The sequence below is a fragment of the Bubalus bubalis genome, chromosome 2 (genome assembly GCF_019923935.1).
Source record: "Bubalus bubalis isolate 160015118507 breed Murrah chromosome 2, NDDB_SH_1, whole genome shotgun sequence".
Classification (NCBI taxonomy): domain Eukaryota; kingdom Metazoa; phylum Chordata; class Mammalia; order Artiodactyla; family Bovidae; genus Bubalus; species Bubalus bubalis.
In genome coordinates this window covers 157,028,874-157,100,962 of record NC_059158.1, presented here as the reverse complement: position 1 = coordinate 157,100,962, position 72,089 = coordinate 157,028,874, and the positions used below count along the sequence as shown (strand labels likewise).

At 45.4% G+C, this 72,089-nt stretch overlaps 1 long non-coding RNA gene across 1 annotated transcript; it reads right to left on the bottom strand.

Annotated features, from left to right (window-relative positions):
* Positions 1–28,481: 28,481 nt before the first annotated feature.
* LOC102405884 lies at positions 28,482–65,609 on the bottom strand. The gene is made up of 4 exons (XR_003107247.3): positions 65,551–65,609; positions 44,397–44,426; positions 29,629–29,836; positions 28,482–28,845 (listed from the first exon to the last, which is right to left on the bottom strand). It is a non-coding gene; the product is annotated as an uncharacterized LOC102405884 (long non-coding RNA).
* Positions 65,610–72,089: the final 6,480 nt, after the last annotated feature.

Here is a 72,089-nt window from a genome sequence, read left to right as displayed (position 1 = left end):
CCTGGGCTCGGCAACAAGAGAAACCTCTGAAATGAGAAGCCCATGAACCACAACTACAGAGTAGCTCCCGCTCTCCCAGCTAGAGAAAAGCACAAGCAGCAAAGGAGACCCAGCACAGCCAAATAAATACATAAAATTATTTCTTTTTAAAAAAGAAATAAAATCAATTGAAATATTTATAAGGACACACATGTGCTATACACAAATTAGTTATGTAAATGATACAGTTTTCACAAAAATGAGAACGGTTAAAGGACAAGATAAAAAGACCAGCATGGATGAAAGTGCTAACAATTTCCTCCCTGGCCCCAGTGGGCCTTTCTGCACAGCCCGCTCTTTGGAGAACACTTGGTTCATCAAAGTTTTTGAACTGAAGTCACAAACTGGCAACCAAGAGGCCAAATGTAGCCCACAAATGTGTTTGGTTTGGCCTGAATAATGTTTTCTAAATTTTCTATTAGTCCCCAACATGTAAAAAATTGTACCAATTCATGTAAAAATCTTAGAGATTTTTGAAATTCATTTTATTCACTGCTTTATCCCTGGTGCCTGGAGCATAGTAGGCACTCAATAAACACTTGTTTCAATGAATTTCCAACTTCTCTCAAAAAAATCATGCTGGTACATCTTCCTGGCAATAACCACCTGGAGCTGAATAGTGAATGCCCCCTGTACCAGGATGTGGGCTCACCAGTCCTAAGACATAGACCCCACCACCCGCTAACGAAGTCCTGTAACAAACCAGCTTCACTCACACCACCTATTATATGCCTGGTAACTGAACAATTGCTTCTGTCTTAGGACTTCTTGGTTACATGATGGCCTTGGTCACCCTCCATGAGATCAGACCAAACCAATATTCCATCTGGAGTCCAAAGATACAGGTTTGAGTATGATTCTGTCAATTACCATTCTTGGGGGATTTTCTCTCTGAGCCAAAATCTCCTACCTGGAAAATGGGAATTGCAATACCTTTTTTCAAAGGTTGTTTGAAAATCAAAATAAATGAAATCATATTTGTGGGCTGTTTTGTAAATTGTAAAGTATTATGGAAATTAGAATACAGGCTCAGACAGTAAAGAATCTGCTTGCAATGCAGGAGACCCAGGTTCGATTCCTGAGTTGGGAAGATCCCTGGAGAAGGGAATGGCTACCCACTCCAGTGTTCTTGCCTGGAGAATTTCATGGAGAGAGGAGTCTGGCAGGCTACAGTGGGGTTGCAAAGAGTCGGACATGCCTTAGCGACTAACACTTTCACTTTCACCACTGTAACAGCTGTGTTCATCTACCAGGAGGACTAGCTGAGATTTAGGGATGAAACAGACCACATTTTCCTATATTAACTATATTTCTCTCTACGTCTCTACCCTCCATCCCACCACTTTGATTTTCAGATGTACTGGGAAGACAAATGATGGGATAGGCCAAAAGTAAGGAATAAGCCACCACCCAAAAAGTTGGGTTCCATTTCTCCTAGCGAGAGTGACTCTTTTATTTTCTCTCTTTCTCATATATAAGTCACTAACTGCTTGTGACTTTCAGACCCAGCTCTCCGTGCCTTGCTCCCAAAGACCGAAGGTATTCCCAGTGTCTTTCTGCACCTAATCCTAAGAGCCAATACCTACAACCTCCACCTTTATCTCCTTGAAGCTAGACCTGTTATGAACTTCTAATCTTGTTGTTCACCCATTGGAAATAAGCCCGAGAGCTTTTCTCTTCCACCTTTTTATCAGCAGAGAAACTATTTCTATTACATAAAAGACTAGCTTTGCAGCAATGTTCCCGTTACACACACACAGACATACACACACACACCACACACTCTCTTCTCCCTCTGGCTCTCCCATAAATATTTGCCAGCTATCGGCTGATCCATATAAAATAACCAATATTCAACCTTTTCTGACCTAGGAAAGGGGGCAATTTTATCATCACCATATCAATATATTTAACCCAGAGACTCAGGCTTGGGGGTTTCTGTAACCTCTGAATCTTCCTGTTTTTAAGCCAAAGCCAGTTGTTCTTATCCATTTCCCACGGTGATTGCACTGAGTCTCTGAGAAAACTGCTTCAGCATCTCAAGTATGCTGGGGAGTTTCCTTCCTCATGGACCTATAGTTGTCAGACAATTCCATGAACTAAAAATCCTGGTCAAAATATAGATTCTAGATGCAACAGATTCTTGCCTGTTCAGCCTCTTTCTGTTCCCTGGGGAGAAAGGGTGTGGATAATTTATAAAATATGCACTACTGTTTTGGGACTAAGAAGTGAAAGCCTCTTTAAGGAAGGAGAGCATCAACTCAGGATCCCCAAGTCCCACCATTTTCGAAGCCCCCCCATTTCTCCTCCTTCTGTTCTTTTAGCCCTTTGTGAAAAGGTCCCCAAATTCCCTATCTCAGGCTTCTCCGGTTCTGTCCATCACCAGGAGCTCTCTTTGCTATCTGCTCCATCACCTAAAGCCCTCCCTAGATGTTGCCCACTCTTCAACACAATGGAGAAAATGGGGAGTCTCAGGAAAGCTGGGGGAATACCCCCAACTTCCCACGGGTATTGGGAAATGCTATGTATAATATTAGCAGAAATCTCATGGTGTTAAACGTAGTTCTTTCTGTTGTGGGGTCCCTATTTAATAGGCAAATTCCCCACATATTAAGCATTTCTGAAACTGTCCCTTAGAATGCTAGTGTTCTAAGAGATATTCTTGAGTGTTCCTAAAACAGGAGTTCTTTGATCAAAAAAGTTTGGCAATCCCTATATGCCATTACTGGCCCCTTGTAGGAATTTTATAACACACAGCTTCACATTCAAGATTTTGAGAGATCTTGCAGAGGAAACCCTATGTAATTTCGTTTGATCTAGTGTTTCCTAAACTTATTCAGCAAAGGAACCCTCTTCTTTCATGAAAATTATTTTTATCATTTCCTGAGCTTTTATGTTTCAAAAAATACGCTTTGTGAAATCCTGCTGCTGCTGCTGCTGCTGCTAAGTCACTTCAGTCGTGTCCAGCTCTTAGCGACCCCATGGACTGCAGCCCATCAGGCTCCTCCATCTATGGGATTTTCCAGGCAAGAGTGCTGGAGTGGAGTGCCATTGCCTTCTCCATGTGAAATCCTGCTCTATCTTGTAAGGGAGGATACATGCTTCACTTTCCCTTTAGAGAATAGAGCCGGTGAGGATGCAGGGCCCCTTATCCAAGCCCACCACCTCTGGAGTGAGCACCTCTCACAAGTCTTGCAAATGGCTTTCCTCCCCTGTCCTGCACACATGCAGTGTCTTCAAAGAGCAAAAGTTTTCCAAATGCCTGTTCTAGCCCATGACCCTTCATTCATCTGGGCCTTGAAAAACCCAACATGAGCCTTCGACAGACATGGTTAAGACAAGGAGATCCAAGAGGCGTCCACCCAAAAGAGAAGAATCTGTCTCCAAGTGTGAGACATTCTCTTTAGTCCCATTGCCCAATTTTGATTAGACACACCCTGCTCTCCAAATTTATGCATAAGGGCTTTAACTTGTCCCACCCAGGTGGGAAGCCCTGAAGGACAATGCTGAAACCACAGACTTGGATGTGGTGTGCCTTAGTCAAATTCCTTGTGATTCATCTGGATCCCACACTTTAGCATTTCAATCCACTCTCCTGTTTCTTACTCTGTTCCGTCTATGGAATTTATCTCCCCACCTAGAACATAAATGCCAGGACGCTTGAATCCATATCTTATCCTTCCTCTCTTTGTCCCTAATGTATCTATCTCTCAATAGTAGGTACAGTGGAAATACTTAATAAACAATACTAAATTGAACTTAACAGAATCCCCTCTGCTTTTTATCTACCCCAAGAAAGAAGGGTGGTAAAATAGGAAACTTCTCTTAACCTATCTCCTTTAATAGACTCATATGTGTGTTAGTTGCTCAGTCGTATCTGACTCTTTGCAAACACACAGACTATAGCCTGCCAGTCTCCTCTGTCCGTGGAATTTCCCAGGCTAAAATACTGGAGTGGATTGCCTTTTCTTTCTCCAGGGAATCTTCCCCTGGCAAGAATATTGGAGTGGTTTGCCATTTCCTTCTCCCGAATATCTTTGTGACCCAGGGCTTAAACCTGGGTCTCCTGCATTGCAGGTAGACGCTTTACCATCTGAGCCACCAGGGAAGCCCAACAGACTCATAGACTCAGCCAGTACCCTCTATTCCCACTGAGACGTAAACTAGACAATCCCACAGTATACTGACTGCTCACAGCCACAAGGCCAAGCTCTCATGCCCTAATGCACTTCTGTTCTCACTGATTGCTTGCTTATCGAGAGTCAGGTGTGTTCCCAAATTTGTCCATGCTGGTTGTATGTGTTACTATGGTTGTAAGTTTTAAATAAAGTTACTGGGATGGACATTTGTTTTCCACTGGATGGTCTCTATTTGCCTCTCCAGTTGCATTCTCTACTCTGCTCTGTGCCCAGGGAGGCTCACCTTTATAGACTGGACCAATCAAGCCTCCTTGGCCTGTGGCCTCCAGTTGGTTCCTACCAATGGAAGTTATCTGCAGAAAGTGGAAGGTGTAAGGAAAGCAAGGTTGGGCTATTTACCCCCCAACTCTCTCCTTGCAGGTCTGGAGCTTGATAGTGACTGAATTCTTCTAGCAGAAACCATTGTACCTGCCAGGCAGCTATCTCTTGTAGCTACGCGGCATCAGTACACTCAGGGGTGGGAGCAGCCTCCCACAGTGCCAGTCACTGTGTGCCTCACACCACTGCTTGGTTTCCCTCAATGCTGTCCACACTGTGCACTCCCTTTGCTAAATTCTTTTTAACCATCCCTTCTGGTACCAGCTTTTTTCTGCCTCCCCCGCAAACCCTGACTAGTTCACCTACCAACAAGCATTCATTTCCCTCTTCTTTTCTGACAGAGCCCATTTGCTCTAATTCCAGGATTCCAAGTGGTTCAGGGAGCATCTCCTTCATGCCAGAGGAGAACTCTAAATACATATAATACATATTGTCATTTATTTCTTCATTTCTCCTTGGTGCAGGTACTTATTACAGGTTAGGGGGTATCCATCTCAAGAGTTTGGTTTGATAAATTTGGTCCAGACCTCCTTTCTCAGGGGCTTCCCTGGTGGCTTAGATGGTGAAGAATCTATTTACAATGCAGGAAACCTAGGTTCAATCTCTGGGTCAGGAAGATCCCCTGGAGAAGGAAATGGCTACCCATTCCAGTATTCTTGCCTGGAGAATCCTATTGACACAGGAGACTGGCGGGCTAGAGTCCATGGAGTTTTAAAGAGTCAGACACTACTGAGTGACTTTTTTTTTTCCCTTTCTGAAGAGACCTGCTTTTATGATCCATGGGACCATGAGTCCCCTGGAGCAGAGATGGGTCATATTAGTTACTCTTCAGACCTAGGCTTTCTGTCATTAAAATTAAAAGGTGCTTGCTCCTTGGAAGAAAAGCTGTGACAAACCTAGACAGTGTATTAAAAAGCAGAGACATTACTTTTCCAACAAAGGTCTGTATATTCAAAGCTATGGTTTTCCCAGTAGTCATGTATGGATATGAGAGTTGGACTATAAAGAAGGCTGAGTGCTAAAGAACTGACGCTTTCAAACTGTGGTGTTGGAGAAGACTCTTGAGAGTCCCTTGGAGTACAAGGAGATCAAACCAGTCAATCCTAAAGGAAATCAACTCTGAATATTTATTGGAAGGACTGAAGCTCAGCTTCAATACTTTGGCCACCTGATGCAAAGAGCCGACTCAATGGAAAAGATTCTGATGCTGAGAAAGATTGAGAGCAGGAAAGGGGACAACAGAGGATGAGATGGTTGCATGGCATCACCGACTCAATGGATATGAGTTTGAGCAAAGCTCCAGGAGTTGGTGATGGACAGGGAAGCCTGGTATGCTGCAGTCCATGGGGTAGAAAAGAGTCAGACGTGACTGAGCAGCTGAACAACTACAGGCCTACGCAGTCCCTGGCACAAAAATTAGTGGAATTGAGCTAAAATATTTACGTTGGGTTGATTCATAAAGGCTCTAACCGATTCCTAGAGAGCACTTGTTGCCCAAATTCTCAGCCTCTGATGCAGAAATGTGGGAGCTAGGGTTTCCACTAAGATTTGTCACTGAGTCCCTCTTCCTACGGGCTGCCTTTCTTAGGAAGTCTTTAGCCATATAGAGTTCCCTTCACATCATCTGTGCAAATCAGAGCCCAGAGGAGCAGCAACAGGTGGAAGGATCCTATAAACAGAGGCTTGCCACCGAGACATATGGAAACATTTTGTCCCCTCTTACAGCAGACCCTTAGCCACTTGCCCCCCCATATCATTCCATTTTCACATTTTCCACACACCTGCTATGTGCTAAGCACAGTGCTTTTATATAGATTAGTTCACCTCATGAAGAACAGAAATTCCAGATTATCCCTGGGCTGGTGGGAATGGGGAATGATCTTGGGTAAGTCCCTGGCCTGTTTCCAGATCTCTAAAATGAGTGGGTGTGCTATATGATCTCTCAGGATTCTTCCAGTCCAAATTTGCTAAAATGCTCTACAGCTCTGAGATCGAGTTTCTCCTTCCAGAAGAAGCACCAGTAAACCTTTCTTAACCTGAGCTTCTCCATCTGAGAGTGGAGCCTGAGCCCAGGGCTTGAGTGCAGGAGACTTAGTTTTTTGTTTTGTTTTGCTTCATTTCTGAATCAGCTAATGTTGCTAAATTCTTTTTTGTTTGTTTCTATGGGAGTTTAGCTGCTTTACAATGTTGTGCTAGTTTCTGCTGTACAGCAAAGTGAATCAGCTAAACGTATACATATGTCCCCTCTTTGTAGAGGTTCCCTCTACAAAGTAGAGTTCCCTCCTGTGCTATACAGGAGGTTATCATTAGTTATCTATCTTATGCATATTCAAAAGCAAAGACATTACTTTGCCAACAAAGATCCGTCTAGTCAAGGCTATGGTTTTTCCTGTGGTCATGTATGGATGTGAGAGTTGGACTGTGAAGAAGGCTGAGGGCTGAAGAATTGATGCTTTTGAACTGTGGTGTTGGAGAAGACTCTTGAGAGTCCCTTGGACTGCAAGGAGATCCAACCAGTCCATTCTGAAGGAGATGAGCCCTGGGTGTTCTTTGGAAGGAATGATGCTAAAGCTGAAACTCCAGTATTTTGGCCACCTCATGTGAAAAGTTGACTCATTGGAAAAGACTCTGATGCTGGGAGGGATTGGGGGCAGGAGGAGAAGGGGACGACAGAGGATGAGATGGCTGGATGGCATCACTGACTCGATGGACGTGAGTCTGAGTGAACTCTGGGAGTTGGTGATGGACAGGGAGGCCTGGTGTGCTGCAATTCATGGGGTCGCAAAGAGTCGGACACGACTGAGCGACTGATCTGATGCATAGTAGTGTATATGTGTCAAATCTCTATCTCCTAATTCACTCCCTCTTCCCCCACCCTTGCCTTGGGATCCATACATTTGTTCGATACATCTATGTGTCTATTTCTGCTTTGCAAAAAGGTTCATCTGTACCATTTTTCTAGATTCCACATATATGCATTAATATACAATATTTGTCTTCAGGAAGCTTAGTTTTTGAAGTGATCCCAGAAAATAGGAGTGGGGCAATGGGAGGAAGGGAGGGAGGGAGTCTAACACAAAGGTGCGTTGTTGACCTAGTCACCACTCTAGGAAACTGAGGCTCAGTCTCACTGGTATCCTCTAAAGAGCCAGATAGAACGCATTCACAATTCCATGCCCTGGAGGGATGGAAAGAGAGGGATATTTTACATCAGCTCCCATCCCTCTGGTCATGGGTTGTCCCATGGGAGTTAACTTCCTCCCTCTTCCCAGGGTGCACCTTGACAGTGACCAGCAGTTCTGTACAGTAACAACAGAAAAGTCCCAGCAAGAAGCAAGCTTGCAGCTTAGTGGAAGACTGCCAGAGGCTAAACAGTAGGCCAAGAGGATGTACAATTAGGGTTTGCCAGATTTAACAAAAATAGACTATACTCATTTAAATTTGAATTTTCAAATCAACAATGAATGCAATATTTGGGACATGCTTATGCTAAATAAATTACTTGTTATTGATCTGAAATTCAAATTTGACTGAGTGTCTCACATTTTTTATGGCAACCCTGTGTGCAATGCACAGTTGGGAACAGAAGGCAGGCCATGCTAAGCCCCAGCCCTACCTCTCCAGTCTCCTTTAAGGAATTTACCTATCTGCCTTGAAGATCTTTAAATTTCCCATTTCTCCAAACTTCTGATATAGAAGTAGCTAAATTATGAGTGATGACCTGCTCTGTACAAGGCCAGAGAGGTAACAGGGGAAAACGCAGCCAGGTTGGATGAAATGGAACACAAAATTTCTAGTTCTTCGGGGACTCAAAGCCCAGAAAAGGAATCCTGTGCTTGTACTGATAAGACTTCAGGCTGAGCAAATCCAGGCTGGTGCTGGGCTCCCCAACACGTCCCTCCATGGCTGTGAATATCTTCAAGAATGCCAAGACCTACAGGGAATGAAAGAACAGAAACACGAATTTTCATTAATAATGAAGATAAGAATGACAAAAGCCAATATTTTTTCCTGCAAATCCTTTTGTTGTTTTCAAGTAGACAACTCCAAAGTACCAAATTTGATCATCTTAAAAGCGCTCGAGTTAGATGTTTCTTATTTTGAGTTCAGGAATTTAAGTGCTTAAAAAACAATGCCTTTGTAATGTCCTAGAAGGATGGGATGCGCGGGCGGGGGTAGGAAGGAAGCTCAAGAGGGAAGGGATACATGTCTAAATATAGTTGATTCACTTTGTTGGACAGCAGAAACAAACACATTGTAAAGCAATTATACTCCAATAAAAAGTCTTTGATAAAAAAATATTTTAAAATCATAAATAGAAAAAATAATGCTATCTATATCTTTTTTCTTGTAGCATCAAAATTTCCAGAACTTTAACAAGTGGTGCTGGGAAAACTGGTCAACCACTTATAAAAGAATGAAACTAGCACACTTTCTAACACCATACACAAAAATAAACTCAAAATGGATTAAAGATCTAAATGTAAGACTAGAAACTATAAAACTCCTAGAGGAGAACATAGGCAAAACACTCTCCGACATAAATCACAGCAGGATCCTCTATAACCCACCTCCCAGAATATTGGAAATAAAAGCAAAAATAAACAAATGGGACCTAATTAAAATTAAAAGCTTCTGCACAACAAAGGAAACTATAAGCAAGGTGAAAAGACAGCCTTCAGAATGGGAGAAAATAATAGCAAATGAAGCAACTGACAAAGAATTAATCTCAAAAATATACAAGTAACTCCTACACCTCAATTCCAGAAAAATAAATGACCCAATCAAAAAATGGGCCAAAGAACTAAATAGACATTTCTCCAAAGAAAACATACAGATGGCTAACAAACACATGAAAAGATGCTCAACATCACTGATTATCAGAGAAATGCAAATCAAAACCACAATAAGGTACCATTTCACACCAGTCAGAATGGCTGCTATCCAAAAGTCTACAAGCAATAAATGCTGGACAGGGTGCGGAAAAAAGGGAACCCTCTTACACTGTTGGTGGGAATGCAAACTAGGACAGCCACTATGGAGAACAGTGTGGAGATTCCTTAAAAAAGTGGAAATAGAACTGCCATATGACCCAGCAATCCCACTGCTGGGCATACACACTGAGGAAACCAGAAGTGAAAGAGACACGTGTACCCCAATGTTCATCGCAGCACTGTTTATAATAACCAGGACATGGAAGCAACCTAGATGTCCATCAGCAGATGAATGGATAAGAAAGCTGTGGTACATATACACAATGGAGTATTACTCAGCCATTAAAAAGACTACATTTGAATCAGTTATAATGAGGTGGATGAAACTGGAGCCTATTATACAGAGTGAAGTAAGCCAGAAATAAAAACACCAGTACAGTATACTAACACATAGATATGGAATTTAGAAAGATGGTAACGATAACCCTGTATGCGAGACAGCAAAAGAGACACAGATGTATAGAACAGTCTTTTGGACTCTGTGGGAGAGGGCGAGGGTGGGATGATTTGGGAGAATGGCATTGAAATATGTATAATATTATATGTGAAACGAATCGCCAGTCCAGGTTCGATGCATGATACAGGATGCTCGGGGCTGGTGCACTGGGATGACCCAGAGGGATGGTACAGGGAGGGAGGTAGGAGGGGGGCTCAGGATGGGGAACACGTGTACACCTGTGGTGGATTCATGTTGATGTATGGCAAAACCAATATAATATTGTAAAGTAATTAGCCTCCAATTAAAATAAATAAATTTATATTTAAAAATATATATTTTAAAATCATAAATAGCAAAAATAATGCTATCTATATCTTTTTTCTTGTAGCTTCAAAATTTCCAGAACTTTCACCTTGTTCTTTAGTGAGGCCTCATCAGCCCTATGCTTTCAGAAGCCTGCTGTCCTCCTGCCCAGGTTCTTAATCTAACCAGAGTGACAGTTCTACTTGAGTCCCAGGACTTTGTCCCTCATCCCTGGTGAGAATGAAGCTGAATTGTATGGGAGTTGGAACCTTGAATCTGTCTCACACCCAGGACCTCTGGTCAAGAGGCTGCAGCTATACACTCACCTTCATACAGGATCAACCCCATCAGCAGATGTCTGGGCTGTAAGAATTCCAGAGCATGGCTCCTGTTGAGTCTGAGTTTCCAAAAGTGGGATGGAAAGGGCTATGGGATATCTTGGCAAGCCTCCCTATTCCATCAGTAAAGACGCTCCATTCCACAGGTGGAAGGCAACTGGTCTAAGATTCACAACTGCATTTCACCATTTGACAGAATCAAAAGAAGAACTCGATGCTCCTTCCATTAACCCAACAATAGCCTCATCCCACAACCCCATCCTTCCCTCTGATTATACTGCCTCCTTAATATTTGTGTTACTCCATTGTGGCAGGAGCTTGGGTGTTATAACAAACACAGCTCCCCTACATAATCCACAGGGACCAGTTTTCAAAAACTACTGTGGTGAACATTTATTCTTAACCGCACATCAGAGCCTCACGCTGCCCAGGACAATACCATGAACATCTCACTATAGAGGAAATCTGCATTCAAATTCTGGTTCTATCATTTAATAGTCATGTAACTTTGGGAAGGTCACATAATCTTCTAGAAACTTCAGCTCAGTTCAGTTCAGTCACTCAGTCATGTCCGACTATTTGCGACCCCATGAACCACAGCACATCAGGCCTCCCTGTCCATTACCAACTCCTGGAGTTTACTCAAACTCATGTCCATTGAGTCGGTAATGCCATCCAACCATCTCGTCCTCTGTTGTCCCCTTCTCCTCCCACCTTGAATCTTTCCCAGCATCAGGGTCTAGAACCTTACTTGCCTAAAAATGGACAAGTGATCTCTGCCCAACTTATTGTGAGGAGCAAATGACTTCCCTTGTTTCATGCAGTAACCACTAGCCACATGTGGTTCTTTAAGCCAAAATGTAAATAAGATAAAGTAAAAATGCAATTCCTTATCCTCACAAGCCACATTGCATGTGCTCAGTGGCCACATGTGACTAGTAGCTACCATATTGGACAGGACAGATACAGAACATTAATCCATCACAGAAAATGCTATTCCTCAAGGCTCCCAGAGGATACTCAAAACACATGAGCCATGGGGTTCTTCATGGTTTGGTCCCAACCTTCTTGTCCAGGTTCTTCTCCTGTCACACCCAACCATCTTCTCCTTTATATTTTCCACCAAATCACGTGTTCTTCCTGGCTGTTACTTCCACCGTGACTTGCTTCCTGTGGTTTTCTTGTTGAGAATGCCCTCCCTACCCTGGATCCCATGCTTTTCAAAAACCAGTTTTCAAAAACTACTGTGGTGAACATTCATTCTTAACCACACGTCAGAGCCTCATGCTGCCCAGGGCAATAACCATGAACACCTCACTATAGAGGAAATCTGCATTCAAATCCTGGTTCTGATATTTAATAGTCCTGTAACTTTGGGCTACTCCTGTCTGCCTAGAAAACCCTGCTCACTCCCAGGCCCAATGCAAAAAGTTCCTCCTTGGGGACAGTGTCGGCTATGCTCGCGGAAGGAATCAATCAAGCCTCTTTCTCCAGATCCTCTATTGATGACCCCACTACAGCATCTCCACCCTGAGACCAACATGTGCTGATTTCTGAAGGCCTTGAGGGCAAAGAATGGGTCTCATTCATCTTTGTGCCCCAGAGCTGGGAAGAGTAGAGATCTTGGTCAATATCGACACCACAGATCTCACTACCACCATGCTCCCTCAGCTCATAGGTTCCCAGTGGTGGCTCAGTCTTAGCTAAACATTGTTCAGGGAAAGGTTTCCCCACAGGCTGCTGGTTCCCTCCAAGCCAGCAATGCTGTGGAGGGAAGCTGGAGGTGGAAGCCAGGACTCAGGCCGGTCAGTGGCCACGGGGAAGAGGTCAGTTGAAGAAAGGCAGCCCCAAGGGGAAGTGCTGGAGGGAATGATTAAGTGCAGTCCCAGAACACATACACTGACCCTTCTCTCCCAGTGGTATACTCTCTGCCGGCCTCTCTGACGACCAGCGCCTCTGGCTCTCCCTTCCTCCCACTTGGGCTTTCTCCTAGGGCACTGCCCCCACGTGCCTCCCCACAGGCCCTGGGGCCAGCAGAGCCTCCCACAGCTCAGTGTCCCCTGTGCCTGCTTCAGGATCCCTTCCAAATGAGTACATCTCTACACCACCTCCCCCACCCATGTCTTCTCCCATTTTCTTTTTTTTTTCTTTCCTATAAATGTCACATTCAGTTCAGTCACTCAGTCATGTCAGACTCTTTGCCACCCCATGAATTGCAGCACGCCAGGCCTCCCTGTCCATCACCAACTCCCAGAGTTCACTCAGACTCACGTCCATCGAGTCAGTGATGCCATCCAGCCATCTCATCCTCTGTCGTCCCCTTCTCCTCCTGCCCCCAATCTTTCCCAGCATCAGAGTCTTTTCCAATGAGTCAACTCTTCGCATGAGGTGGCCAAAGTATTGGAGTTTCAGCTTTAGCATCATTTCTTCCAAAGAACACCCAGGGCTGATCTCCTTCAGAATGGACTGGTTGGATCTTCTTGCAGTCCAAGGGACTCTCAAGAGTCTTCTCCAACACCACAGTTCAAAAGCATCAATTCTTCGGCGCTCAGCTTTCTTCACAGTCCAACTCTCACATCCATACATGACTACTGGAAAAACCATAGCCTTGACTAGACGGACCTTTGTTGGCAAAGTAATGTCTCTGCTTTTGAATATGCTATCTAGGTTGGTCATAAGGATGCTTTAATTTTTTTTAGGTCTTTATTGAATTCGTTACAATAGTGCTTCTGTTTTATGTTTTGGTTTTTTGGCCACAAGGCATGTGGGCTCTTGGCTCTGTGACCAGAGATCAAACCCATACCTCTTGCAGTGGAAGGTGAAGTCTTAACCACTGGACCCCAGGGAAGTCCCCTTTGTGCTCTATTTTTTTTTAATAGGTTATGCAAATCAGCTAAACAAGAGAAACGTATATATGTTAATTAGTGTACCTTGTCTAAGTTCTTAGTCTTCTTTTTTTCTCATACAATTATTTTATTACAATTCTATAAGATACTGTAAACCAAATGCTTTCCAACATTTTAATTTGGGGAAGAATTTTAAAGATACACAATTTTCTTTAAGAAAGAAAGTTGAAATCACAATACATTTTAGACCTCCTACTCCATTAGCTCTTTTTCCATTCTTGGGAAGAAAGTCTTTTCTTTTTTGTTGTTGTTCAGTTGCTAAAGAGCCTCTTGATGAAAGTGAAAGAGGAGAGTGAAAGAGTTGGCTTAAAACTCAACATTCAGAAAACTAAGATCATGGCATCCGGTCCCATCACTTCATGGCAAATAGATGGGTAAATAATGGAAACAGTGACAGACTTTATTTTCTTGGGCTCTAAAATCACTGCAGATGGTGACTGCAGCCATGGAATTAAAAGACGCTTGCTCCTTGGAAGAAAAGCCGTGACCAACCTAGACAGCATATTAAAAAGCAGAGACAAATGTTCATCTAGTCAAAGCTATGATTTTTCCAGTAGTCATGTATGGATGTGAGAGTTGGACTATAAAGAAAGCTGAGTGCTGAAGAATTGATAGCTTTTGAACTGTGGTGTCGGAGAAGACTCTTGAGAGTCCCTTGGACTGAAAGGAGATCCAACCAGTCAATCCTAAAGGAAATCAGTTCCAAATATTCATTGGACGGACTGAAGCTGAACCTCCAATACTTTGGCCACCTGATGCAAAGAACTGACTCATTTGAAAAGACCCTGATGCTGGGAAAGATTGAAGGCAGGAGGAAAAGGGGACGACAGAGGATGAGATGGTTGGATGGCATCACAGATGTGATGGACATGAGTTTGAGTAGGCTCTGGGAGTTGGTGATGGACACGAAGCCTAGTGTGCTGCAGTCCATGGGTTCACAAAGAGCTGGACATGACTGATGACTGAACTGAACTGAGTCCTAAAGTTATGTGGGACTCTTTGCGACACCATGGACTGCAGCATGCCAGGCTTTCCTGACCTTTACCATCTCCCAGATCTTGCTCAGATTCATGTCCATTGAGTCAGTGATGCCATCCAACCATCTCATCCTCTGTTGCCCCTTTCTCTGCCTGCCCTCAATCTTTCCCAGCATCAGGATCTTTTCTAATGAGTCGGCTCTTCACATCAGGTGGCCAAAGTCTTGGAATTTCAGCATCAGTCCTTCCAATGAATATTCGAGCTTGATTTTCTTTAGAATTAGCTAGTTTGATCTCCTTGCTGCCCAAGGGACTCTTAAGAGTCTTCTCCAACACCACAATTCAAAAGCATCTTTCTTTTTTTAGGTTACTAACTTTTTAAATTAATTAGTATATACTTTAAAATTTCTTACCTAGGTAACATTAAATTATTGTTTCACATGTACAACATTATATTTCTAGTTCTGTATTACTCTACAATGTCCTCACCACCAAAAATTTCTTCATCTTTCACCGTGTAGCTGATTTCCTCTACTCCTTCATTCTTTGTTCGGTGACCACCCCACCATCCTTCCAGCTTCCTGGCTAGAAACCTCCCATCAAACTTGTCCTCCTCCTTCCTTCTCCTCCAAGATCACCTCCTGCCATCAGTCAGAAAGTCCTGCCCATCAGACCCCTGCAGTGGCCTGAACTCTGCCTCTGGACTTAGTGGGCCCCCATGTCTTCTCAGGTGGACCATATCACTGTAACAGCATCCTAACCAGACTTTCCTTCTCTAATCTGTGGTTCTTTCCATCCATTTTGTCAGAACCATCCTCCTAAAATACAAATTGTTCTCCTCCTGGCCTCTGCCTTCCACCATTGCCCACAGGGCCAAACACAAGCCAATCTCCTTAAACAAATATTCAGATTCCTCCCAGATCTGACTCTCACTTACCTTGGCTGCCTTCCCTTCTCTGGGACACGCCATCCACTTCCTCACCTGTGTGCCTTCTCACTGCCTCCCTCATCCCCAACACCCACCCTACATTTGCACAAGGGCTTCCAAGTTCGGCTCAGACATCAGCCCCTCCGTGTGATCCTGGAGGCAGGCTGCCATTGGGTTCCCACACGACTTGCACACATACGAGCTGAGGGACCTCAGGAAAGTTACCAAATCCCACCATGGCTCATTTTCCTCATCTGTAAAATGGGACCATAGCATTGCCTACCAGTTGTTAGAAGATTGAATGAGCTACTTCATTAAAAGTGTGTAGCATCACACCTAGCACACAGGGCTGTTTTTCTTTCTACCTTTGGTGATGGTGCCTCCCAGGAAGATGTCTCAGACTCTTCAACCACAGATTGCCTGAATCTCAGGTATAAGGCTTAATTATTTGGCTCTGTAATGAAATTGTTTTTGCCGGTGGTTGCCTCACTCAGAAGACTCAGGAATCCAGCCTGGTTGGCTGGTCAACTCCCAAGACTGGCCAGCACACAGTAGACCCCATGAAGCCTCCTGCTCAGATCCTGCCATCCCCCGCGCCCACCCCCCCACCCCCCCCGCCACTGACTTCCAATAAAATTCTTTTTATTTATTTTTTCCCCTCTCTGAACTGTTTACTTTTTTTTTAATGGGAGTATAGTTGCATGGGGTCGCTAAGAGTCGGACACGACTGAGTGACTTCACTTTCACTTTTCACTTTCATGTATTGGAGAAGGAAATGGCAACCCACTCCAGTGTTCTTGCTTTGAGAACCCCAGGGACAGGTGGGCTGCCGTCTCTAGGGTCGCACAGAGTAGGACACGACTGAAGCAACTTAGCAGCAGCAGCAGCATAGTTGCTTTACCATGTTGTATTAGCTTCTGCTGTACAACAACGTGGATCAGCTATATGTATACATATATGCACTCATCTCACACGCTAGTAAAGTAATGCTCAAAATTCTCCAAGCCAGGCTTCAGCAATACATGAACCGTGAACTTCCTGATGTTCAAGCTGGTTTTAGAAAAGGCAGAGGAACCAGAGATCAAATTGCCAACATCCGCTGGATCCTCGAAAAAGCAAGAGAGTTCCAGAAAAACATCTACTTCTGCTTTATTGACTATGCCAAAGCCTTTGACTGTGTGGACCACAATAAACTGTGGACAATTCTGAAAGAGATGGGAATACCAGAGCACCTGACCTGCCTCTTGAGAACCTATATGCAGGTCAGGAAGCAACAGTTAGAACTGGACATGGAATAACAGACTGGTTCCAAATAAGAAAAGGAATACATCAAGGCTATATATTGTCACCCTGCTTATTTAACATATGCAGAGTACATCATGAGAAACGCTGAGCTGGAAGAAGCACAAGCTGGAATCAAGATTCCCGGGAGAAATATCAATAACCTCAGATATGCAGATGACACCACCCTTATGGCAGAAAGTGAAGAGGAACTACAAAGCCTCTTGATGAAAGTGAAAGTGGAGAGTGAAAAAGTTGGCTTAAAGCTCAACATTCAGAAAATGAAGATCATGGCATCCGGTCCCATCACTTCATGGGAAATAGATGGGGAAACAGTGGAAACAGTGTCAAACTTTATTTTGGGGGGCTCCAAAATCACTGCAGATTGCGACTGCAGCCATGAAATTAGAAGACGCTTACTCCTTGGAAGGAAAGTTATGACCAACCTGGATAGCATATTCAAAAGCAGAGACATTACTTTGCCAACAAAGGTCTGTCTAGTCAAGGTTATGGTTTTTCCAGTGGTCATGTATGGATGTGAGAGTTGGACTATAAAGAAAGCTGAGCGCCGAAAAATGTATGCTTTTGAACTGTGGTGTTGGAGAAGACTCTTGAGAGTCCCTTGGACTGCAAGGAGATCCAACCAGTCCATTCTGAAGGAGATCAGCCCTGGGATTTCTTTGGAGGGAATGATGCTGAAGCTGAAACTCCAGTACTTTGGCCACCTCATGCGAAGAATTGACTCATTGGAAAAGACTCTGATGCTGGGAAAGATTGGGGGCAGGAGGAGAAGGGGACGACAGAGGATGAGATGGCTGGATGGCATCACTGACTTGATGCACTTGAGTTTGGGTGAACTCCGGAAGTTGGTGATGGACAGGGAGGCCTGGCGTGCTTCGATTCATGGGGTCACAAAGAGTCAGACACGACTGAGCGACTGAACTTAACTGAACTGAACTGATCCCCTCCCTTCAGAGCCTCCCTCTCACGCCCGCATCCCACCCCTCTAAGTCATCACAGAGTACTGAGCTAAGCTCCCTGTGCTCTGCAGCAGTTTCCTGCTAGTTACCTATTTTACACATGGTACTGTATGTACACAGTGCTATTCTAATTCCTCCCACCCTCCCTTTCCCCTGCTGGGTCCACGGTCCGTTCTCTACGTCTGCATCTCCATTCTGGCCCTGTAAATATGTTCATCAATACCATTTTTCTAGAATCCATGTATATGCGCTAATATAAAATATTCAAAGGTCTTTATAATTATGACTCCACAGGAATCACTTGTGAGATTGTGGGGAATGGAGAAGGTGTTTCTGTGACAATGTGTGAGAGTGGGTGAGCAAGCCTGTGTGAGTCTGCTTGAAAACGTGTGTGAGCGAGAGTATGTAGGGAAGGGAGTGTGTGTGAGTCTGTGTTTGAATGAGTGGATGAGAATGTATGTGTGAGTGTGTGTTGGACCAGGCTGCTTTCCAGTACAAATCCTGTTGTTTTCCTGTCCCTTCAGCTATCCCTAGGGTCAAAATTTCCATATGTCTGTCAGCAGTCAAAACATAACCATGCAGAGCTACAAAAGACTCGGCAACTTATTTCTACTGCTCGTATCCTACACAGCAGAGAATGTACAGGGCTGAAAGGAACAAGACACCAGGGCCCCTGAGGGATGTACCCCGGTGCATGGAGGGTACAAATAACATCCCTTCAGCTCCAGGTGGCTTGTCTGGTTGGCAGTCAGAGAAGTTTGTTCGGCTTGTACAATAAGATTAGAAAATATCTATTGAGCACACTTTATGTGTTGGGCATTTTACTGATCAGCAACAGATCAACTCTCAGAAGTAGTTACTCTCACAACTCTCAGAAGTAGTTACTCTCATTTCCAGTTTAAAAAAAAAAAAAAAAAAACTAAGGCACAGAGAGTTTAAATATCAATAGCCTGCCCAGAGCCACACAGCTAGTAAGTGAGGGAGCCTTGATTCAACCCAAGAAATGCAACAATCATGCTCGTGTGTGTAACTACCACACTTACTGCCAGAAGCGGCTGTTTCAGGGCTCTATCCCACGCCCCGTGCTGCTGAGATCTGAGATAAAGAATGTGTGCAGCGGGGGAGAAGGGGGCCTCGGTAACCAGAACATGAACACCGGGCAACTTGGGCAGATGCTGGAAAGAACAGAAGAATGGGAGCCAAGGAGAAGTCTCGTGATTCCCAAGCATTCAAACATGGAGGTCTCTGAAAAGCGCCCTGGCTGAATCAGAGCCGTGTGTAAGTGACCCTGTCTGAAGGATCAGCCTGACACCAGGGGAGTGCCAGTTGGACTGTAGGCAGCAGCAATTTGTTCCTGGTTGAAGCCAAGCCACTTGGAGTTGTGGGATCAGCAGATGTCAAGGTAGGGTGGGGCTGAAGAAGCCCAAGCTAGCAACCAACCTGTTACGGGGTAACTAGCGCTGTCCCGGGGCCGCAGCCGTGGCTCTCAAAACGAGGCTCCAGGGCCACGATGCAGGAACCCCCCAGAGAGCTCACCAAATTGCAGATTTGAGGGCCCCACCCTAGTCAACTACACGCTCTGGGACCTGACCTTGAAATCTGCATTTTTCACAAGCTCCTCTAGTAATTCCAATTTTCTCTCAACTTGGAGAACCACCAACATGCAGAAATGCACAGCCAGCTGTCTTAGATTCAGTTCCCCAGAAGCAGATCTGAGAGGAGGGATCTTACACAGTGATCTTACACACTTTATTATGAAAGTACTCCCCAAAAGGGCTGATAAGAAAATGTGGAAGCAGAGCAAAAAGGGAGGAACCCAGGAAGGATGTAAAGTCCAGCAGAGGGTGGCTTCCAAACAGTCTCCCAGGGCCTCAGGAAGGTAAGTCCTGTCTCCAGGGTCAGCCACCCCAAGTCCTTTGAGTATCTGGATCTTAATCACATCAAAGGTATGCTTTTTCCAGTAGTCATGTGAGAGCTGGACCATAAAGAATGCTAAGCAGTGAAGAACTGATGCTTTTGAACTGTGATGTTGGAGAAGACTCTTGAGAGTCCCTTGGACCACAAGGAGATCAAATCAGTCAATCCTAAAGGAAATCAACCCTGAATATTCATTGGAAGGACTGATGCTGAAGCTGAAGCTCCAATACTTTGGCCAACTAATACAAAGAGCTGACTCATTGGGGAAAAAACCCTAATGCTGGGAAAGATTAAGGGCAGGAGGAGACGGGGACGACAGAGGATGAGATGATTGGATGACGTCATTGACTCAGTGGACATGAGTTTGACCAAACTCTGGGAGACAGTGAAGGATAGGGAAGTCTGGAGTGTTGCAGTCCATGGGGTCACAAAGAGTTGGACAATACTGAGCAACTAAACAACAACACTGTTAATTTTTTAGTCAAAACTGGGCTTTTTTACTGGTGCCTTGTTTATCAGCATGAAGAATAATGGAAATGGGTTCTTTCTTCGAAATTAGAAAAACAATTTGTAGATTGGCTAAAATATGTTAGAAATGCTCACACCTCACGAAAAGAGGGTGTAAGAACCAGCCTCTGGTGCCTGGTAAAGGGCATGGACTTTGATAAATACATGAAGGCAGTAAAAGTTGGTAACACCTCTGTCAAAAACAGGGGCAATGGCCAAAACCCAGATTGTGTCATCTCTTCTGATGACAAAGGCCTCCAGTAAAGGCTGAGAGCACTTTGAAAACAACACTGTTTTCTTGGAACCTGGAAGAGAGAGTTGAAGAAACTGCAGCTGATGGCAGAAAAACTCAGATCTGTAACTTTACAATTGGTACATTGGTCCAACACCAGGAACAGAAGGAGAAAGGAAAGCATAATGACAAGAAAAGCGAGAGATGGAAAATTAGTGGGTGCAGCGTATGAGGAAAAATGACACCTGTGTTCAGATCTACGAAAAAGCAGAATAAAAATGTCATCACCATGTTTGATGACAATTAGCTTTGAGATGATAAGCAAGTTTTGTCTATATCTCCATATGCTTTTTTTCCTTTTCCTCACTGCATTCAATTATTTTTATCACAAACATTTTACATGCCACTATTTCAAAGTATTCCTTTAATTAGGATCAACCCTTTGGTTAGTAAATAAATGTGGTTTTTCTTTCTTTTTTTCCTTTAACCATGTGGCATGTATAATCTTTAGTTCCCCAACCAGAGACTGAACCCACGCCCCATGCTTTGGAAGCACAGAGTCTTAACCCCTGGACTGCCAGGGAAGTCTCATAAATGTGATTTTACTTTAAAATGAAAAGAATTCAAGCAGGAGGCTAATTTCCAACAGAACTTCTAGCTATTATCCCACCAGAGAAGATGTGCAGTTGTAAGCTTGAAGGACTGTGCAAAATTCTAAAATCTATAACTTCTCCCACATCCAGTAAAACAAACATACCGGCAGGTAGGGTAGGAGGTGATGGGCTTACCTTTGATGACAAGGGGGAAATTGGCTAACTCCAGTCTTTGTTGGGGGAGAGGGAGGAGCAGAGGAAGGAATGGAATGGAAGAGGACAGCTCCCCCAGAGAGAGAAGGGGGAAGCTACTCTGACAAATCCAAGCAGGACTGGCCATCACCTGTGCTGCGGCCCGAAGCCAGGCCTTGGGCTAGGTCTTTCCCTTACATGATCCCATTTAGCTTTCCTAACAAAGGCTGTATCTAGTTTTTCTCTTACAGATAAGGAAACTGAAACCCAGAGGGGTTCAGTGATCTACCCAGGTCGGTTGGAAAGTAGCAGAGTCCTGGAAGTGATTGGCATCAGAAATGTTCCAGACCCAAGGGGGATGTGGCATAAGACACGTTTCAGGCTCCAGAGGGAGCAGGAGAAGCCTAGGACCTGAGCAGGGCAGTGGAAGCGGGGAGTAGAATGATGGGGAGAGAGGTAAGCCTGGCTGCTTCAGGCAACCCTCTCTTTGGAGAAGTCCTCTAGACACACACCAACAGTTATTAATCAACCCCTCTGTTCTGGCTGTTAGATTAATACACTCTCAGCTCACTTAGACTCTGATGAGGGGAAGGAAAAAGAAAAAAAAAAAAAAAGCTTTGTCAGTGAGTATCCAATTACAAAGTTAAGACACAGAAAATCTTGGAGCCAGAACCTGCAAGCTCAGCAGTCTCTAAGTTGAGTTTGCTTCAGATTCTGATGCTTGAAAAAGCAGGGGGTCCCTGCAAGCTTCATTCTCTTTCTTTCCTCTCCCCTTCTCTGCTTCCCGCCTTCCTTCCCCGTCCTCTTCTCCTGCCTTGTATTTGTGCAGGCAGCAAAGACTGCTGAGACCCTCTGTCAGACACACTAAGGACAAACAATTTCCCAAGCATCTTCCTTTTCGTTGTCTCCTCTGACCCTGAAGTGTGAGGTGTCATCATCCCCATTTAAATGAAGAGGACACCGAGGTTCCACAGCTGGTCACTGGTCACGTGTGGACTTGAACTCAGGATTCTCTTAGTCGAAACTCCTTGGTTTTCATTGTTTTTCCCATACGCTAGAGATTTGCCCTCACCTTTGCTCAGAGGGTAAAGCGTCTGCCTGCAATGCAGGAGACCTGGGTTCGATCCCTGGGTCAGGAAGATCCCCTGGAGAAGGAAATAGCAACCCACTCCAGTACTCTTGCCTGGAAAATCCCATGGACAGAGAAGCCTGGTAGACTACAGTCCATGGGATCGCAAAGAGTCGGACACAACTGAGCGACTTCACTTTTCCATTCTGAGGCAGCTGTTGAACAAACTCAGCCAACTCCATGAGCTCCACCTCCACCCCTGCCCAGGTTGCCAGCAGGGAAGGGACAGGCAGGGACAGTTAAAAAAAAAAAAAAATGCTGCTTGGCAGGCAGTGCTGAGTGTCCCAGGTCATGGGCCATGCCAGTGTTGGGCTCTAAGATGAGCCCAAGTGGCAGGGGAACAAGAAACCAAAGGAAAGAACATGTGAGCCATCTTCAAATCTCATACTTGAGAGGTGTGAACACTGAGAACCAGAACACAATGTCTACCTGCTCCAGATCCAGAGGGGCGCCCAGGACCAAAGGGCTGGAGATGGCCAGAGGAAGCAGATGGAGGGGAAAGAATGGGAGAGGGAAAGGGAAGACTGGAAGGTGGAGGTGGAGGGAGCCTGCCCCCATAGGATGGGGGTGTGGAATGGAAGGACCGCTCACTGAAGGACCAGTAGGATGAGCCTGGTTTGCAGACTTTCAGCAGGGAGGGTTCACTACCTCCGCCTTCTTGCAGGGAGTCCTGAATGGGCAGAGAGGTCCCTCCCCCTGCCTGGAGGGCTGAGAGGATGGAGATGGGAGGGAAGACAAGGCTAACCTCAGAGGGGAGCCCTGGGATGGGTGCAAGGCAAGAAATAACCTGGCCTGAAATGCATTTGGCAGCAGAATCTAGAAATTTCACCTGACCCAGAGCTCTACCACATGTTCTTTTCTGTCTCTGTGATGACAAAGATAGAGAGAGAGGAAAACAAACCCAAGAAACAGGCAGAACTCCTTTCTCACCTCTCTTGACTGGTGAGGAGACAGGGGGTTTGGACAGAGTCTAGGAGGAAGTCCCATATGGAGCTCAAAGATTCACCCTGGATTCAAGAAGGTCACCCCAGCCACCTGGGCAGGAGCTGGCAGCCAGCCCCACCTCTCCCCACTCCCACCCCCTGGCGAGGTATATGATCAGGATAAGCTGCCCCCGAGGTAGACGCCAGCACAGGTCACCCAGTCTTTGGAAGCAACAGCCCATTCCCTTATCTCCGCAGCTGTTGGGCAGCCTAGCAGGCACAGGCTCTGGTTACAGGGTATAAACAGCCACAGAATCAGCTGGCTTTAGTCTGACCTCTGCCCTGGGCTTCTGCCTTAGGGGAGAGGGGTGGGGGAAGGGCAGCAGAGGGGGGATACTCAAAGTGGACCGCCTCCCTCTCAGTTCTCCACCTCCTCTTCCCCCCTGCACTCCTTTGAATTCTCTCCAGAAGCTGCAGTTCCTCCTTTCCCAGGGTAGTCATGTGTGCAGGTTCCAGCAACCTCAATGTGGGCTGTGATGCACGTGAGCAGCCCATCTCACAAGTCTGTCAGATCACAATTGTGTTGCTTTTGGACAAAGGCCATCCCATTCATTGCCTTGTGCAGACACACACAGCCCCTCTCCTTTGAGCAAGAGATAACGCATCTTCCTTCAGACCTTCATCCCGGGGGATTGGAAGTTTGTATCTTTTTGGCTCTGTGGCCCCGTGCTGCACCCAAGATGGGTCCTGTATCTTTGGAGCGTTTCCCCGAGAACTGCAGATGGTCAGAGTATGTGCACAGAGTGAGCATCCAAGCTTAACTGCAAACCCAATCCAAGGGGCCTCACTGTCTCTGGAAGAGAATCCAGAAATTCAAGGCTGGTTTTCTTACCAAGGGCCTTCCCATAAGCTTCAGAACCAAGACTGCTGGGCTGGGCTCTTCTGCCTGGCAGCTGAGTTGTTCGGAGAACAGATGACATCGGGGGAGCCCTGCCAGGTGTGTGGATTACTCCAAAGAGAGCAGAAGAAACAAACCACTGACAGCCTAGTGTTAATCCAAGCAGGGCGACCAGCTAGCAAAGGGCAGAGGCCTGACTCAGCCCCTGTTCCACCTCCAGGTTTCTATCTGGCAGGCTCGTGGAATTTCTCTCCAGCTCTTACTTACCAATTATTGTAGATTCATTCTCCATTGGTCTCAGAGGGCTAGGGTGCTGCTCATCCATGGCTGTGGGATCTTGAGAATCTTCACTTCTCCACAAGATTCTTTCTTCCCATAAAGTGCAGGGGTCTGATCAAACTGAAGGGAAGTGCTAGTCACTCAATTGTGTCTCTTTGCGACCCCATGGACTATAGCCTGCCAGGCTCCTCTGTCCGTGGGATTCTCCAGGCAAGAATATTGGAGTGGGTAGCCACTCCTTCTCCAGGGGATCTTCCCGACGCAGGGATCAAACCCAGGTCTCCCACACTGCAGGCAGATTCTTTGCCATCTGAACCACCAAGGAAGTCCCTCTGATCAATCTAGAAGTGTCTAATCAATCTATATGTGCCAATCAATCTGTATGTGCTAATCAATCCACACTTACCAATCACGGCAGCCTTTCTTATTTTGATCATGTAAAAAAAACAAGTGACTAAAAGAGCAGGGGGCCTTTAGAAACTGGGGGAAGGTGAAAAAAAAGGAAAATACTCTCAGAGGGAGAGATTAGAAAAAAGAAGAGGCAGGGGACAGAGGGTGGACTTCAAAAGACTGAGCTGCAAAATCTGAAGCAGGTTCCTTGTTTTTCCAACATGACCGGGCCAGGCAAAACTGTGTGGTTTAGTTATGCAGCTACTGTGGTCCTCTGCTTTCTGTCATTTATGAAGGCAGCTTGTGTAGATCTGGGAGGAGGTGTGTGTGTATGTGTTTTAAGTTGACTGACTTGAAACTTCCTTCATGGAAGAAGAAATTTCCTTCTCTTTAACAGTATTTATGGATCATGCTAGTGCTAAGTTGCTTCAGTCATGTGACCCTATAGACCATAGTCCGCCAGCCTCCTCTATCCAAGGGATTCTTCAGGCATGAATACTGGAGTGGGCTGCCATCCCCTCCTCCAAGGGATCTTCCCCTTACTGATCATATACACAATTAAAAAAAAAAACTATGTGCCACAAAGAAACCCTATGTACAGCAATAAATACCCAGGCTGAGGGGCCCCACCCTAGTGCCACCCCTCCTGGACAATAGCTTAGCAATAAGTCCTGCACACAGCAGAGAGAGGCACCAAAGATAATGCCCTGCCCAGAGGTCAGAGCCCTTGCCCACCCTACACAAGATGCTGGGCTTCACCGTGCATCACACTCCAACTCCTCCTCACTTAGATCTTTAACAACCCGTTTGCAGACACACATCCGAACACACACATCTGCTAAGTCACTTCAGTCGTGTCCGACTCTGTGTAACCCCAGAGACAGCAGCCCACCAGGCTCCCCCGTCCCTGGGATTCTCCAGGCAAAAACACTGGAGTGGGTTGCCATTGCCTTCTCCAATGCATGAAAGTGAAAAGTAAAAGTGAAGTAGCTCAGTCGTGTCCAACTCCTAGCAACCTCATGGACTGCAGCCCACCAGGCTCCTCCATCCATGGGATTTGCCAGGCAAGAGTACTGGAGTGGGTTGCCATTGCCTTCTCCAGAACACACACATATACACACACAATGGCTTACGAAACATATGTTGAAAGAAGACAGTTACAGATTTCAGAAACTGTTCATCTCTTTAGCGATGATTACATTCCTGATATGCAAGGATCTAGGTTAAAATTAGGCCAGTTACACAAATTCGTCTGCTAGAGCAGAGAAAACTTGATCCAGAGCTGTTTAGCCATTTAATCAAAGAGCGAAACTATTTTTAAAATAGCTCTGAATGACGCTTTTTCTTTTCTACACTTGGACAGTCAGGCACACGGCCTTGGCATCGAAGCATTCTTGAGATCCAAGCTGGGGTGACGCCTGGAGCTAAAAAGACCTTCAAGTACTTCCAGTCCTTTCCCTGCTCCTGGAAGGTTTTTAAGGGAAAAAGAAGAAAGAGAAAAAGAAACATCCACGGGTTTTGATAAGCACTCTCTGTACTTGCATTTGTCTCTTTCGCCTTGGTTGGCCAAAGAGTCTGCTAAAAATATAATGAAGGAAGGGGGGCAGGCAGTGCTGGGAGGAGAGAATTAGAAACTAACCCTGTTCAAGTCTGACTGCTCCCCCCACACACTTACCACAACGCTGAAGCTTATCTGCCCCTCTTCACCGCCCACTTTTGGCACTTGACTGGAGTAAGTTATTGTTTAATTAAAGAGGAAAGTACTCTCATTTCTGTTCTTTCTGTGAAGTTCAAAAGTCTCCATGACTGAGAACAGCTCTCCAGTTCTACTTGTGTCTGTATTGAGATCGTGCCTCCTGGGCAAGACTGGCCCATTGTGTGGATACCAGAACCCACCGGATCCCAGAGGTAGACCAACATCCATCTCAGAGACTTCCCGAGGGCTGGCCAGCCAGGAATAGCCAAGGGGCCTGTTCCTCAGCCTCCAGAGTCTGATCAGCCATGTCCAGGCTGAGCCCAGAAGGAGGAGGAGGTGGCGGGGAGGGAACCCAGCAGGGGCAGCCGGTAGCCGAATGGTTAGCTCACCGGCTTCCTTGGAGCGCTCTCTCTCTTTAGCGCCTTCCTTTCAGCCAAACCCAAAGGTTACTGGAGCAGGCTGGGCCTGCTCAGGCTAGGAGAGCTGAGTCATCCTCGGGACAGGACGGCAGCAGCTATAAATTATCCTGTGTTTAAGGATGGCTTTCTCAAACCCTGGCTTTGGGTTTGGAGTCTTTATTTATATCTCTTGCAGGAATATTTTTCAAACTCATGACTGCACTCTGTATTGCTCTGGGGACACTCCAAGCACCTGGTCTCCTCTATAATGAGCCCTGCAGGCGACAGGTCCCCAGAGGCCCTGGGCCTGGACTCCTTGTCGGCTCACACTCAACGCCCACGCGTACATCCCCTCGCTGCTAGGCCAGGGCCTCATCTCGTGCGTGGAAGTGTGTCCATGTCTGCTGGCCCAGTATCACATGCAGACACACAGATACACTCAGTGGCATACACACACATACACGCACACGTACAAGCACACACACACTCCAAACACAAACTACTATGAACCCTCTAGTTCTCCCTACATGTTAGAGACACTCTCTGCTCACAGTGAAACATGCACCACGCAAGAATTATTCTGCAGGCTGCAGGACCCTGCAAGGGTGGGACACCCACCCCCCTGACTCAGAGAAGGGCATTTGGCAAGTGACTGACAAATGTGTATTTCCTTAAGCAACTGGGCTCTTTGTTGTGGTAGTGGTTGTAGCTTGTGCCTTACTTGGTGCATAAGGAAGTGTCCCAGACCAGAGTCTGCCACGCAGTTCGCAGGCTTGAAAACAATTCCTTAGACCAAAGGCTCACACGTCAGAATCCAGGAGCCTGTAGACAGATGTTCCCTCTTGGAGCATCTGCAGGAGCGAGGCAAGCTTTGTTAAGAAGAATTAGGAGAGGGAGCCAGGTTGTCTCTCCTGCTAATAAATCTGAATTCCTTTAATCCCTCTGTAGCCATCACCCCGCCCCCCTCACCCTCCCCTCCCTAGCCTTTTGTTTTTCTTTCCTGTTCTGTAATTAGATAATTTTGTGTAGTTTGGTAAATCACTGGTTGTTATTTATTTCCCTTGGTTTATTTACCATTATTTGTTCTTTTCAAAGTCTCTTCAAGATAGAGAGAACCTCATTCTTCCCGTGGTTCTGAGGCACAGAAAAGGCAAAAGATTCAGCCTGGGGCCACAGAGCTTGGTGGCTGTGATGGATCCAACCCTATACCCAGACCCTGCCTGGCAACTTTCAGCTAAGAAGATGAGCCCAGGACACGCATGTCTGTCCTCTGAGCCCTGGGCCCCCCTCATCTAAATGGCAGACCCTCTGCCACCTTTCTGTAAGCAGAACTCCTGGGGCTTTGAGCCTAAATCTTATGAGGTTGTCCTCATCTGTCAGTAGAAGAAATGATTTGGAGGCTAAAAGGGGCAATAGTGACCCTATTGTTGATTGAACCACAATGCCAGAAATGTACGAAAACGTCACAGTCCTTAGGTGACATAGTAGTTCCCCGAGTCCCTCCCTCTCCCCATTCTGTTTCCCCACCCCTCTTAAGCACCTGCTGTTCACACATCTTTCATCCTCTTATCTCGCTATCATCTCTAGCTATCTTCCAAGCATGGACAGATGCAAGGAATCACTTCTTCACCCCCAGGGCCTCCAGCCGTCTTTGTCCCATTACTTAAACATCACTAGAATTTCCACTTCTTCTGGCCACTTTTGCCAGATGAATGTTGTCGTTCTCTAACTTCACAAAGCACGAACTCTTGCCACATTCAGCTCATACACATGTGTGGACCTTATCCTTCCAGGTCTGTTCAAAGGTTACCATTCACTTGTGTTTTGCCCGCAGTTGTATGTGTTCTGGGTGGCTTCCAGCTGCTCTTCCAGAGCCTCTCTCCCGCCTGCTCCACCCTGCTCTGAGTCTCTGGAGGCTGACCCCAATGGACCATATCAAGGGGTCTCCATTGTGCTTTTCCTCTGGATTGGGCCAGGGGGAGGCACTATCTGGAGGTCAAAGAGAATGAAGAAAGTGAGAACCCAGCCCCTCCACTCCCTCCTTGCCACACTCTCTCAGGTTGACCCAGCTTCTCTGCAGAAGAAGCAACACAGTCTTCCCCGTAGAGGAGAGGACTGTATTCATTCCCTGGGGCTGCTATAACAAATCACTACAAACTTGGTGGCTTAAAGCAGCAGAAACTTGCCCTCTCACAGTGCTGGAGGTCAGAAGTCTGGAACCAAAGTGTCGGCAGGGCCACGCTCCCTGGGGATCCTCCTAGGGGGATCTGTGCTCTGCCTCTCAGACTCCAGCGCTGTCAGGACCCATGTGGCCCCATCACTCATCTCTGCCTCCGTGGTCACATGGCCTCCCCCTTTCCCCTGTCTTCTCCTTTGCTGTCTGTCTTGAACTCCCTCGGCTCTTCCTTTATAAGGACACATCATTGGATTTAGGGCCCACATGGATAATCCAGGATTATCATCTCAAAATCTTTAAATAGATTTGTAAAGACTCTTTTCCCAAATAAAGTAACATCTACAGATTCCAGGGATTAGGGTGTGGATTTATCTTTTGGGGGCCACCACTCACCCCATGACAACTATCCTCTCTGGGTTCTAGCTGTAGTTCTCTCCAGAACTACCTGGAGGGCCCCTTAAAACCCACAGGCCTGGGCCACATCCCCAGAATTCAGTGGGTCTGGGTGAGACTCAAGAATTTGTATTTTTGACAAGTTCCCAAAGGAAGCTGAAACTCCTAGTCTGGAGACCATAGTTTGAAAACCACTGGCTTACACAATAAAGAAAATGTCCTCTCATAAGCAAAACGTCCTTGGAGAGGGTGGTCCAAGGTCAGTTGACACGCTGGCTCGATCAGGTCCTTTAGGACCTGGCTGTACCCTGCTCTGTCTTCCTCAGCATCTCAGCCTCAGTCTTGACTTGGTCCTCACAGCTGCAACCTGATCCAGCAGCTCCAGGTATCCTCTGAAGACCAGTGGGTGGCCTGTAAAAGAGATCACCCTTCTTTAGGATGAGAACCTTTCTCTGAAGTCTTCCAGTTACTGTTGCCTTATACCACCTTGGCCAGAATTACATCTAAACCAAACACTGCCAATTGGGACAGAACAACAGTAATTAGGTTATACTAATTTGCCTTTCAAAAGAAGAGTAAACAGCAAAGACACTAATGGGTTCTGCAGACTATGGAAAAAGAGTATATATCTCCTAAAGTTTTGTACCTGTGGGAGCACTTATTGGTTGTAATCTGTTCAGAAAAAGTTTTCATCTTCCTTCTTCTGGTGCCAGAACCTAAAGTCCTATGTAGAGCTAGGGGGACAAGTCCAAGGGCCCAAAGCCTAGCACCCATGTTCAGACAACGCTGGTTTATAACCCAAGTAGGAAAACTCATAACCCTTCACTAGGACTGAACTACAATACCCTCTTTCTGCGAAGCTGCTAAGTAGGGACTGCTAGTCATCACATACCTACCAGAGGAAAGCCTCTCGGAAGGGTCAAAACTAACTAGCAGTTGAAGAAAAGCACAAAGAAGTGGAGATGGGCAAACAGTGATGAAGAGGGGGCCTGATTTTGATGCCAAAAACTCAGCCTGTGTGCGCGAATCAAATCTTAGAGACAGAGTTTTGGGTGAAGTGGAAAAGAGCTTCATTCCTTTGCCAGACAAAGGGGGACACAGCAGACTCCTGCCTCGAAAACTGTGTGGCCCGAGGTGGAAGGATTTGGAGAGGAGTTTTACAGCAAAATGGTTCAAGGGTGGGTTGTTGATAACATCAGGGTGTGTGCAGGGCCTACACCCCTTTAGTCTGGTCTCAGTTAATCTCTCTATGAGCTTCTCTTCAGTGTCCACCTCTGTGTGACCCTGAAGACTGTAGCCTGCCAGTCTCCTCTGTCCATGGGATTCTCCAGGCAAGAATACTGGAGTGGGTTGCCATGCCTTGCACCAGGGGATCTTCCCAACCCAAGCATAGAACCTGCATCTCTTAAGTCCCTTGTATTAGTAGGCGAGTTCTTCACCACTAGCGCCCCCTGGGCCTCAGGTGATATCTCTGGAATGAAGTATGCTGACATCTTCCGTTGGTTGGGAGCTTTAGTTCTATAAACAGCTCAAAGATATTGTTGTGTATAGTCCTTGAGGTATAATCAGGACCCTGCCCCAAGGCTGCGCTATTGTTTCTTGGCTGTTCCACCCTTGTCTCTTGCATCCCTTTGAAACTCAGGGAAGGTCAAGGAGGCTGGCGTCTATTCCCTACAGACAAGAAACACTGGTTTCAAGAGACAGAAAGGCTTCCATGACAGAATGGTTTCCATACCCATGCCTACAGGGTTCTGCTTGGTTTCAAATTCTGTAGCTCTTCCTTTATTTCTATGTGCACCTCAGTGTCCGGTCCAGTTATGGAATAAATGTTTCATTTGTCTAAGCTCATTGGAGCTACATTTCTGCTCCTTATAACCAAACCTTTCAAATTTAGACACAGTTGGTGTCACAAATAACAGAGAAGAAAGAGATCTGACATCCATGTGTGAGTGGAGGTAGCCAGGGCTGCCTTGGCTCCCTCTCACATCCTACTCTCAGCCACACCTTCCAGGCTGGAAGTAAACTGAACAAGAGGCCCACCAAAGACTCCAACCGCCTCCGTTATTAGGACCCAAGAAAACACAAGGCCCCTGGAAACTTCAAAGGCAGAGCAGAGGCAGAGAAAGGACACATCGGGATTAGAGGGCATCATCCTTCTCTTTGCAGAAGTACTCTTGGCCATGGCAACTGAGGAACCTAAGAAAAGAGCCTGTGCCCTCAGAATCCCTGTCTTTTCTACCTGGTGCTAGGGTGACTTGGGATGGGGGAGGGGGAGCATGGTGGGGGGTGGGGGGAGGGTAATGGTCCTGCAGCAGTAAGTGAGGCCTGAGGATTTTTCCAAGGGTGAACTCCACCAGAGGATGACCAACCCCAGACAGATTCCTTCTGGGGTTTTTTTGTTTGTTTGTTTGTTCTCAGAAGAAAGGAGCTACCCAAGCATTTGCTGAAACAGAAAGTTGTTTGTTCTTAACGAGCATACTTGTCAAGCATGCCAGCAATTCTGCTAAGGCAGTAGAGGTCTGTTCAGACAATGCTTCTGTTCCAAAGACTCATTAGGTGTAATAGTTACAGCAACCGATACTGCTCCTGCCAACCCCACTCCATTTATCAACCCACCTACTCTGCCCTCCACTCCCCACCAACACCTGCCCCCCATGGCTCAGTAATAAAGAATCCACCTGCAATGCAGGAGACACAGGTTCCATCCCTAGGTTGGGAAGATTTCCTGAAAGAGGAAATGGCAATCCACTCTAGTATTCTTGCCTGAAAATTTTCATGGACAGAAGAACCTGGCGGGCTAGAGTCCAAAGGGCCACAAAGAGTCAAACCGAGTGACTGAGTGTACACATATACTCTGTCCCCAGCACTGCGTGAAGCTCTTTACACGCTGCGTGATTCCACCACAAAACAAGAGAAACGAATTTGTTTTCCATTGACAACGGAATGAAAGCAATTTTTATTTATCTTTTTCCTTGCTGATTTCCAGTGACCAATCCCATCAGAAATCACAGTGGGAGAAAGATAGAGAAATAGAGGCAGAGCTCAAGAAGAGAAGAGAGATAGGCGAGAAATGCCACAGTTTGGCAAAAACATGAGTCAAGGAATCTCCCTTTTTCTAATTACAGGAAGGGCTTGCTGGAGCCCTTCTTGTCTCCAGATGTAAGGGGCAGAGATGATGCTCCCCCCTCACTGGGTTGCTGAGAATCCCTGCAATCAGATCAGTGGTGGTAGCTGGTGGGTCCAGGACCGGATTTTGGCAAGAGGGACAGAGCAGAAAAGGAAACAAAACGGGTGTGTGTTTCTGCTCTTGTTGAAATGCTATTTGTCCTTCAAGGCTTCCTTCTCTGTGAACTCTTCCCCAAACTCCTTCCCACCCCACCCACTGCTATCAGAATGTACTACTCCTCCTCCTCTGTCCTGCCTAGCGGTTTGTGATAAGAGCTATAATAGAGCGTTATCAGTCTTCTGTCCATAATAAGGGTGCATGGGTCTAGAGTAGAGGACAAAAATGTCTCTGTCCCTTCCCCCAACCAGAGGTGGAGCCCTTTCTCCCACCCCTTCAATCCAAGCTGGCCTTGTAACTTGCTATGGTCAGTAGAATGTGGCCAGAAGCAACTTCAAATGTGTCCCAAGCCTGGACCTCCAGAGGCTTTGCCTGTTGCCCCCTTGGAAGCCTTCCCCTGCATGTGACCAAGCCCAAGTTAGCCTGGGAGAGGATGAGAAGGCGTATAGAAAAAGGCTGTAGCTGTCCAGGCCCTCACCGATCAGCCAGCTGACCCACCCACCACAGAGCCCAATCCAATTCAGCAGAGCCGCCCAGCGGCTCATTAGACTCAGAAGCAGCACTAAGGAATGGTGTCAGAAACCACTCATGTTGGGGGTGGCTTAGCACACAGCACCAGCTAACTGACGTGTACCCCTGTGCCTCACTGGGGAAGGGGATGCCTCGAGGCTGCGCATCTTAGATGTTTCAATATCATCTCTTCACTGGTATATTATATCCCCTGGAGAAGGAAATTGCAAACTGCTCCAGTATTCTTGCCTGGAGAATCCCATGGACAAAGAAGTCTGGTGGGCTACACCATAGGATCGCACAGAGGCAGACACGACTGAAGTGATTTAGTATGCATGCACTGGTATATTCCTGGGACATTCAATTCTAAACTAAAGTCAGAACTTTCAGGATGGAGCAGCATAGAGTGGAATGAAATAGAGCTAAAATGTTGGTAAAGAGTGGGCAGCCACCCAGCACCCATGCGGGCACTATTATGACTATCTGGCTCCCCTCCACCTCCCCAAGGCCAGTGCTTGGGAAAGAGGTTACCTGATCACCACAGCCTTTGTCTATCATTTCACTCAGGGCTGGGTTAATCCCTGCTCAGTTTCTCCCCACCGCCCCAGTCTGGCTGCCCAGATGATGTAACCAGCAACCAATCTTGCAGTTGGAGCAGTCTGTTGGCTGGTTCACTTCCGTGTCCATTAAGGGAAGGCAGACGCTTTAGAAAGAACTGGAAAATATTACCAGCCACGTACTCCACTCGACTGCCCCCTCCCTTGCCCCAGTCTCCACTTCCCAGCCACATACACCCTAATCCCAAGAGACACTGAAGCCAAAGAAAGAAGAAACTGGACGTGTAGCCCTGCAGACCTCATGAGCTGAACCACAAGACTCCTTTGGGCATGAGAACTAGTCCTGGAAGAAATCAACTGGGGGCATCTGGGGAGCCCTGCCAGCCATCTCCTCCTTGTTCCTGGCACCTTTCCCTCCAGAGACTTTGCTGTTCGATGCCAGTGAAATGGGCATGGAGGGGTCAGAGTGTCCACATCTGCATTGCAGAGGGGGCCATGTAGCAGATCCCCATCACTTAACTGAATTGTCAGATTCATTTCCAGGAGATGCAGTGGGACTCAAGATTGATGACTTGAATGGATTTGGGCAAAAAATCTGGTCTGTTTGCTGAATTCAGGGTTTTGAAAACATTTCAAGACCTATGCTACTTCTCTCTGCATCAAATATAGGTATAGCGAATTCTACCATTGAAGAGTCAGCCCTTCCTGCCTTGGAATCTTCTGTTTTGAATGTTTTCAATGAAAATGACAGTAACATCACAAACTGACCCCTCAAAAATGATGAGGTCTTCGTCAAGCCTCTTTATCCTTATAGACCTTTTTCTTATCTGAAAAGTGAGATGAGAACGCATCCCTACTTCACAGAGTTGTTGAGTAGAACAAATGAGATGACATCAACAGAAAGTGATCATGCTATAGCTTATGAAAAGCTCAGTGGCAACTCTGTACTTCCTGCTTGATTTTGCTGCAAACATTAAACTGCTTTTAAAAAATAGTGCTGTTCTCCCAAATCATCCCCCTCTCCCTCTCAGAGTCCAAAAGACTGTTCTATACATCTGTGTCTCTTTTGCTGTCTTGCATACAAGGTTGTCATTACCATCTTTCTAAATTCCATATATATGCGTTAGTATACTGTATTGGTGTTTTTCTTTCTGGCTTATTTCACTCTGTATAATAGGCTCCAGTTTCATACACCTCATTGAAACTGATTTAAATGTATTCTTTTTAATGGCTGAGTAATACTCCATTGTGTATATGTACCACAGCTTTCTTATCCATTCATCTGCTGATGGACATCTAGACTGCTTCCATGTCCTGGCTATTATAAACAGTGCTGTGATGAACACTGGGGTACACATGTCTCTTTCAATTCTGGTTTCCTCGGTGTGTATGCCCAGCAGTGGGATTGCTGGGTCATATGGCAGTTCTATTTCCAGTTTTTAAGGAATCTCCACACTGTTCTCCATAGTGGCTGTACTAGTTTGCATGGGAGAATGGCATTAAAACATGCATAATATCATATAAGAAACGAATCGCCAGTCCAGGTTTGATGCAGGATACAGGAAGCTTGGGGCTGGTGCACTGGGATGACCCAGAGGGATGGTATGGGGAGAGAGGTGGGAGGGGGGTTCAGGATGGGGAACACGTGTACACCCGTGGTGGACTTATGTTGATGTATGGCAAAACCAATACAATATTGTAAAGTAAAAAAAATATAAATAAATAAAAAATAGTGCTGGACAGGACTTCCCTGGTGGCTCAGCGGTAAAGAATCCTCAATGCAGGAGATACAGGTTTAATCCCTGGTCCAGGAAGATCCCACATGCTGCAGGGCAATTAAGCCCATGTGCCACAACTATTGAGCCTGTGCTCTAGAGCCCCAAAACCACAACTACTGAGCCCACATGCCACCTGTACTGAAGCGCCCTCACCCTAGAGCCTGTGCTCCACAGCAAGAGGATCCACCACAGTGAGAAGCCTGCACGCAACTAGAGAGTAGCCCCCACTCACCGCAACTAGAGAAAAGCCTGCACAGCAAAGAAGACTCAGCAAACCCAAAATAAATAAAACTATTTTTTTAAGTAGACATTTTATTTTTTTTTTTTTTAATAGTGCTGGACAAATGTGTGTTGAAGGGATGATGAATGGTTGGGACTCATTTATTCAATACTCAAGGACTAGCAAAGAAGAGCAGAGTCAATGGCAGCATTTCTACCCTATCATGTCTATGGAAAAGGTGGGTTCTTAATCTATTAATGGGAAGGGAAGGACTGCATTTACTCTGAGAAAGTTTTGGCAGTTGCAGTCCAGAGATCAATTGAACAAGAGATGAGCAGTGACATTTTGGGAAGAAAATGGCTGATACTGGTCACTTGAGTTTCTGCCCAATTCAGGACCAAGCACTAAGGAAGGGCAGACACTGATGTGGTGTCTCTCATTCTGTCTGCCTGGCACACCTTCTCCCTGCTTCTAAGAAATGCACCCTCCTTTTGTCAGGGTGTCTTCCTCCCACCCCATGCCACTGGTATTTTACCAGGAGCTACCAGTGATGAAAATCCACCTCTCTGATCTCAGGTTGGATAGATGACCAAGGTAGGCCAATGCTTTCCTAAGACTTTCTGGACCAGACTTCTGGAAACAAAGAAGGCAGTTCCTGCTTGGGGTAAAGATAGTAGGCATGAAACCTAACACATGGGCAAAAACCAAGATAAGGGACTGTCCCGCCTCTTTTCCCCATTCCCAGTTGTCCCTGAGGCCAGCTGCACTTGGCCTCCTCTTGCTATGTTTACAGGAACCAACAAGTGCCCCTTGTAGCCTGAGCTGACTATAGCAATTCTGCCATTTGTGACCATGCTACTTACAATATACTACTCACAGAGTAACGTTGGGTTGGCCAAAAAGTTCGTTTGGGTTTTTATGTAACATCTTAAGGAAAAACCGGACTGAACTTCATGGCCAGCCCAGTACAATTGTAGGTTGTATACTTCAACCTTGTCCCCTCCTTCAAAACTAGTATAACCTCCTGAGAAAGAAGACATTGTAAACAAAATAACTGGAAAGCCATGCAAGATGGCACTAGATTGAGTAGCTTTGAGTTAACTCCGTACTGCACCTATGTATTTCTCTCTTTGATATAGGCATTTTTCCCCAACTAACCACTGAGAATGTAAAATAGAACCTACACACGAAAATCTCACAGTCAAGAAATGAGGAAGGCAAAACCATAATTTGCACTATTATGGAATTTTTACCCAGACCAGGGAAGCATAGAGGAGGGCTAATTCACTCTGAATGTCATAAGCCTGGGACAGGTATCATGAGGCAGGGTTATTATAAAGAGCTTTTGAGAGAGCAGAGATTTGGGAGTTAACAATAATATGGATGGGATAAAAGAGACAGAAATCCTAGGAGACTGCAAGGGTAGCCAAAAAGAGCAGAAACCATAGTTGAAGTGGGTCACGAAAAGCCTGGAAGAGTGAGGTTGTTCAGGGTCCTAGACAGCTCAAGGAACCAGATGTCTTCCCTCTACAGCCTACCCTGACTTCAGCATCTATATTCAGATGTTTTGCCAGTAAGCAAACCTAGCTCCTCCCCTGCTGCGGCTATTCTTCCTTCCACTGTCGACCACTATCTCACCCAGACTCTGAGCACCTCACCCTTTTTCTCCTGGATTCTGTTTACTCAAATTTCAGCTCTCCCATAAGGCAGAGCTACTCCTGCCATATACTGACACACTCTCTGTCCTCTAGCATCTGTTCAGTTCAGTTCAGTCCAGTCGCTCAGTCATGTCCAACTCTTTGCAACCCCATGGACTGCAGCACGCCAGGCCTCCCTGTACCTCACCAACTCCCAGAACTTGCTCCAACTCATGTCCATCAAGTCGGTGATGCCATCCAACCATCTCATCCTGTCATCCCCTTCTCCTCCTGCCCTCAATCTTTCCCAGCATCAGGGTCTTTTAGTGAGTTAGTTCTTCCCATCAGGTGGCCAAAGTATTGGAGCTTCAACTTCAGCATCAGTTCCTCCAATGAATACTCATGACTGATTTCCTTTAGGGTTGACTGGTTGGATCTCCTTGTAGTCCAAGGGACTCTCAAGAGTCTTCTTCAGCACTTCAAAAGCATCAATTCTTCAGTGCTCATTCTTCCTAATGGTCCAGCTCTCACATCCGTACATAACTACTGGAAAAACCATAGCTTTGACTAGACGGACCTTTGTCGGCAAAGTAATGTCTCTGCTTTTAATATGCTGTCTAGGTTGGTCATAGCTTTTCTTCCAAGGGGCAAGCATCTTTTAATTTCATGGCTGAAGTCACTATCTGCAGTGATTTTGGAGCCCCCAAAAATAAAGTCAGTCACTGTTTCCATTGTTTCCCCATCTATTTGCCATGAAGTGATGGGACCAGATGCCATGAAGTGTTGGGACCAGGTGCCATGATCTTAGTTTTTTGAATATTGAGTTTTAAGCCAGCTTTTTCACTCTCATCTTTCACTTTCATCAAGAAGCTCTTTAGTTCCTCTTTGCTTTCTGCCATAAGGGTGGTGCCATCTGCATCTGATGTTATTGATATTTTTCCTGGCAATCTTGATTCCAGCTTGTGCTTCTTCCAGCCTAGCATTTTGCATTATGTACTCTGCATATAAGTTAATTAAGGAGGGTGATAATATACAGCCTTGACGTATGGACTCCAATAAATAGTCCCTAGCATCTGCTAGGGAAGAGCAAAGAAAACTAATATAGAAGACGATAAAACTCTATACCAGGGATCAGCAAACTATAGCCCATGGCCAAATCTGGCTGGCCATTTGCTTTTGTAAATAAAGTTTTATTAACACACAGTCAGAATCATTTATTTACATATGATTTGTGCCTGCTTTTATACAACAGTGGAGTTGAATAGCTGCAGCAGAGACCACATGACCTGCAAACCTGTTTGCCATCTAGATCTTTCCAAAAAAACTTTACCAATAGCTGCCCTACACCAGACTGCTTTCTCTGAACTTTAGCTCCAGACACCCAATATCAAATTTTACAGTAATGTTTAAACATATTATCTCAAAAAAAATCAGCATTTGAGACATATGGAAACTTCCTAGGCTCCTTTTTTTTTTTTAACTTTTTATTTTGTATTGGAGTATAGCTGATTAACAAGCTTCCCAGACAGCTCTAGTGATAAAGAACTTGCTTGCCAAAGCAGGAGACATAAGAGATGTGAATTTGATTCCTGCACCTTGAAGATCCCCTGGAGGAGGGCAGGGCAACACACTCCAGAATTCTTGCCTGGACAGAGGATCCTGGTTGGCTACAGCCCAGGGGGGGGTCACAAAGAGTCAGACACGACTGAAGCAACTTAGCACGCACAAACATAGCTCTTTAACAATGTTGTGATAGTTTCAGGTGGACAGAAAAGGGACTCAGCTATATACAAACCTGTAGCCATTCTGGAACCCTCCTGGAACCCTCTGGAACCCTCTTGTCAGATAGGACTAGGTAGACAGTGTGGTCTCTCAACTGGCTTGTGCCATACAGATTAGTTATATATGGAACCAAAAAATATAAAGAAAAATAGATTTTCCCTTAGAATCTTTTTTTCCCTTACTACTTTTTAAGAAAATTCTTTAAGAACTCTCAGTTTAGGACAGACAACACTTACATCTGTCATGAGCTATTTTTCAGAACTTCGAAGGGTTCTGGTGTCATCTGCCACCCCTGAGTCCTGGGAGGATTGTGTCCCAGACCATTCCAAACTAGCGAAGCTGATCCTATTTCTAAAGCTCTCCCCCAAAGAGCATTCCACAGCCTCCCTCCTCTCGCCCCATTCCGGCCTTTAAACCCATCCTCCGCCTCAGCCACCCCCATCCCCTTCCTGAGCACCTGTTGCTACAACAAAGAGAAGCTCAGGGTGGAACCTGCTGTGCTTGTCCAGGTGATAAACTGAGGCCATTCAGAGATGATCATGCCATTTGTTGGATTAGCTCCTTTCAATCACCAGGCAAAGCTCTGGGGTGGGAGAGGCAGTTAGAGCGCTACATGTATACAAAAAGGTGATTATGTCTAAAAGGAGATCTCTTAGTAGGCGAAGTCCACCAACAGCTGACATGAGGCAACTTCAGGGACTGAGGTGCAGCAGGCAGGATCAGATTTATGTGGCTCTGCAACTTTCCTGTGGGGCAGATCTGGGGACCACCCCACCCCGGGGCGTCCCCTGAGAGCTTTGTCAATTCAGCCCCAGCCATCAGCAGCTCAGGCTGCTCCTCTCAGACTCCGAGCAGTGGAGTGACGATCTAGAGTGACGCCGCAAAGACCCAAAGACTTAAGGGCTGTGCACACAGCCAGTGTGAATGTTCAAAGGCTGCGTCTTGGTTCAGAGTTTCTATTTGCTTAGTTTTATTATTCTAGAGCAGGGGCAGCAAACTTTTTCTGCTGCCCCTGACTAAACTGTAAATATATGGGGCTTTGCAGGCTGTACACTGTCTGTCGTGGCTGCTCACCTCTGCTCTAGTAATGCGAAAAGAGCCACAGACATCAACCAATGGGTGTAGTCATACCCTGATATGACTTCATTTATTGACATGGAAATTTGAATTTCATATCATTTTCACATGTCATGAAATATTATTTTTTTATTTTTTCCCCCCAACCGAGATATAAAAGTCTTTCTCAGCTTATGGGCTATACAAACACAGGAGACAGGACAGTTTTGGCCGGTGGGCCATGGTCTATAGACCCCTTTTTTAGAGGATCCTGCTCAAAAGAGAAAGAATTAAAGAGACGATCTCATTTAGCCCTACCAAGAGTCCAAATAACTTGACTATACACAGCACTCTAGGGGCTTCCCCAGTGGCTCAGTGGTAAAGAATTAACCGGTGATGCAGAAAACACAGGAGACGCGGATTTGATCCTTGGGTTGGGAAGATCCCCTGGAGGAGGGCATAACAACATACTCCTGTATTCTTGCCTGGAGAATCCCATGGACAGAGGAGCCTAGCAGGCTACAGTCCATAGGATCACAGAGTCGGACACGACTGAAGTGACTGAGCACACAGGAATGCACATAAGCACTCTAATGTTAACAAAATGTATATTGATCTTATCCAATACCCAGTACAACACTGAATTAGGTATTATTATGCTGATGTCATGGGGGCTTCTCTGATGGCTCAGACAGGAAAGACTCTGCCTGCAGTGTGAGAGACCTGGATTCGATCCCTGGGTCAGTAAGATCCTCTGGAGAAGGAACTGGCAACCCACCTCTATATTCTTGCCTGGAGAATCCCACGGACAGAGGAGCCTGGCGGGCTATAATCTATGAGGTCGCAAAAGTGTCGGACATGATTTAGTGACCAAAAACAATGGATTGAATTGTATCCGTACTCTGAAAAGAAACAAGTTTTGTCCTAACCCCCAGTACTCAGAATGGGACCTTATTTGAAAATATGGCCTTCACAGAGGTAATCAAGTCAAAATGAGGTCGTTAGGGTGAGCCCTGATCCAGAATGACTGGTGTTCTCTATCAGAAGGGGAAATCTGGACACAGAGACAGACAGTTATGGAGGGAAGATGGTGTGAGGTCAAGGGAGAAGGCAGACATGTGTTTGGAGTGAGTTATTAATTCCAATCCCAAAGAAAGGTAATACCAAAAAATGTTCAAACTACTGCACAATTGCACTCATCTAACAGGCTAGTAAAGTAATGCTCAAAATTCTCCAAGCCAGGCTTCAGCAATACATGAACCGTGAACTTCCAGATGTTCAAGCTGGTTTTAGAAAAGGCAGAGGAACCAGAGATCAAATTGCCAACATCCGCTGGATCATCGAAAAAGCAAGAGAGTTCCAGAAAAACATCTATTTCTGCTTTATTGACTATGCCAAAGCCTTTGACTGTATGGATCACAATAAACTATGGAAAATTCTGAAAGAGATGGGAATACCAGACCACCTGACCTGCCTCTTGAGAAACCTATATGCAGGTCAGGAAGCAACAATTAGAACTGGACATGGAACAACAGACTGGTTCAAAATAGGAAAAGGAGTACGTCAAGGCTGTATATTGTCACCCTGCTTGTTTAACTTATATGCAGAGTACATCATGAGAAACGCTGGGCTGGAAGAAGCACAAGCTGGAATCAAGTTTTCTGGGAGACATATCAATAACCTCAGATATGCAGATGACACCACCCTTATGGCAGAAAGTGAAGAGGAACTAAAGAGGCTGTTGATGAAAGTGAAAGAGGAGAGTGAAAAAGTTGGCTTAAAGCTCAACATTCAGAACACTAAGGTCATGGCATCCGGTCCCATCACTTCATGGCAAATAGATGGGGAAACAGTGGAAACAGTGGCTGACTTTATTTTGGGGGGCTCCAAAATCACTGCAGATGGTGATTTCATGGTGCAGCCATGAAATTAAAAAATGCTTGCTCCTTGGAAGGAAAGTTATGACCAACCTAGATAGCATATTCAAAAGCAGAGACATTACTTTGCCAACAAAGGTCTGTCTAGTCAAGGCTATGGTTTTTCCAGTAGTCATGTATGGATGTGAGAGTTGGACTGTGAAGGAAGCTGAGTGCCAAAGAATTGATGCTTTTGAACTGTGGTGTTGGAGAAGATTCTTGAGAGTCCCTTGGACTGCAAGGAGATCCAACCAGTCCATCCTAAAGGAGATCAATCCTGGGTGTTCATTGGAAGGACTGATGTTGAAGCTGAAACTCCAATCCTTTGGCCACCTTATGCGAAGAGCTGACTTATTTGAAAAGACCCTGATGCTGGGAGGGATTGAGGGCAGGAGGAGGGATGAGATGGTTGGATGGCATCACCAACTCGATGGACAGGGGTTTGGGTGGACTCTGGGAGTTAGTGATGGACAGGGAGGCCTGGCGTGCTGTGGTTCATAGGGTCGCAAAGAGTTGGACAGGACTGAGTGACTGAACTGAACTGAACTGATCCATCCACAAGTCAAGGGACACCAAGATTGCTGGCAAACACCAAAATCTAGAAGAGACAAGGACTGATTCTCTTCTAGAGCCATCAGAGAGGGCATGAGCCTGCCAATACCTTGATTTCAGACTTCTGGCCTCCAGGTGGGAAGACAGTACTTCCCTATTGTCCCACCCAGTTTCTGGTTCTTAGTTAATGACAGACCTAAGAAATGAATAGAGGCAACCTCTGTACCTCATGTGACACTCTCCCTGTGGTGCTGAACTTTCATTTACATGCATGTCTCCTCTTCTAGGTTGTTAGCTTATCTCTGAATCCCAGGTCTAGGCTTTGCTGGCTGATGATTGATAGTTGCTGCTTGAACTGAATTAAGGTTCGTATGTCCTGGATGCTGAGTCTGTGCCACGATGACTGTGTGTGTAACTGCCTTCTCAGTCCGGTGATATTATGTCAACAGGAGGGCACAGACGAGCCTTTTACATTTTTTCTGGTTTTATTTCTTGTGAATTAAAACCTCAAATGGGAAAGGCTCAGCAGCCCCTCCCGAGTCTATCTGCTCCCTTCTCCTTGTCCTCTCAAACTGGGCTGGCTGCTCCCCAGCCACATGGAGCTTTCAACCTCCCCAACTGGTCTCACCACCAGCAATTCCCTTTCCCCTTAGATCAGCCAAGGAAAAGTTAGAAAGGACAAAAGTAACTTTCACCAAGAGAAAAAGAAGTTAAAGGAAAAGAAAATAATATATCAAAGCATAGACACAGGCAGATCACATGGCCCAGAATTCTATCATCACATGACATAAGACAACACACAGGGCACTCAGCTCCTAGTTCCCAGGCCCACCTGTGACCCAGCTAAGACATTAAACCAAGTTGCTCATCCTTCTAGATCATGAGAAGGTCAAGCTCTCTACTGCCAATCTTGGTGTGATTCTTGGACCCTTTCAGAACGAGCCATCCCCTCTGGCTTCAGATCTCCTTGCAGAGCGCTCTGCACTGCCTTGATGACCTCTCTGAGCCTTGCCTGGTCTCTGCTTTGCTGAGCATGAAGGGCACCCTTGCCTCAGTTTGGCTACAGATAGTCCCTGCCTTTCATGGCCCAGCAGTCCCAGCCTCCCTCCTCATCACCCTCCTGCCCTACCAGGTCTTCAACAGATGCTTGTCACAGATTCAGCCAACATCAGTTCTACCTTCACATGGTCCATCTTCCTAAATAAAATAAGTGACCTCATTTAATTATTCAATAAATATTTATTATGGGTTGAATTGTAACACCCCCCCCCCCCACCAAAGATGTTAAAGTCCTAACCTCCAGTACCTATGAATGTGACCTTATTTGGAGGTCTTTCTTGATGATCAAGTTAAAATGAGGTCATTAAGATGGACCCTAATCCTAACCTGGTATGACTGGTGTCCTTATAAGAAGGGGATATTTGGACACAGACACATACAAAGAAAAGGCAGTGTCAAAACAGGAAGAATGCTGTCTACAAGCCAAGCAACTCCTGAGGCTACCAGAAGCTAGGAGAGAGGCTTGAACAGATTCTCTGTCACAGCTCACAGAAGGAACCCAACCTGCCAACACCTTGATTTCAAAATTCTAGCCTCTAGTTCTGGGGGATAATACATTCTTGCTGTGTAAGCCACCCAGTTTGTGGTCTTTTTTTGTTATACCAACTATAAGCCACATACCTCCATTCATGTCTTCATGGGGCTCACATTCTAGAAGAGAAGAACAGACAATAAAACAAATGAGCAATGTGTATAAAATATTGAGTAATAATAAGTGCAATGGAGAAAAATAAAGCTGAGAAGGAACTTGGGGGTGGCAGGGAAGGCCACTCCAAAGTGTCTTGAATAAAGAGGTGAAGGATGATGTGAAAGAGATGTCCATGAACATTGTGTTCAAAGCTGAGGAAACAGCACATGTATTGTCTTTTGTATGCCACAGTGCCCAGCAGCAGGCCAGGCAGGATTAAGGGGTAACTGGGAAAGCTATCATGGCAAGAGGGTCATTTGGCCTTTGCCTCACAGGCTTAAGAGACTCAAATATAGATGTTGACCTCATCTCTCCATGAGACTATGCAAAGTCATGGAGACTGACTAAAAGAACTGAACGAAGACTATTCACTAAGAATAATTTTTTAAATAAATCTGCAATTGTTTTGTGAATATCATGAGTGAGTCTAAGACAAATAAGGCACAACCCCTGGCCTGGAGAGATGGGGGCTAGTTAGAAGAGGGGAGTATGTAAACATGTGAGGTAAAACATTTCAAAATAGTATTGTAAATGCCATGATGAGAGTATACGAGACATCTTTGGAGGGATTTTTAACATTAAATTTTTTTTTAATTATTAGGGGAAACTAAGGCAAAACTTTATATGGATGAGAGGTTTCCAGCTATAATTTGACATTAGTTACTTGGCAGGAATGGATTTAAAACATTCATTCACCTGAAAATAATATAACATTGTAAATCAACTATACTTCAATAAAATTAAAAATAAAAATAAAAAGGAGACACTGGGAGTGGACAGGAAGGAAGAGTTTGGAGTGGGTGGGTACAGTCCCTCTATTTATTCAGACCAAAGCAGAAAATAATAAGCTAAGATTCCATGGTCTTAAAAATAAAATAAAATACTAATTAATCTCTATTAGGTTTATGCCCGTCTAGCTGACAAGGTCTTCTCTAACCATGACCGTGTGGGGTTGCCATCCTAAAATATAAGTAGAGACTCCTTAGACAAAGAGTGATAGCCAAAGTCCCAAAGGCATTGACTTCCACCACATTCTAGCTCCTTCTCCAGCATTTTCCAGCTCCTTCATCTTGTTCTCTCATGAAAGTAGGTCTCCTCGAACTTATCCAGCCTCCTTGACCTGACTGTCTGTGCTTTCTCCCCAAAGCTTGGTCCCTCCTTTTACTGACAAAGTTTTCAAGCCACTCCCATCATCTGCCTTCTGTTCCTCACCACCCTCTCTACTCTTACTTACCCTACTCCTTCCTTCTGTCTCCAGTCCCTGGGAAAACTCTATACCAAACCATGTAGCTTGGTACAAAAGGTGGAAGTGTTAGTCCTTTAGTCATGTCTGACTCTTTTCAATCCCATGGGACTGTAGCCCACCAGGCTCCTCTGTCCATAGAAATCTCCAAGTAAGAATACTGGAGCGGGTAGCCATTCTCTTCTCCTAGGGATCTTCCCAACCTAGGAATTGGGAAGCCCATACGGCAGGAGGATTCTTTACCCTATGGGCTTTTGTTCAGTGCTGGATCTTCTTGCCCTGGCTGCTGTATGCGGCATCATGGACCACCCCTTCTTCCTGAGAAGTTTTTCCCTTTTGACTTTCCAGACGACTCCCTACCCCTGTTCTGTCTCAGACCATTCTCATTGTCTACTTCTTTGGCTTCCTTCCTCCTCTTTCTTTGAAAATTTAACTCATGCTTATGGTTTCATCTCTCAATTTTTTATCAATAGCTCCAAAATCTATAGCTCCATTCCTTACCTGTTCAGACAAATCAACTATCTACCCATATCTCTGTTATTTCATATTACTACTGCCTCAGATTCAACATCTCTCAACCTGAACACAATTTCTTACCCTCTAAATTATTCCCTGTTCTGACTTCTTAATGCTCATTCATGGTAGCATCATCCTTGTTCTCATCCTGACCTGAAACTATATAGAAACATTTGACCCTTCACTTCTCCTAAGTTCCCCATGTACAGCTGGCTGATTCTTTCTTTAAAAATTTCTCTCTTAGACTTCCCTGGTGGTCCATGGTTAAGAATCTGCCTGCCAATGCAGGGGACGTGGGTTCCGTCCCTGGTGTGGGAAGATCCCACCTGCCATGGAGCAACTCAGTCCTTGCACCACAACTTCTGATGCCTGCACTCAAGAGCCATACTCCACAACAAGAGAAGCCACTGAGAAGAGAAGCCCACGAGCCACAACTCAAGGGTAGCACCCACTCACCGCAACTAGAGAAAGCCCACCCACAGCCCCGAAGACCCAGGGCAACCAAAACGAAAAATAAAGAAATGCATACATAAATAAAATTTTAAAAAATAAAATAAAACTTCTCTCTCAATGGAACAGATGGCTATTTATTCTCTTTGCCACTGTCCTCTCTCATCAGGGCTATACTAATAGTCACTACATATACCTCCTCCCAACTGTCATGGGATCTTCACACAGAGAACCCACTTCCTTACTACTCTGCTTGCTCTTCTTCTATAATCCTTCAGTTGTGAGCCTTAACATTACTTCCTTAAGGGAAACTTTCTTGCCCTTTCTGACTGTATAAAATCTACACTCTGTTATACGAGCTTATGGCCCCCTGTTTCCCTCCAGGATTACATTGTCAAATTTTCATATTTTTGGTATGATGGTTTGATTAATGTCTGTCTCCACCACAAGACTGTCAGCTCTAGGAGGTTGGAATGATGTCAATTTTTACTTGTCATTCTATCCCTAGTCTCTAGTATGATACCTAAGACATAACAGACACTCTACAAATATTTGTTTTGAATGAATGGCTTTTCCCATGTCACTCTTTAGAGCAGATTGTATTTTGAAAAAATGAGCCCAACAAGATGTTTGGTCGCATATACTACTCCTCCATCAAGATGTAGACTCTACTTTCCCTCCCCTAGTAATTGGTCAAGAGTTTGCCCCTGTCTTGATGAACAGAATCTGCAGAGAGATGCTGCCTAACTTTTGAAGCTGCATTAGAAAAGGCATTACAGCTTTCTGCCTCTCTTGGGATGCTAATCCTTGGAATCCATGTTAAAAGAAAGCCCAGCCTCCAGGAGCAGCCATGAGTACATGTCCTGGCAGACAGACATCGCCAAGGACTCAGCCGACAGTCAGCATCAATTGCAGACATACTAGTAAACAAGCCTTCAGATGATTCCAGCCCCAGTCATCAAGTCACCACCAATTTTCAGTCTAGTAAAGCCTCAGTCATTCGGAAGCAAAGACAGATGATTCCTGCTATGCCCAGTCCAAATCTTTGACACATCTGACTCTGAGAACATAACAAATGGTTGTTTTATCCACCGTGTTTGGACATAATTAATTCTACTGCGATAGTCAGCTAAACCACTCCCTTATCACAATTGCAATGCCTTCCATTGCCTCTAGGATACACTCTGAGACCCTAGGTTTGGCCTTCAAGACCCTCAACAAGCTGCTTCCAACCTCTTTGCCTCCATTTATTGCCCTCTGGAAGAAATTTCTGCTCCTAACAAATTGGTTTACTCACCACTTCACCATAATCCTCTATTTTCTTTGGTCCCTTGGACCTCACTGTTGCCTGACTAGAATGGCCTCACCAAGCAGCCCAACCAAATTGTCTTCACCCCTCAAGGTTCAGCTGTTGACAATTCCTCCCCACAGCCTCTAGGAGCATGCCAGGTAAGCAAGGCACTTACTCCCTTTTTGAAACTTAAATCCATTTATTCATATATTTAACAAATATCCTTCCCTGAAAACTGTAAGATTGAAAACCTCATGTTTAGTCACTAAGTTGTGCCAGCTCTTTGTGACCCCGTAAACTGCAGCATGCCAGGCTTCCCTGTCCTTTGCCATCTCCTGCTCAAACTCATGCCTATTGAGTCGGTGATGCCATCCAACCATCTCGTCCTCTGTCATCCCCTTCTCCTCCTGCCCTCAATCTTTCCCAGCATCAGGGTCTTTTCCAGTAAGTGGGCTCTTCACATCAGGTGGCTAAAGTATTGGAACTTCATCTTCAACATCAGTCCTTCCAGTGAATATTTAGAGTTTATTTCCTTTAGGACTGACTGGTTTGATCTCCTAGCTGTCCAAGGGACTCTCAAGACTCTCCTCCAGCACCACAGTTTGAAAGCATCAATTCTTGGAGTTCAGCCTTCTTTATTATCCCCATTTTATAGATGAGGGAATTGAGAATTGGAAAAGTTGAATAAATTACCTATAGTCATACACCTAATATTTGGTGTGACTGGGATTCAAACCTGGATCTTCTAAGGCAGATCTTAATCACTACTTCACTTGGTAATAAAATATGTATTGTCTTATATTATGTTTTCATATTTCATGTTTTCCTTTTATAAATCAATTCTTCATGAAAAAGTAACACATGCAGTTGTTGTTGTTGTTTGGTCACTAAGTTGAGTCTGACTCTTTGCAACCACATGGACTGCAGCTCATCAGGCTCCTTTGTCCATGGGATTTCTAAGGCAAGAAGACTGGAGTAAGTTGCCATTTCCTTCTCCAGGGGATCTTCCCAACTCAGGGATTGAACCCATGTCTTCTGCTTCGGCAGGTGGATTCTTTACCGGTAAGATACCTGGGAAGCCCAATACATGCAGATGATAATGAAAGTGAAAGCTGGAAGTGTTAGTCTCTCAGTCGTGTCAGACTCTTTGCAACCCCATGGACTGTAGCCCCCCAGGCTCCTCTGTCCATGGAATTCTCCAGGCAAGAATACTGGAGTGGATTGCCATTCCCTTCTCCAGAAAATCTTCCCAACCCATGGTAGAACCTGGGTCTCTTGCATTGCAGGCAGATTCTTTACTGTCTGAACCAGCAGGGAAGCAGATGATAATATATATATATATATATATATATATATATATATAATAGCTCAGAAAGATATGCAATATAAGAGTATATCTCTCTTCAAATTCAGGCTCTATCCCCTTTTCCTAAAAGCAACCACTGCTGCCTGTTCTTTTGTATATTTCCAGAAATGTATGTGTGCATACAAGCAGCCCTTTATTATACAAAGAGAGTTAACTATTTGCATCTTCTTCTTTGCAATGTCTCTTGGCAAGTGTTCCAAGTCAACATATATCGAGTTCTTTATTTTCTTTTTCCTGGCTTCATAACATCCCATGGCAAGACCATACCATGACTTATTCAACAAGTTCCCTATTAATGATTTCATAGTAGACAGAAGCTATTGAGAGAGGAAGAGAGAGAGAAAGAGGGTTTGGATGGAAAACTACAGTAAAATGAGAAGGGGCAGGGAAGAAAAGCAGTACTAAAGGAGGAAATGCCTGATTCCCAGGTATATTGCAAAGAGAAAGAAAGCCTGGCTGGAGAATAGAAGTGAAAACAGAGGAGGTTCTGAATACATTGTGTGAATGTGGGTTCAAGAAGAAGCAGAGGGGGAGTCACCCCTGCAGGCTTAGTGGGATGAGAATTTGCTCTCTAACATCTTCTTTCCTGATGATTTCACCATGGTTTCTTATGGTCTCCCATTTTCTGCCAACCCCATCATTAAAAAAAAAATACCCCACCCAAAAGAAAACAAACATGTTACTATTTATTCATGCAGAAGGCCCACTGGACACAATAGACAGCAGCACCAGCCCTAATTAAATGAAATGGGGCAGGTGTAATTCAAACCACCTCGGGGAAAGTATAATCTGCCACTAAAAAATATTCCCACCATTCAGCCCACAGGGAAACCAGACCAGCCTCCTGCCCAGGTTCCCAAGCAGAGAGGCTGGACTCAGGGCAGCAAGACAAGAGGAGGTCAATTTCTCTCCAGCAGTCTCCTCCCTCCCCTCCAAGCTCGGTGCACCCCCACCCCTACCCCCACCCCTCGGAGCTTGTTAACTGACAGAGCAGAGCTGCTCCCTTTGTGGGCTGGATTGTTTCGCTAATTCACCCATGGAAAATGGTTTGGTTCAGATTCCAGGCTGAGGCAACAAGATACCCACTGTAAATCCAAGCTTGGGAATTGTATCTCTTTCGCAGCTTCCAGACTTAAACTGCAACCCTCCTCCTCCCCAGGCAGCTTCCGTCTCAGCCTGGAAGGGGCTTCAGAGAGTCTCCAAGTTGGACCCTTCAGTTAGAGCAGATCCAGACCTAAAAGATGGGGCAACATGCTGAAGAAACTTTCAACTAGCCTCTTAATTTAGACATGGACCCTGAGAGTCAGAAGTGAGCTTGACCTAAGGATGCTCCCTGGGTACCAATGAAGATCATGTTGCCAAATGGGAATCTGACTGCATTCTCCACATTCCCCTTACCAGCTGCAGATGGGCTCTAGAATTAGATCTGTCCTGATTCAAACTCCAACTGTACAACATTGCAGGCAGATTCTTTACCATCTGAGCCACTGGGGAAGCCCAAGAATACTCGAGTGTGTAGCCTATCCCTTCTCCAGCAAATCTTCCTGACCCAGGAATTGAACTGGGGTCTCCTGCTTTACAGGCAGATTCTTTACCAGCTGAGCTATCAGGGAAGCCCCATTAACTATGCAGATTTGGGTAAATTGTTTGATCTCTTCCTGCCTTCATCTTCTAGTCTATAAAATGGGAGAGTAATCCCTCCCCTCTCTCCCTTATAGAATTACTGAAAAATTAAATAGGAAAACCATTTCATAAAGTTCTTGGCAATAGTAGGGATTCCATAAGTGTGAACTTGTTCCCCCTCCCCCAGAAGAAGAGTCCTTACCCACCCACTTCGGCCTCACTTCAGTTCTTCCTTCCAGGGTCCAGTGTAGAAGTGGGTGATTTCATGCAGAGGGTGATTGATGGGCACTAGACAGGCTCCCCACCTGTCCAAGATTGTCTCCACCACTCTCATGCCAGCTGTCTGAAACACCACTCACGAGTCATTCTCAAAGGCCGGGAGGGCTTCAGGATATGTTAGTTTCGATGGCTGAGAGTCTTGGCCACTCTCATTTACAGAAGGGGGTAATTGTGAAGATAACCTGACAATGCATCTCTGCCTTGCCTTGGGGTTTCAAATGCACTTGGAACTCACGGTCCACCTCCAAGAGCAAAGTCACACGTGACTCTGATTCCATCCTGGCCTGGCCAGAGCAGAGCCAAGACCTGACCCTTCGATGGCTAGAAATGGTTCTTTCCCCAGTCCTCACCCCCACCCTGTCCCTGTCCAGGTGGAGCCAGTCCCATTCCCTTGACCTTGCCGCTGAGCTCCAGTTTCCAGCCATTTCATCACCTCTGAACCCTCTCCAGGTTCCCCGTGTCCCTCTCAGGCTGCCCGTCAGTCAACACTCATTACTGAGCCCCAGCTCTGTTCAGATGACTGTACTCGGAACTGGACAAGGGGCGGGAGCCAGAGTCTGGCCAGGGTGTACAGAGTATCCTGGGGAGATGACCTCATGGGCCCTTCCTCCACCAAGTATTTTTAGACACCGCTTCCCTCCCTCTCCCACTCAGCTTCTCTGGCCTTCCAGAGCAACCCAGATCTCCCCCAAATTCCCCTGAGTGCTACACCTCTTATCATTTTCAAAATCTTATGGGGTAGAAACAGTAAATATCCTTCCACAGACTCAACTCCTACTTTGGGGGGACTGACTCCTTTTCATTCCTATCCCACTTCTTTTCAAAAAATAAGGACTGACTCTTGTTCTCAAATATTATGGAGCTCGGAGCATCTTTTCTCAAGGCAGGCGATCCCACCCACCTCCACAGCCTGGCCCCTCTTTATGTGGCTGTGTTGTGGTTTCCTTTGTTGCTAACCTAGTTTCGAGTCACACAGCCTAAGATGCTGGGAGCTGCTCTCCTCTCTGGTGTATGGAGAGACCTAGATCTTTTCGGAAAATTCCATGCAAGCAGCATCAAGAAATCCCAGGCTCTGATTAGCAGCAGCACATATGGATGAGAACTTGAGTCTGGGACCCAGGGTGTCAGGGTCTCCGTCTAGTCCCACCTTCACATTGTCTGCCTTTTTGGAGAAATTAATGACTCTGAACAGTCTGAAATATTCTCTCTTCTTTGCTTTTTTTTTTTTTTTTTTAACCCCCAAAGACACCCTGTGGTCAAAGAACTTGACCAGTAGCTTACAAACGTGTCTGCAGGAGACTGCATCTCAGGACCTTGAGATGGAGGCGATTCCGATGCTGCTGGACTCAGCCACCCATCTCTTCCCCACCTTCATGCTCTATCTCATCAGCTGTGTTGTGTGCTTAGTCGCTCAGTTGTGTCCATCTCTTTGCGACCCCATGGACTGTATGTAGCCTGCCAGGTTTCTCTGTCCATGGGGATTCTCCAGGCAAGAACACTGGAGTGGGTTGCCATGCCCTCCTCCAGGGGATCTTCCCAACCCAGGGATCTAACCCAGGTCTCCCGCACTGCAGGTGGGTTCTTTACCATCTGATCTACCAGGGAAGCCCATCTCATCAACTATAAGCACCTAATCTAAACTGAGCTCTAGGAAACCCAACTCCAGGCCATGCTCTGGCCATGGCTGCCAACCACTCAATGCGTGCTGAATAGTGAGAAAACCTTCACAATCTGCAATGAGCATAGGGGCAGAGGTGATGTGTAGGAGGAGAGAAGGGTCCTGTCTCACCCGACCCGACCCAACTCCAGTGAAGATATTCGCCAAATGGAAGCAGTGCTGCTAGACAAACAGCTGGCTCTCAATAAATATGTGTCCATTTCTTCTGGGTAATAAATGCTGCCGAAATCCAAGCTGGGCTGGAGTGGGAGAAGGCAGAGCTTTACTCGGGCCTGTGTAGTCAAGTAAGATCTGAATCACTGGAAAACTAGGGGCAGCTCCAGCTGAGTTCAGGGCTCAGCACAGAGCACCGCTCACATCGTCCCAGATGACAGATTTGTGTGTCTCATCTGTGATGTCCTCCTTGCCCAGAATAGCATCTGCCCACATCCACTAACACAGTCTCCAGATCAAAGGCACTCCCTGGCGAGTACTCCCCAAGCCCTAGATCCAAAGGCTCTCCCCAACCTCGGGGCCCCCTCTCCAAGCACTTTGTTCAGAGCTCTTGGAGGACACTTATCTCCTCTCACTGTGGGGCAAGCAGGCACCAGTGGGGCAGCCCCTTTGCCAGCCATCTGGGATATAACTGCCTCTTGCAGCCTTTGCAAAATCAGAGGCACCCTGGCCGGGAGCCAGGACAGACAGCTTCCAGGGGAGATGGTCAAGGGGACTGATTTGTGCAGCACTCATGAGACATTGTTTAAGTTTCCAAAACCTCTCTGGGAGAAATTAGAGGGAGTGTTGCATAGATTTCCCAAAGACACATCAACCAGAGCGGAGAAATAATCTTTGGGAACTTGCTATGGCCCAATTTTTCTCTAATTAGGTAATCCCTGGAAGGTAAGAATACATGTAAATGTTTGCGTTCCACCCAGGAGTGTGTGTTGCTTCACAACTCCCAGTTTTATCATCCCAGATCCTGTTTGAATTTGATCACTCCTAGTAGGGATGAAAGGCAGCTCCCAGCCCAGAAGAAGGAACCTCTCATCTGAGAATGTAGTAAATATTGAAATCAATATAGGAAGCAAAGAAAAAATAAATAAAATATAAGGATTTAAATATAATGCTTTTTAAATGTTTTTTTACTGAAGTATAGTTAATTACACTGTCATGTAGCTTCAGGCATACAGCAAAGTGATTCTCTTCCAGATCCTTTTCCATTATATGTTATTACAAAACTTTGAGTATAGTTCCCCGTGCTATGCAATAGGTCCTTGTTGGTTATCTATTTTATGTACAGCAGTATATATCCATTAATCTCAACCTCCTAATTTATCCCTCCCCAATGAACACAATGCTTTTTTGCAAGAAATATTTGTTGAAATATATCTTAAAAATTTGGAAGAGAAAGTAGGGAAATAGGATGAGCAGGAAAAGAGAGTTTGCTTGTCACTATCACTCTTTCTATAATATACAAAAATTTGCCAAGGTGTATAGGACACTTTTTATTTAAAATAAGTAGACAGGTCGATGCATGGATGATAAACAAGGAACAATCTAAGGCAGTTGTTTAAACCCACTGTTGTGGTTAGGTTTGGTGTGCCAGCCATCATATCTTGAGAGGTTGACTAAACCTCATTCTCAATGCCAGAAATAGGTATCCTTTTCCTCTTAATGAATAAAAGAATAGGAGAAATCAAAAGCTGATATTTGGATCTGTTAGAAATTATTTACTGAATCAGATCAACCCCCTCCTCACTCTCCCATATCAGATAACTTACAAAGAGAAAGGACAAGGTCATCTGGTCACCTGTAGAGACACAAGAAGTTCCCCCTGGGGGTGTTATAGGGATAGAACACATCTGTGTGAGCTCCCTCAGGGATGAACCTAGTTCATATCATCATTGCAACAGGTGCTAAAGGTATGAGAAGTGGCTCCATGAAGCATCTCACGTGAGGATTTGGATACAAAGTCAGCATCTAAGGCAACTCTATCATGAGGTCAGCACAAGCCTTCAATTCTGTCCACTACAGAGACTACATTAGCTCTCAGTAGGTCGAGCAAATTCCATTTTAATTCCAGGGCAGAAAGAGATCAGGGCTTCCCGGATGGCACTAGTGGGAAAGAACCCACCTGCCAATGCAGAAGACATAGGAGACACGAGATCTATCCTTGGGTCAGGAAGATCCTCTGGAGGAGGGCAGGACCACCCACTCCAGTATTCTTGCCTGGAGAAATCCATGGACAGAGGAGCCTGGCAGACTACAGTAAGTGGGGTCACAAAGAGTCAGACATGACTAAAGTGACTTAGACCATACACAGAAAGATCTGCGTCTCTGTGCAGCAAGTGAAGTCTCCGAGCAGTGTTTAGGGGCCTTGGTGTAAACCTAGAGCCACCCTTCACTTAGTGAGCCCCTCATGCTGGGTGGTGCTTGGGGACCAGGGCTAGAAGGTAATGGCAGAGCAACACACCCATCTCAAGCTCACTTCACTACATGCACCATTGCAATTGGCTCACTCTTTCTTTCTTGCTGTCTTTCAGTTTCATACATTTGAACTCACATTATTTAATTCAATGACATTTCAATGGCTGCTCATTGCTCAGTGACTAACAGTGAAAATGAAGTCACTCAGTTGTGTCAGACTCTTTGCAACCTCATGGACTGTATCCTGCCAGGCTCCTCCATCCATGGGATTTTCCAGACAAGGATACTGGAGTGGGTTGCCATCTCATTCTCCAGAGGATCTTCCTGACCCAGGGATCAAACCCAGGTCTTCCGCATTGCAGGCAGACTGTTTACCGTCTGAGCCACCAGGGGAACCACGAGTGACTAAAGAGGAACATTTAACAGATAAAGGGGTAGATGACCCAGACCCACCCCCACCTCTACTGTCATAGAAAATGTAGTTATAGAAAAAAAGGAGGCGTTAATACTTGTGATCTACATAAGAGTCCACTGTTGGAGGTGAGCTGAAATATGATCATGATAACCAGGGCAGAAGACAACTGGTGAGATATCGTCTCCATGTCACTAATTAGGCAACATCAGATTAGTGGATACTGACCATCTGAGTTGTAAGAACTTTAGAATATTAGCCAGAGTCATCTCAAATTCATGAATTTTCCTTCTGAAGTTCTCAAGGAGAATTGGAGGGGTCAGCATTGATTGAAAGGACAAATGAATCCTTTACTAAGGCACAAACCATGTGTCAGGACGGTTCCTGCAGAACCACTGTGGAAGAAAAAGCAAGATCACCAGCTCCCAGGAGTCTACTGTCCAACACAAGCCACAGGGAGATGAGCAAGCACTAACACCGCACACACTTAAATGTGTAGCATAACAAATATACGTGCAGAGAAGAGGGAGCCACTATGTCTCCTGAAAGAAGAGTCCAGGGAAGTGACATTTTTCAGCCCAGCTTGGCTCCCTCACAGCACCTGCTGCCAGGATACATCACTGTAAAGCCATTTGTGGGCTGACATAAGCGTGCCTGATCCTGAACTTTCCCTGCCGGTCTCTGCAGCCCTAGTCACAGGTTCCTCACGATGTCTCAAGCCCCGTGTTTGCCTTGTCCTCTGTCTTGGATGTAAGGCAAGGCTTTGGCTTCTCCAGACCACTGCTGAGCTGTCCATCCTGGCAGAACTGCTCAGAACACCATCTCTGATCCCCTGTGGAGCTCTCTCTGCTCTGGGGACCCTCTATCCTGACTCTCATCCCCTGCCAGAGGAACATGGGCCCATTCAAGCTGGCCAACTACAATATTGTAACAAATTCAACACAGACTTTAAAAAAAATGGCCCACATCTTTAAAAAAAATAAAATAAAATGTGCAGTTCAATGGTTTTTAGTATATTCAGACTCACTCATTAGTCACAAAATGTAACCAACATCATTTATTGATTTTGAAATGTTTTCATCACCCCTAAAAGACACCCCAAACCCTTGAACAATTACCTCCTCCTTCGCCATTCCTTCCCAACCCTCCAGCCCTAGGCAATCACTAATTTACTTTTAAACTTCTTTCTGCCTCTAAAGCGTTGCCTGTTGTGGACATTTCATATAAATGGAATCCTACAATACAAGGTCTTTTCTGTTTAACTGATTTAACTTCTCATAATGTCTTCAAGGTTCAGCCGTGTCGCAATATGTATCAGTACTTCATCCCTTTTTATTGCCAAATAATATTCCATGGTATGGACAGACCACGTTTGATTTATCCATTCATAAAATGATAGACATTTAGGTTGTCCTCACTTTTTAGCTATTACGAACAATGCTACAATGAATATCCATCTGCAAGCCTTTGTGTGGACATGTGTTCAGTTATCTTAAGTCTATACTAGAAGTAGAATTGCTGAAATGCAAAAAAGCAAAATGGCTGTCTGGGGAGGCCTTACAAATAGCTGTGAAAAGAAGAGAAGCAAAAAGCAAAGGAGAAAAGGAAAGATATAAGCATCTGAATGCAGAGTTCCAAAGAATATCAAAAAGAGATAAGAAAGCCTTCCTCAGTGATCAATGCAAAGAAATAGAGGAAAACAACAGAATGGGGAAGACTAGAGATCTCTTCAAGAAAATTAGAGATACCAAGGGAACACTTTGTGCAAAGATGGGCTCGATAAAGGACAGAAATGGTACGGACCTAACAGAAGCAGAAGATATTAAGAAGAGATGGCAAGAATACACAGAAGAACTGTACAAAAAAGATCTTCATGACCAAGATAATCACAATGGTGTGATCACTCACCTAGAGCCAGACATCCTGGAATGTGAAGTCAAGTGGGCTTTAGAAAGCATCACTATGAACAAAGCTAGTGGAGGTGATGGAATTCCAGTTGAGCTATTTCCAATCCTGAAAGATGATGCTGTGAAAGTGCTGCACTCAATATGCCAGCAAATTTGGAAAACTCAGCAGTGGCCACAGGACTGGAAAAGGTCAGTTTTCATCCCAATCCCAAAGAAAGGCAATGCCAAAGAATGCTCAAACTACCGCACAATTGCACTCATCTCACACGCGAGTAAAGTAATGCTCAAAATTCTCCAAGCCAGGCTTCAGCAATACATGAACCGTGAACTTCCTGATGTTCAAGCTGGTTTTAGAAAAGGCAGAGGAACCAGAGATCAAACTGCCAACATCCACTGGATCATCGAAAAAGCAAGAGAGTTCCAGAAAAACATCTATTTCTGCTTTATTGACTATGCCAAAGCCTTTGACTGTGTGGATCACAATAAACTGTGGAAAATTCTGAAAGAGATGGGAATACCAAACCACCTGACCTGCCTCTTGAGAAATCTGTATGCAGGTCAGGAAGCAACAGTTACAGCTGGACATGGAACAACAGACTGGTTCCAAATAGGAAAAGGAGTACGTCAAGGCTGTATATTGTCACCCTGCTTATTTAACTTTTATGCAGAGTACATCATGAGAAACGCTGGGCTGGAAGAAGCACAAGCTGGAATCAAGATTGCTGGGAGAAATATCAATAACCTCAGATATGCAGATGACACCACCCTTATGGCAGAAAGTGAAGAGGAACTAAAAAGCCTCCTGATGAAAGTGAAAGAGGAGAGTGAAAAAGTTGGCTTAAAGCTCAACATTCAGAAAACGAAGATCATGGCATCCGGTCCCATCACTTCATGGCAAATAGATGGGGAAACAGTGGAAACAGTGTCAGACTTTATTTTGGGGGGGCTCCAAAATCACTGCAGATGGTGACTGCAGCCATGAAATTAAAAGACCCTTACTCCTTGGAAGGAAAGTTATGACCAACCTAGATAGCATATTGAGAAGCAGAGACATTACTTTGCCAACAAAGGTCCGTGTAGTCAAGGCTATGGTTTTTCCAGTGGTCATGTATGGATGTGAGAGTTGGACTGTGAAGAAGGCTGAGCGCTGAAGAATTGATGCTTTGGAACTGTGGTGTTGGAGAAGACTCTTGAGAGTCCCTTGGACTGCAAGGAGATCCAACCAGTCCATTCTGAAGGAGATCAGCCCTGGGATTTCTTTGGAAGGAATGATGCTAAAGCTGAAACTCCAGTACTTTAGCCACCTTATGCGAAGAGTTGACTCATTGGAAAAGACTCTGATGCTGGGAGGGACTGGGGGCAGGAGGAGAAGGGGACGACAGAGGATGAGATGGCTGGATGGCATCACTGACTCAATGGACGTGAGTCTGGGTGAACTCTGGGAGTGGGTGATGGACAGGGAGAACTGGCATGCTGTGATTCATGGGGTCACAGAGAATTGGACATGACTGAGTGACTGAACTAACTAACTAAGTAATGTTAACTCTATGTTTAACTTTTTGAGGAACCCCCAGACTATTCTCCATAGAGACTATACTACTTCGCACACCCACCAGCAATGTATGCCATGAGCTCAGTTGTGTTCAACTCTTTGCAATCCCATGGACTGTAGCTCACCAGGCTCCTCGGTCCATGGGATTTTCCAGGCAAGAATACTGGAGTGGGTTGCCATTTCCTCCTCCAAGGGATCTTCCCAACCCAGGGATTAAACCCACATCTCCTGTGTCTCCTGCATTGCAGGAGGATTCTTTACCCACTGAGCCACCAGGGAAACCAATGTATGAGAGGTCTCATTTCCCACATCCACACTAACACTTGTCACTATTATTATCTGACATTTTAATTATAGTTGTGAAGGAGAGCTATTTCACTGTGGTTTTGATTTGCATTTCTCTGATGGCTAACAAGTTTGAAAATATTTTCAAGTACATACTGAGTATAAATATATACATATACACATACATATATGGGATTCCTAGGTGGCCCTAATGGTAAAGAAACTGCCTGCCAATGCAGGAAACGTAAGAGACATGGGTTTGATCCCCTGGTCAAGAAGATCCCTGGAGGAGGGCATGGCAACTCACTCCAAGCTATGGTTTTTCCAGTAGTCGTGTATGGATGTGAGAGTTGGATCATAGAGAAGACTGAGCGCCAAAGAATTTATGCTTTCGAACTACGGTGTTGGAGAAGACTCTTGTGAGTCCCTTGGACTGCAAGGATATCAAACCAGTCAATCCTAAAGGAAGTCAATCATGAATATTCATTGGAAGGACTGATGCTGAAGCTGAAGCTCCAATACTTTGGCTACCTGATGCAAAGAGCTAACTCGTTAGAAAAGACCCTGATGCTGGGAAAATTGAAGACAAGAGGAGAAGGGGACAACAGAAGAAGAGATGGTTGGATAGCATCACTGACTTGATGGACATGAGTTTGATAAAGCTCTGGGAGTTGGTGATGGACAGGGAAGCCTGGCTTGTTGCTGTCCATGGGGTTGCAAAGAGACAGACACAACTGAGCGACTAAACTGAACTGAAGTAGTTCAAACCAGACTTTGGATGAGGGTTTACGGGCTGTGTTCTGGATGTTAAAAGACAGAATAGAAACTAATCCTGAAGGAAAGGAACAAGGCAAATGACATGATAGTAATATTCTGTGTTGGAGAAAGTGTGTGTGTGTGTGTGTGCGCGTGCGTTAATTGCTCAGTCATGTTCGACTCTTTGCAAGCCCATGGACTGTAGCCCACCAGGCTTCTCTGTCTATGGAATTCTCCAGGCAAGAATACTGGAGTGGGCAGCCATTCCCTTCTCCCTGGGTTCTTCCCTACACAGGGATCAAACCCATGTCTCCTGCATTGCAGGTGGATTCTTTACCATCTGAGCCACCAGGGAAGCCCCCTGGAAAGTAGGGAGTATTAATGGTAGAGAAGAGTGAGAGATTAAAATAGATTAAAATAGATGTGGGTTCAAATCACAGCTACACCATGTTCTATCAGTTGTATGACTTTCAGTTCAGTTCAGTTCAGTCACTCAGTCCTGTCCAACTCTCTGCGACCCCATGAATCACAGTACACCAGGCCTCCCTGTCCATCAACAACGCCCGGAGTTCACCCAGACTCACGTCCATCGAGTTGGTGATGCCATCCAGCCATCTCATCCTCTGTCGTCCCCTTCTCCTCCTGCCCCCAATCCCTCCCAGCATCAGAGTCTTTTCCAGTGAGTCAACTCTTCGCATAAGATGGCCAAAGTACTGGAGTTTCAGCTTTAGCATCATTCCTTCCAAAGAAATCCCAGGGCTGATCTCCTTCAGAATGGACTGGTTGGATCTCCTTGCAGTCCAAGGGACTCTCAAGAGTCTTCTCCAACACCACAGTTCCAAAGCATCAATTCTTCAGCGCTCAGCCTTCTTCACAGTCCAACTCTCACATCCATACATGACCACTGGAAAAACCATAGCCTTGACTACACGGACCTTTGTTGGCAAAGTAATGTCTCTGCTTCTCAATATGCTATCTAGGTTGGTCATAACTTTCCTTCCAAGGAGTAAGGGTCTTTTAATTTCATGGCTGCAGTCACCATCTGCAGTGATTTTGGAGCCCCCCCAAAATAAAGTCTGACACTGTTTCCACTGTTTCCCCATCTATTTGCCATGAAGTGATGGGACCGGATGCCATGATCTTCGTTTTCTGAATGTTGAGCTTTAAGCCAACTTTTTCACTCTCCTCTTTCACTTTCATCAGGAGGCTTTTTAGTTCCTCTTCACTTTCTGCCATAAGGGTGGTGTCATCTGCATATCTGAGGTTATTGATATTTCTCCCAGCAATCTTGATTCCAGCTTGTGCTTCTTCCAGCCCAGCGTTTCTCATGATGTACTCTGCATAAAAGTTAAATAAGCAGGGTGACAATATACAGCCTTGACGTACTCCTTTTCCTATTTGGAACCAGTCTGTTGTTCCATGTCCAGCTGTAACTGTTGCTTCCTGACCTGCATACAGATTTCTCAAGAGGCAGGTCAGGTGGTTTGGTATTCCCATCTCTTTCAGAATTTTCCACAGTTTATTGTGATCCACACAGTCAAAGGCTTTGGCATAGTCAATAAAGCAGAAATAGATGTTTTTCTGGAACTCTCTTGCTTTTTCGATGATCCAGTGGATGTTGGCAGTTTGATCTCTGGTTCCTCTGCCTTTTCTAAAACCAGCTTGAACATCAGGAAGTTCACGGTTCATGTATTGCTGAAGCCTGGCTTGGAGAATTTTGAGCATTACTTTACTCGCGTGTGAGATGAGTGCAATTGTGCGGTAGTTTGAGCATTCTTTGGCATTGCCTTTCTTTGGGATTGGGATGAAAACTGACCTTTTCCAGTCCTGTGGCCACTGCTGAGTTTTCCAAATTTGCTGGCATATTGAGTGCAGCACTTTCACAGCATCATCTTTCAGGATTGGAAATAGCTCAACTGGAATTCCATCACCTCCACTAGCTTTGTTCATAGTGATGCTTTCTAAAGCCCACTTGACTTCACATTCCAGGATGTCTGGCTCTAGGTGAGTGATCACACCATTGTGATTATCTTGGTCATGAAGATCTTTTTTGTACAGTTCTTCTGTGTATTCTTGCCATCTCTTCTTAATATCTTCTGCTTCTGTTAGGTCCGTACCATTTCTGTCCTTTATCGAGCCCATCTTTGCACAAAGTGTTCCCTTGGTATCTCTAATTTTCTTGAAGAGATCTCTAGTCTTCCCCATTCTGTTGTTTTCCTCTATTTCTTTGCATTGATCACTGAGGAAGGCTTTCTTATCTCTTTTTGATATTCTTTGGAACTCTGCATTCAGATGCTTATATCTTTCCTTTTCTCCTTTGCTTTTTGCTTCTCTTCTTTTCACAGCTATTTGTAAGGCCTCCCCAGACAGCCATTTTGCTTTTTTGCATTTCTTTTCCATGGGGATGGTCTTGATCCCTGTCTCCTGTACAATGTCATGAACCTCTGTCCATAGTTCATCAGGCACTCTATCTATCAGATCTAGGCCCTTAAATGTATTTCTCACTTCCACTATATGACTTTCAGATCAGATCAGTCGCTCAGTCATGTCCAACTCTTTGCGACCCCATGAATCGCAGCACGCCAGGCCTCCCTGTCCATCACCATCTCTCAGAGTTCGCCCAGACTCATGTCCATCGAGTCAGTGATGCCATCCAGCCATCTCATCCTCTGTCATCCCCTTCTCCTCTTGCCCCCAATCCCTCCCACTGCTGAGTTTTCCAAATGACTTTAGGCAAGTTATTTCTCTAACCTTTCTTATAAAAGGGATAAATAATAAAGTGGGTATAATGGATGAAAAGGTAATATAATATCTGCCTAAAAGAATTTTGATGAAGATAAAAGAGATCAAGCATACAGAGCTTAGTCCAGGACCTAGCGCAACTATTTTGTTCTTGTTGTTCTTTGTTGTTTGGTCACTAAGTCGTGTCCAACTCTGCAACCCCAAGGACTGTAGCCGGCCAGGCTCCTCTGTCCATGGGATTCCCCATGCAAAAATACTGGAGTGGGTTGCCATTTCCTTCTCCAGGGGATCCTCCTGACCCAGGAATTAAATGCATATCTCTTGCACTGGCAGGCATATTCTTTACCACGGAGCTACCTGGGAAGCACAACAATACTTAGAATAACTGCAGGGTTGGGTTTTTTTGTTGGTTTTTTTTTTCCTAAAACTAAGTGGACTCCATATGGTAAACATCAGTTATGCATTAATTAGTGCTTAAGGTTTTGATTTTAAGTACTTGGAACATGGAACACTAACTTAAAGTTCCTAATCATGAATATTCCATAATGTGGAGCTCAGGTGACAGTAAAGGAAATTATGGCATCCTCAGTGATGAAAAAAGAGGAGGACTTCTATTTAATCCAACTTCTTAATTTTGCAGTCCAGTCTCCAGAAGACTCTTAAGGCACAGATCCTACCCCCTCACCTGATCCCTGCTAAGGTAGAAGCATTTAAGTAGGAATTAACTTTCCTGTATCTTCAGGATGTGAGAACATTCCCCTGGATGGATTAGGAACCTGGTCAAATGTAGAAATTTGGAGAGTTTTCTTTTTTCTTTTCTTTTCCTCTTTTTTGTCTTTTGAATGTGATTTGATGTCAAGCGAAACAGCCAGGTGAAATACTGCGGGTCTGCCCAAGACCCACCTCCTTCCCTTACTCACCATCATCAAAGTCAACAGGCATTTATTAATAAGCACATATGCCTGACACCATGCTGGGTTCTGTGCACGGGCAACACAAGATTCCCCGACCTGCGGGAGTGGACAAGCTCAGGCAAAGCCTTGCTGAGCTACTTCCAGGCAGCCCCAGGGAGGACTAGGGGATGGATGGAGAAGGGGAGACAAAGGAGGGGCCAGGAACCCCAACCAGAGTGGAGACTGAGAATGTGGACAATACCTGATAAGATCAACCTAGGCTGCAGTCTTTCAGGCTGTGTGGGGGTGCCGGTGAGTTAACAAATGCATGACCTAAAGTCCTATTCACACTTTTTTTTTTCTCCACACTTTTCTTTTAATGCTAATTATTTGTTGGACTCAGTACAACTTTGTGTTCCTCAGAATGTATTTCAAGCTGGAATTCAGGTTGAACCTGACTCCCCAGGGAGAAATTGATGAAATCCAAAAAATACTTCATTTTTTCACCACATTAACAGCGCTCCAATTAAGCTGAACTTTCTGAAAGCAATCATCTTTCAAAATGGTTGCTTACACACATTAAAAAAAAAAAACAAAACCTCCCTAGATTTACAAATCATACTTCTTCTCAGCTACAGACCACATTGCTCATCTCTGGGGTTATACTTGCAGATCCTCCATATATAAATGAAACTCCTTTTAAGGTGATGACCTGGAGGCCTTCCTGCAGGCGGTGTGCTTTGTTAGGAACTAATTAGAAGCCCCAGGCTCTACCCTGTTTGTGAATATAATTATGGAACTAAGTACTCAGAAAGCGTAGGCCTTCTTCTGGGAAGACAGAAGTGGCTTTCTGGTGTCTTGCAATAATTAAACTGGGGAGATTCTGAGAATTCTGTTTTCTTCACCCCTTGTCATTCTTTCCATCTACAGGCTTTGAGATCAATTTTTAGAATCTCTAACATATGGCATTTATTTTCTCTTCTCCATTCAGGGCAGGGTGTGTTCATAGCTCTTCCCCAAGCTTCTCGGCCCCATTCCCCAGCCTCTGTATGGCCCAAAGTTCCCTTAGTTTTCCCTTTGACAAAAATGTTAACCCTGGAACTCAGAAACCAGAAAGCAAGCAAAAGGAACCCCCTAACCTCGGCCCCTGGAGAAGAACAGGCTGCTGTGAGCCCAGAGGTTGCCTGCTTTGCCCCACCCCACCCCCACTCTCCCCCTCCCCCAAAGCCCAGGCTCCTTGCTCCCCATCGAAGGCCATGGGCCCCACCCCACCCCCCACCCCAACCTCGCTCCTGTCACCCGCCTGGAGGAGTTAAAACAAACAGTCCTTTGGAAACTCAGTGAAAGAAAACGGCTGAGTCAGGCCTTCTGTTTAAATAGTCCCCACCTGTTCTCCCAGCCCTGGCCTCCCCCCGACTCCCACCCTGGGCTCCCCCACTTCCCTTTCTCTTTTCTTTCTTTTCCCCTTTGTTGCTCATTTTCAAAAGGGCAGAGTTGACAGCTCTCGCCTTGAGCAAAGCCAACCCGGGGAGCCAGCCAGGAGCTGCCTGGTGCTGCTGACCCAGCGCTCTCCCCTGTGGCTCCCCCGCCACAGCCTGCACGTGGCTGGGCCCCCGGCAACCCGGGAGGGGAGAGAAAGGGAGGGGGGCCAAGGTCCCCAAGAAAGAGAGCCCCACCCCTCCGCTTACCCTCGTCTCCCCAGGACGCAGCACCCAGGCACCAGGCTCAGCGGGATTCGTGAAGCCTGTGGAAGGAGAGAGATGAGAGGGAGGGTGTGAGAAAGAACAAAGGCAGACAGACAGACCTTCACCAAGGAACCAGACCTCCTGTCATCTGGAACCCTTCGTGGCCCCATACACTTGGTGCTGTGTGTAAAAATAGGGTCTTAGCATTGTAGAAATGGTTTAGTTGCCCATATTCAAAATTGAGGGAATGTTTCTAAAGTGGCATAAATTGTGTTAGAGACAAGGCTTGAACCCACTTAAGTACCCTCAGGGCACACATGCAGCCTTCTAGAACTCCCTTGTGCCTCCTTGGAAGACTGGCAACCTCTCCAAGCCCTGTTCCTGGCGCTGGAAGTCAAAAGCCTTTTTGTTTTTTTAATTAAAGTTTGTGACAGCTTCATGTGAATCTACAGTTTTGAGAAAATCGGAGACTCATCTGCAGTTGTAAGAAATAATACAGAGAGATTCCCTGTACCGTTTTACTCAAGTCCCCCAGGGTGACATCTTGTAGACCTGTAGGGCAATGTCACAGCTAGGATGCTGCTGTTTATACAGACACGATGCAAAAGGTTGCCATCACCTCAAGGATCCCCTGTTGGCCTTCTAGAGCAACACCCCCTCTTCCCATTCTACCCTCTCCTCAACTGTTGGCAACCACCAATCTGCTCTCCATTTCTAAAATTCCATTATTTCAAGAACGTTATATATCTTCACATTGAAAAGAATAAAATACCTAGGAATAAACCTGCCTAAGCTTATTTAACTTATATGCAGAGTACATCATGAGAAACGCTGGGCTGGAAGAAGCACAAGCTGGAATCAAGATTGCTGGGAGAAATATCAATAACCTCAGATATGCAGATGACATCACCCTTATGGCAGAAAGTGAAGAGGAACCAAAAAGCCTCTTGATGAAAGTGAAAGAGGAGAGTGAAAAAGTTGGCTTAAAGCTCAACATTCAGAAAACGAAGATCATGGCATCTGGTCCCATCACTTCATGGCAAATAGATGGGGAAACAGTGGAAACAGTGTCAGATTTTATTTTGGGGGGCTCCAAAATCACTGCAGATGGTGATTGCGGCCATGAAATTAAAAGACCCTTACTCCTTGGAAGGAAAGTTATGACCAACCTAGATAGCATATTGAGAAGCAGAGACATTACTTTGCCAACAAAGGTCTGTCTAGTCAAGGCTATGGTTTTTCCAGTGGTCATGTATGGGTGTGAGAGTTGGACTGTGAAGAAAGCTGAGCATCGAAGAATTGATGCTTTTGAATTGTGGTATTGGAGAAGACTCTTGAGAGTCTCTTGGACTGCAAGGAGATCCAGCCAGTCCATTCTGAAGGAGATCAGTCCTGGGTGTTCTTTGGAAGGAATGATGCTAAAGCTGAAACTCCAGTACTTTGGCCACCTCATGCGAAGAGTTGACTCATTGGACAAGACTCTGATGCTGGGAGGGATTGGGGGCAGACAGAGGATGAGATGGCTGGATGTCATCACTGACTCGATGGACATGAGTCTGAGTAAACTCTGGGAGTTGGTGATGGACAGGGAGGCCTGGAGTGCTGTGATTCATGGGGTCACAAAGAGTCGGACACAACTCTTGCGACTGAACTGACTGACTGAAGGAGGAACAGAGTGCCTGCTACTGAACAGAGCTTGTCTTATGAGAGGGGAAGAAGAGAGAACATAGGACTTCTCTCATGCTCGGCTCCAGACCCCCAATATTCCCTTGTTTCTCCACAAACTTTCTGATTGGCGTCTCCCTTCCCACACCAGACCTGTTGCCTACTGTTCCATTCCAAGGGACACACACCCTCAGCCTCTCTGGGCCTTATCCTATCCCTCCCCAGATAGCATCAAAGACTCAGAGAGCCTCCATTTGGCAAACTCGAACTTCAGCCCAGCCTGACTCATGAAAAAGACAAAGAAATTTTGGGATTTTGAACTTGTCCATTCACTGAGATCTAGTACTTAATTAATAGAAACACATGGGTGCTGCCTCTCTTACACCCAGACACTGCTCTGCAAAACCGGGCATTTGGAGTTGCATCCATTTACTAATGAGCTAGGCTTTTCTTCACTCTATAAAGTGAACAGTCTAGACTGTAGATGAAGGAGCTCCAGAGAAATAACATCAAAAGAACCCCTTCATGAAGATGTAAAAGTGAAGTGACAATTACCTAAATGAGCAGTTCTTAAGTGAAAAGTGAATCAGAATCACCTTGAGGGGAGGGGTTTGCTTTCCTGGTGACTCAGTGGGAAATAATCTGCTTACCAATGCAGGAGACAGGGGGTTCGATCCCTGGTCCAGGAAGATCCCACATCCCTCAGAGCAACCAAGCCCATGAGCCACAAATATTGACTCCCTGCTCTAGAATCTGGGAGCCTCAACTACTGAGCCCATGTGCCACACCTACTGAAGCCGGCACGCTCTAGAGCCTGTGCTCCACAACAAGAGAAGCCATCGCAATGAGAAGCCCACACACTGCAACTAGAGAGAAGCCCACACAGCAGCAAAGACCCAGGAGAGCCATAAATAAAGAAATTAAATTATTATTTTTTAAAAAGAATCAGCTGGAAAATTTTTTTCAACTTATACACACATTCCACCCTAGCCCACCAGCAAACACATGCAACAGAAACATCCTCTACTCCATCAGAATTATCATAATTCTGTAAGGACCTAGCCTTGAAAGCTTAATCTGTGAGGGCATCATGATACCACCTAACCAATATGCAAACCACCCTGAATACACAAACATTTGATCTACTCTTTTACCAACTACTTAGGCTTTGGCATGAAGCCAAGATCAAGAAGCTGGTCTAAGCAGGAAGACACCTCTAATCAGTGGTCTCCCCCCAAGTCCTCTCTCACCTGAATGTAGCATTCCTCACCCTAGCCTGTTTCTCATTTTACACATAGGGTTGGACAATACAGCTAGACATAAAGAATAAATGAATTGTCAGAACCCCAGAGATTTCCATAGGGAGAGCAAAGAAAATATCCTACTGACAAAACAGTCTTCTGAAACACTGAGAATACCTCATTCTTTCATTTAACAAATGAGTCAACAGGACTTCCCCGGCAGTCCAGTAGTTAAGACTCCACACTTGCAGTACAAGGAGCATGGGCTCAATCCCTGGTGGGGGTACTAAGATCCCACATGCCGTGTGGTATGGCCAAAAGAATAAAAAAAAAAAAAATTTAATGTTTGTTCAGCAAAGACATAAAAAGTGTCATCCCAGGTCAGAACAAAGGTGCAGGCTTCCCTGTGGCTCTGTGGTAAAAAATTTGCCTGCCAATGCAGGAGACCCACATGCCAAGGAGCAGCTAAGCCCGTGCGCCATAACTACTGAGCATGTGCTCTAGAGCCCAACAGCCACAACTACTGAGCCCAAGTGCTGCAAATACTGAAACCCCTGTGCCCTAGAGACCGCGCTCTACAATAAAAGAAGCCACCGCAACGAGAAGCCCATACACTGCAACTGGAGAAGAGCCCATGAAGAAGAAACAAAGACCCAGTGAAGCCAAAAATAAATAAATATTTTAAAAAAGAAGAAGAAGAGCAGAAGTGCATGGAGCCCAGTGTTACAAGCTCTCTGAACACGTGCTGGAGCCAGTCATCACAGGCTGGGACAGTGGTGCTTGACCACTATCCTCCTGACCTCACTGGTGGAGCTACCAAATCTGAATGAATATGACATCTATTTTTGCTGCACTGGAGTATACATGCTGGTAGGGCAGTGATGGCCATGTGGTCCTTTGAGCTGATATTGTGTAGCTCAGATTAGCAGGTATACTTGGCTTTGGGGAAGGGGACTATCTTAGTCTGCTTGGGCTGCCATAACAAAATATAATAGACTGAGTGGCTTAAGCCACAGACATTTATTTTCTCACAGATCTGGAAGAAGTCCAGATCCAGGATGGTCAGGTTCTGGTGAGAACCTTCCTTCTGGCTTGCAGGTGGCTGCCTTCTCATTGTGTGCTCACATGGTTTTGTGTGTGTGTGTGCGCATGCCTGACCATGGGGAGAAAGAATTGATCTTTCTTCCTCTTCTTGTAAGGACACTAATCCCATTGCAGGGGCCCCACCCTCAAGACCTCATCTATACTTAATGACCTCCCAAAGGTCCCATCTCAAAAATACCATCACATTGGGAGTTAGGGCTTCAAGATAGAAATATGAGGGGACACCCACATTCAGACTATAACAGGGACAGAGGTAAGTTCTGAAGAAGCAGCTCATGTTCATTGGAACATGTAAGAAACTACTGGAGGAATCTAGAAAAATGGTACAATTGAACTTATTTGCAGGGCAGGAGTAGAGAAACAGACATAAAGAACAGACTTGTGGACCCCATGGGGGAAAGGGAGGATGGGACAAATTTCGAGATTAGGATTGACATTCGGAGAAGGCAATGGCACCCCATTCCAGTACTCTTGCCTGGAAAATCACATGGATGGAGGAGCCTGGTGGGCTACAGTCCATGAGGTCTCGAAGAGTCGGACACAAATGAGCGACTTCACTTTCACTTTTCACTTTCATTCACTGGAGAAGGAAATGGCAACCCACTCAAGTGTTCTTGCCTGGAGAATCCCAGGGACGGGGGAGCCTGGTGGGCTGCCGTCTATGGGGTCACACAGAGTCGGACACGACTGAAGTGACTTAGCAGCAGCAGCAGCAGGATTGACATATATACACTATCAGGTATAAAACAGATAGCTCATGGGAAGCTGCTATAGAGCACGGGGAGCTCAGTTCAGTGTTCTGTGATGACCTAGAGGGGTAGGATGGTGGGGAATGGGAGGTGGGAGAGAGGTCCAAGAGGGAAGGCAGGAAGAACCCACTAGAGAGAGTGTGTCAGGGTAATAAAGAGTTCTACTCCTCAAGACCATAGCATTGAAAAGAAAACAAGACATTTATAAGGAAACTGGATGCTTTTACAGACACTGAAAGACATTGTTATACTGCTGTGGATGACTGCATTGTGGTCATTAATGGCTCATCAGTGCTGTCTTGAGATCTTTAGTCACATCAAGTACATTTCAATATGATGCCACAAGTGCAAAAAAACAGTTGGAAGCCCCCAAGTTAGGGACATAGTTCTTCTCTACTAATTTCACTTAGGCTTTTCTGTGACCCACGTGGAGCACTTTTGAAAGTGTAATCATCTCTATAGAAGGTATTAAAATCTCTGTAAAGTGTCCTTTTAAGTTCTTTTCTAAAACTGTCCATTTTAGGACTTCCCTGGGGGTCCAGTAGTTAAGACTGAGCTTCCAATGCAGGAGTGCACATTTGATACCTTGTCAGGGAACCAAGATCCCACGTGCTGTGTGGTGCCATTAAAAAAAATAATAATAAAACTTCCCATTTCATGCTTCTAAGGATGTTCCCTTCTTCTCATAGGGAAGATGTTGAAGATCATATCCATGTTTTGTCACCTTCCAACTCTGGAAGCTTCATATGTACCATATGCACCAAATATGCACCATATGTAATTCCCCAGGCTCCACATTTTCAGCATGGAGAATCCTCTGTAAAAGCAGACAGAATGTCTTCCATAGCTGGGTTATGCTGTGAACTTCTCTATTATTTTTATTTGAGACCCAGCAGGTAGCATGTTTTGGCACCAAGTTTGGATGAGGAGGGCAGGGCAGTGACTTCTGGTTTAAATATTCCTCTTGATGCTCAGCACAGCATTGGCTTTCTCTGCCACACCTAATGGCACTGTCTTCAGGAAACAGTCTGCAAAACTCTTAGTTTCTGTTTTTAGGGCTGCAAAATTCCAACCAAAATTAAAGAAGTCCTGCCTGACCCTAAAAAGTCACGGTGAAGAATTTCCCACCTCTCAAATATGTGTAACAAATTTCACAGATTTTTTTTTATTATAAAAGCAGCCATGTTCATGTAGAAATCTGTAAAATAAAGAAAAGGGACAGAAGAAAACAAAACTCGTATTTTGTGTATCTACATAAATATTTCAACATAATCAAGATCATACCATATCTCTTCTGCTTTTTTGGTCTATCTTCTGCTATTTCTCCTGTCAGTTATGTAGATCTTTGCCAACATAATTTTTAGTAGGAGATGGCATGCTATCCTGTAAGTGTATCATGATTTATTAAAGCTACCCTTTATCATCGACAATTTGTGCTATGCTTAGTCATTCAGTTGGAGAAGGCAATGGCACCCCACTCCAGTACTCTTGCCTGGAAAATCCCATGGATGGAGGAGCCTGGTGGGCTACAGTCCATGGGGTCTCGAAGAGTCGGACATGACTGAGTGACTTCACTTTCACGCATTGGAGAAGGAAATGGCAACCCACTCCAGTGTTCTTGCCTGAAGAATCCCAGGGACGGGGGAGCCTGGTGGGCTGCCGTCTATGGGGTCGCACAGAGTCGGACATGACTGAAGCGACTTAACAGCAGCAGTAGTCATTCAGTCATGTCTAGCTCTTTGTGACCCCATGAACTGTAGCCCACAAGGCTCCTCTGTCCATG